General features: G+C 42.4%; 1 protein-coding gene across 1 annotated transcript; it reads right to left on the bottom strand.

Moving 5' to 3' along the window:
- Window positions 1–38339: 38339 nt before the first annotated feature.
- Window positions 38340–55571, bottom strand: TNFRSF11B (TNF receptor superfamily member 11b). The gene is made up of 5 exons (XM_054193072.1): window positions 55046–55571; window positions 44943–45312; window positions 41143–41337; window positions 40583–40807; window positions 38340–39463 (listed from the first exon to the last, which is right to left on the bottom strand). The coding sequence occupies exons 1-5, from the start codon at window positions 55073–55075 to the stop codon at window positions 39075–39077; spliced, it is 1209 nt and encodes a 402-aa protein (XP_054049047.1). The 5' UTR covers window positions 55076–55571; the 3' UTR covers window positions 38340–39074.
- Between the last annotated feature and the right edge of the window lie 11148 nt (window positions 55572–66719).

Raw genomic sequence — 66719 nt, 5'->3', positions numbered from 1 at the left:
TGCCTTGTGGATATTGAGGTAACTCTCTGTCCATGAAAAATACAGCAGGCCAGGGGCCTTTATTTTCTTATGGGAGGGTACAGACCTATTCGTTATGCAACTTAGACCTAGGAAGTGGTATGGGGTTGGTTTTGGCTTCTTTGACATGGTTTTGGATAAGATTTTGGTATGTGGGCTTAAACGGAGCTCAGATTGCAAGCTTTAAGAATTCATCATTTTTAGTGGCTTGCAAAAGTGGTCCAAAAATGAAATCCTGTGGGACAAGTGATGTTTGAAGAAATGCCGCAATTAAAAATGAAATAGGGAACATGAAGTAGCTATTGGAAAATGTGGTTCATTTTATAATATGATTGAATAATAGAACAAACACTTACGAACCCGCAACTAAGCCTGAAAGTGTGGGACACGGTTTTAGATAGAAATAATATACAGCCAACTGCTTCAGAAATAAGTGAAGTGCTGTAATTGGTGAGGTCCTGAAATGCATGTGCTGCCAGTTTTTAAATGCACTAGGCAAACTTGAATTTGTATTTGTTTTGACTCAATCCCCTGAAATAAATTTGGATCAGATATTTAAAATCCAATTATGCTATCTGCCATATTTCGAATGCTAAAATAAACCCCCCAAAAGGAAATAAGGTCTCCTTACTTCTTTCAAGTGGGTATTAGTGCTGGGAACAACCGAAGAACACTATCATCTTGGTATCCTCTCGGTTAACACGATGGTTTCACTTCACTTTTGACTCCCACTGAAGCAATGGTATATTGGAAAAAAAACACAGGAACTCCTTTCTCCCCAGTAAAAATATACATGATGCTCATTAAAACCCAAATGGGTTGCCAATGCACCCACATGCTTTACGGTTTGTGTTGTGTTTTGTGAGTGAAAACTTTTCAAGCATTTGAAATTGAAAAAAAGCAAATTCTAATTTTTATTTTTTCTTTTTTAGTAGTGGAACTCAAGAAAAAACAAAGGACTGGGGCAAATTTTCCACGGTAAGCCTACTGTCCCCTAGGTTGAAGTAAGACAAAATTTATCGTGTACTTTGCTTCTTCTTTGGGACCAGTGGTTCTCGTATACTTTGATAATACTGGAAATAGGAATGCATGGGGGAAAAAAGGCAGGTGTTTCATCCCTTTCCTTTCTTTTTTTTTTCTTTCTCTTTTTTCAGCTTTGCATTCAGGGGAATTGAGTGATGGTTCTCGGGAGCTTTTGAGCACGGGTGTGAAGAGGAGAGCAGGGGACGCACACTAAAACCAGCCAGATACACAACTGAAGTGCAACTCCCAAAGGAGCATCACATCCATTGCACTCCGCTGGCTTGGCAGGGAGGCCTGGAGGAGCTCTGGGGTGTGAAACTATAAGCTATTCTGTTTATCCTTCCCAGTGTACTTGGGAGTATTTTGCTGTCGTCTGAGCATTCATCTCATATGAGAAGTAATTTTCCATGGGGTGAAAAAAATACTGATAGCTAGTTCAGTGTATGAATGGTAGAGGTTTCACTCAGACTAAGAGGAGCTCCTGCTATAGTACTGCATTGCATCGGTTGCTTCAGCTTTCCCTTAATTCTGTACTGGGAGCGCAACAAAGGATTTTCCAAAATTTTTAGATAATGTTTTCCTTTAACTTGGGCTCAGCAGGAGCATCATCTCGTAGCAACAATTTGCCAGTTCTCACAATCCACTCTATAATGGCATTGATGGCAGTCTGGAAAAATGTGAGGTACCTCTGGGTTTAAGTGCTTGTATCCGATGGATCTGTCTGGCCCCCGTTCTGCTGCTGTTTGCTTTCCCCGCTTGGCTTTGTGGTGATCTTTCTGTGGATGGAGCCCCAGGCTGAGAGCACCTTGCTTGGTCGAGATCCTACCCGACCCTCTAGGTAAATAATGATCTCACCCCAAGGTCTCCTGTGATTAATTTGGTGGGAGTGAAATTCTCCCACCTTCTTAGGACTAAGAGCCTGAAATGTTTTCTTTCATGGATCCAGTTGCACCGACGAATTCATCCCTAGCTCCTGCCTGCTCCAGCCTGGCCTGCGTCCACAAGCCATACTGCGTGTCAGGGCTGTAAAACTTCCTTTCTTTCCTGGCATTTCTAATCAGGCTCCTCCCCAGCTCCAAGAAATCCAGGCTTGAAGAGACAAATGGACTCCACTTCCCTTTGGCTGCTAATCTCACTGCTGGAGCTCTTCCTGCTTTCCTCTTTCTTTGTTGTCTCTATGACCTGTGAGGCTTTTACATCTTGTACTATTCAGCTGGGGTCTTAGATGTCAAACAAGAGACCATCGTTAGTATTCTGTTATGCCTAAAACATCATCATGCCCTTTATTTGCCCTGTTCTGGGTACTGTAAACTGTAGTGTGGAGAGCAAATACCTTTCCTAATATTTCTAAAGGTCGAAATAAACAATGAAAAGAAGGTTGGAAAGGCTGTCATCTTCTCCCAGAATTTCTACTCTGAAATGATGAATTATTTCTTGTGTTTATTCCATTAGAAATCTGAGCAGAGATTTTCTGCAGCCTTCTCCCAACACCTCACAATCCAATGCTTGAGGCATGTCGTCTAAGGTCTGGGCCACCCACACCACCATCCCAGCTGCCCCAACACTACTTTCATGTCATCTCCATTCATATATCAGCAGTCTTTCTCTTAAAGAGATTATTCTTCTGCAAACTTGGTCTTAGTCCCCCTGAAACCAAATGACTCCAGAACTACATTTATTTGAACCTTTTGTATATGCGTAAGGATCAACCTTATGGCATTTTTTTGCTATGTCTCTTAATTCTGAATGGACATGCAAGAAAAACACTGCACCAGTGCTGGCAGCCTGTAATTCCAGATAGCCCCCTTTATGTCACCACTTCCGTCCAGATTTTTGTCATTGTTGGACAGAAGCACAAGGAGCGGGTTGTCTCATCATTTGACCTTCCACATCTCCTGTGACAGTAATTTTCATCTGACCCACATCTAAACATGTGGGTTGGCATCCAGCTAATTTTATGCAAAAATCTGAAAATTCCTCAAAGGAACTTCATTTCCTTTGGAGCTGAGCCAATAAAGCCTCTCCCTCCGTTTGTCATGGTCGTCTTGAGTGCTCAGATCGTTTCCTTGCCATTTCCAGAATGGGCAGAGGAAGGAAGGAAGGAAGGAAGGAAGGAAGGAAGGAAGGAAGGAAGGAAGGAAGGAAGGAAGGAGGAATGGAAGGAAGTAGGAAGGGAGTTTGATCAAACGGTAACATAATGCAAGCAATAATTCTTCAGGATATTGACCCACTTCTGGCAACTTTTATGGAGCAAGAGTTGGCCCCTGCTAGCTGGCTGCGTTCGGATGTTTTGAGGAGATGTTTAACCTCTCATGGCTTGAAATCTTTTACGAAGAGTGAAGGAGTTTTCTACAGTACTTCACTAGGCTTATCTGCCCAGATAGTGTTGAGAGTGAACATGCCTGATTTTAAAGGTAGCGCTTAAGTGGTTGTGGGTTTAACAGCCTCACAGCTTTGAAGAAGCCTGCTGCATAGAAGTACCTATGTCATACACATGTATTTCCTACCTTCCTATTTTTTAAACTTACTTTGCTTCAAATACCTAGAAGGATCAATTCCCATGTTCTCAAACTTATTTTAATATTGATACTATTTTTTACCCAGGTAAAAGTGAAGGCTCTTCCTGATCATTAAGAAGAGTAAAAAATATTGGCATGCATTTAAAACCCCAGGAACTTTCAAGTAATATTAAATCACACGTTTAATAAACTTGTGATTTCTCTCAGCTGATGTCATTATCTGAGGACTGTCTTACCCAAGCAACTAACTAGCAACATTTAAAAAACAAAGAGTTTGTGCACTCTGACTCACTTTTTTTCTGAAGTTCTTAGGATATGCCGCAAATGTGAACTTCCACCATGCTATCACACCATCACCTGGGCATTTTACGGCATCCATTTCACAAAAGGGCATTGACACAAGGGAAGTGTAAGTGAGTGACTTGCCTGGTAACAGTGAAATCCTTTTTGTGTGTGTGTGGGGGTGGGTGTGTGTAAAAGTACAATTAATTTATTTCACTGTTGGTAAAATAATTAATCACATACTTTATATTAAAGTCATTGCTTACTTTAAAGGGATTACTTTTATCTTTGCACTCACGTAGCTGCCTGAGTGGTTAGCAGGATCGGGCTTCCATCCACAGTGTAAATCCCTTAGGAGAGGGTCGTACAGCGTTCTCGCCTCGCACTCGCTTGGCACGGCAGAAACAATGGCTGGGCCCCAGCGAAAGGCTCCTGACTTCTCATTTTTGACTGCATGTGAGATTTCCCCCTCTCCACAGAGACCAGGAATACTATGGAAGTGAGGAGCGAGGGATCCATCAGGAATGCCGTGTGTCATAAACATGGCCAGCGCTCCTGGCACGGCTGGCGGCCCTCATTCTAGGGATTGAAACAAAATATTTCTTCATCACTTCTGAATTTTAGAGCAAATACAGAACAAGAGCACGGTCTCTCCAAACCTCAGACAATTTACTTTGGCTACCAATACACCCACAGAAAGAGTTTTGCGATTTATATATTTATCCTTTCCTTACTTAGTATTGATTCTAAATAAAGAAGAAACCATGCTTGACGGGAAACCTATGAGTAAGGACATATGAATTAAAGAGTTTGTTTTATCTACCCACTTTACTTTTACTGCTGCCAAAGAAGAAGTTTTCTTCTTTGTAGTAAAAGTAATGGTGTTCTTCACATAATCACTATGATATAGATTAAGTAGAAGCTTCTTTTTCAGGTATTTAGTACTGAAAAACTATTAAATTATTTTTTCCTACTCCATTATTCATATTTCATTAATATTATCAAATATTCCAACGAGAAACATTTACTGACAAGCATTCATAAAATTCACCTTTCTTGTTTGCTTATCACTACAATCTGTCATTTACCCATCTACTATATTTAGTTTAATTTTGTCAGATTTTATGTCTGCAGCAGAAACAAAAAGGAGATACTTCTGTGACAGCGAGTGCCATGGAGGAAGTTCAGTCACCTGAATAGGCAACACTCTTACGTTTATGAAGTTCTAATAACTGTATTTTACATCCATATATTTCTATCAGTAATTCAGAGGTAAAATGCAGCCATTTTTCCTCAATGGATAAGTTTAAAACAATATTTTTGTTATGTCTGTGGAAAACTATAATAACCTTGAACCAGCACTCCAGATGCAGGTTGCACTATATAATTAGGTACTCTAGATAAACATTACTGTAGAAGTTAGAACTGAATGAACTTTTAAGGAATGGAAAGAAAGGGAATTATGATCTGGTGGTAAGAATACACTTCGGGTGATGGTCATGTAACAATGTTTTCCTGACGATAGTTTTACCAATTTGTTTTGGTAAATAAGAAAATACGCTTGGAAAAAGAATTAGGACCTTTTTTTTAATGCATGCTCACTCCTTGTTTTCAAATTTCAACACGATACATATTACTGCAAGACGGGAAGAAAAAGCAAGTCAGCCCCTAAGCATTCTTTCAGTTTTCAACTTCCTTAGGAATCGCACAGTTTAGCTTCACTGATATAATGTCAACATTTGCCACTGTTTTGCTTTATAGAATTGGTCACCAGGCTTATGTGGAACCTGATGATATGGCTAATGGGAAGAAAAGTAAAAATATTCCACAGAGAAAACAAACCACCACAGGAAGATGTTAGCTGGATGCAGAACTGGCAGTACTTTTTATACATGCCAAGGTATCTATTCTCTGTCCAGGGGTATGAAATATGGGTGGCTGCTTCTGTGCTGCTGTGGCTTTGGGGCCCAGGTGATAAACTTGCTCATCTAGGCAACAGAGAGCAATATAATGTGATGCTGCTCCATGCAAGTAAAAAGGGCTAGAATTATTGCTGTGGCATTGCCAGTCGCATGGGCACACTTGCGTTGAGGCCAAAAAACCCTGATGAAGTCAATCCTGCTGATTTCCAGAGGGTTTGGAGGAGGCCTCATGATTAAACAGTGCTCAGTGACAGATCTGTGCCGCACAGATGAATGGTCCTTCCATGTGTCCGGCCCAAATAAATAAAGAGGTAATTTTTTCATTCCTTGGTGTGAGTCTATAAAGTTGAAACTCAATTTAAAAAATGATGGATTATTTCCTCCTATGCCAAAATAAAGCTGCCTTAATGGCAGCTCTGAACTGGTGCGTCATGTTGATAATAAGGCTTCACTGGTACTAATGGAGGGCATCTACTCCTCACCAGTTCTCATGCTCTGCATACCATTTTCCTTACTCATGCCGTCATTGTAGTTCTGGGAAAGTGGCCCATACCTAAATTGGACATGAAGGAAATGGGTGCCTGCAATAAAAATAAGACTGTAAAAGGAGAGAAGCTTTAAAGTTAAAAAAAAAAGGGGAAAAAAAAAAGGACAACGCTTGTGGATTAGACAGAGGTATTCTCACTAAACTTGAGCAGCAATTTCTGAGCAGGATTTCTGAAGTGGATATGAAACTTCGAGTTTAGCTTATGTGAACTGTTGTGTGAGAGCTGGTTCATGGAATAAATGTAGAAGGCACACATACTGAATTCAGTTTTGGTGGATAAGGATGGATGTTTAAGTCAGTTGACTCCAGTGTGTAAACATGTACTGGTTCAATCAAGACATTGAATGGCCTATATGATACCCCAGGTCCCTAAATTAATGAAATCAAAAGGATATGTTTACGGTTGAGTGTAATTTCAAGATGTTTTTCCAGGAGAAGAGCAGCGAAGTTAGGGGCACAGCACACAGCTGGGAGTGACCACCTGCCTATCACGAAAGCTGGAATAATTTACCCAGCCAGCAGCAGCTAGAGACACACAAAAGCAGGTACTTTAGCTATAGAAATGACTATAGCAATCACCAAAGCTACATTGTTGCTTTCCCCTTCTTGTGCAGTAAGTAGCCTGGATAATCTAACATTTCTCAGGTGCCCCACAGTGCTGGCTTTATTGCTTTTTTTTTTTCCCTTTTTTCCTTTTTTTTCTAGTCAGATTACTTGGAAATGGATCCCTGAACCTTGATGTATATGGTCCTTACTTGATGATACATAAAGGCATTCTGAAATCATCTCTTCTGTTTTTTCCCTTGGAGCAGCAATTGTCATCCATCAGGGCCCAAATTTGCTTTAAACCCTATCACACCACTGCCAGGAGAAACAGCAAAAAAATATCATAGGTTTGGAGAACCTCAAAATCATTTTCAGAGTCTTGCCACAGTGACAGGAGCCTTTAATGTTCATTCCACCCTTAACCCTGTGCCTCTCTGCGTCATGATTCCCTTCAAAGGAAGCAATACAAAGGAAAGTATAGAAATTGCCTTTAGATCAAAAAGCAACTTGAGAATCTTAATTTCTCCCGCAGGAAATCCTTCATTTTCAAGACAGGCTCATCTGTCAAAATAAACTACGGTGGCATTTAAATACTCTTCCTTAGTAATTATGTTTCACTTTCTGGAGTTTTGTAATTAGTTGTTATTTCTAATATGCAGTGGCTGCAAAACTCCCCGTGCTCATAACTCACGGCTGAGGTCTTGAGACAGGACATCTCTTTGTGCGGAGAGGAATCACAAGTGCTTCTGTCTTTCTAAATCATAGGTTTGGTGAGCCGGGAGCAGCAATTTGTCAGCGACTGGAATAGTACAACCTGAAGGTGAGTTGCAGAAAAGGTGATCCGGAAAACACAATTTACATTAGTGTTCAAAAAAGCCCTTCATAATTTTTTAATAGGCACTCCAAATACCCACAGTGCGAACAGTTGGAGTACAAGTATCCATGGGGCAAGAAGCAAAGTCTTGGCAAAGACTTTAGAATTGGTTACACAAGAAGAGGTCTGTTCCTTAGCACAGAAAAGAAATGAATCGCGGTGTAAAGCCAGGGGTATCTCAGGCACTGACGATCTGTGGGAGGAAGCAGGCAGGCAGCTAATTGAAGTCTGATGATGACTAAGGTGTTTTCAGTAATAAAAACTACGGAAGCTTGTGAGATGCTAGATGGATTTATACACACTGGATATTTCCCACATGATTAACTCGTGTAAACATATTGATGTCGATGTGCTTTAAACAGAAACACCTTCTCCAGTATGTATAGGACCCAGAAACTGCCAGGATTTCTTACGGAAAAGCTCAAGGACATTGTGACATCCTCCTTGATGATCTGAAGAGGAGACCTGTGCCTTTACAGCTGCAGATACTGCAGATCCTGCAAAACCTGCGTGCCTGAAAGACCAGGAGCACACCTGGGTCTCTTGCACAAGAGCACGTCCCCAGCTGCAGAGCTGGAAGGAAATGCCTGGTGGGGCAGAGGGATACCCTGTGTGGGTAGCTGCCGGCATGCACCACACCACCTGGGCTTACCCATGGCATCCCCGCAATGGCACCAAAAGCGGAATCATCATGGCAAACAGAGAAACCCAAAGAGCCACAGTGTTTGCCTGCAACTTCACTGTGCAAGTTGCGACGCCACAGGAAGGTCAAGCAAACTGGATGCCCGTTTGGCTGCCTGCCTACTCACTCAGGTAGAGACCCATCACCTCAACCTCAAACTTCAATGCCACATTTAGCTGGTGTCAACGGGAAACAGCCTCTGACAGTGAGGTGGCATTGCAGAAGGAGGCTATATATAGGTGTGTACTCAGAAATGGTGTGTACTTTTGGAGGGCGAGTTCAAGGAACCGGGATAAAAGTTTCCACCAAGCTCAGAGGAAATGGGGAAGCCTGCAAACCAGTCTGAGTCAGGCCTTCAGGGAAGCCTTGGGGATGCAGCCCGTCTGGAGGCTCACCTCACCTTTCTTGCTCCATTGTTGTTGTCAGAAGAAGGTTTTTCTCCACAAGAGGTGGCCCTGGAGCAGGCGGCTCTGCCTGAGCCCTGGCTGTCAGGGAGCCCAGGGCAGCCACAGGCCTCTTGCTGCCCAAGGCATCCTGCTACGAGTTCTGCTTCCAGTGTCTCTCCTTTCCCCATAGCCCTTTGACTACCAACACTTTTGGTATGATCACCCATCTCCTTTCCACCACTCAGTGATCTATTTCACAGGAGTTTCCATTTCACAGATTTCCAGTTTGCATTGTGTCGCTTGACTGGAGTTTCACTCAACTGGCAATGCAGCCTGTGCAGGGCACTTATTAAAGAAACCTTCACTAACTCCTTCCCTGCTGTTCTCATGAAAAACAGCAGAATGTGAAATATAAACCCCTTTTTAGGCTTCATAAGTATAATGCTTAAGCAGCGGTAAAGCATCGAGAACATCTGAAATCACTGAAGAAGCTAAAGAAAACAGCCAGGACTTGTTTTCCTTCATAGATACCAATACATTTTCATTTACTTCTTTCTATTAACTGGGTTTCCTTGACTGTGTCCACAGCGATCTCAATTGTAATTATGTAGCAGTTAACCTGTTCCCCATGCCTAACATAACCCATAATTAGTTGTCTCGCGTCCACAGTTTATGACTCAACTCTGTGTGGTTTTTCTATATCAAAGGCTTGGTTACCAGATTTTTTTTTTCTTTACCACAGTACTTGTGCCTGCACTGGCAGAGGGCAGCAAAACCTGAGCACATCTGTTTTGTTTGAGGACAAAACCACCAGAAAACCAGACAGTTTTATGAAGATCTTACTTGGGTGCTTTCCAAATACTACACAATCTTGTAGGGGAAAATGTTTTCTTGAGGAACGACCCATATATTTATATATCCAAGTCGTCACTTGGACATAGAAGTAAAACCTTCTCAAACCAAATGCTATCTTTGTGCCTTATCTGAAGACAAGGGAGACAGAAATAAACATCTTGGGATGGGGATGAGCTATTCTTCTCCGTTGACAGGCAAGAATTTTATATAATGAATTCATAAACCTCTACATTAATTATGTTTTGCTATCTCTTAGGGCTCCTCATGTGGACGGATAAGATCATTGTGTATGAGAAAACAGATTACTTTGATAAATAGATAGCTTTGCTGAATAAAAATGAACATTTTAATAAATGTTTAGGCGAGTTTTCCATTTGATTAATTTTGCAGTGACACGTGGGTAGAAAAGGTGTGTATAAACCAAACAGGCCGTTTAGAGCACACAGCCATTCTATTCAAGAATGGTGAGATGAGAACAGTTGAAAGAAGTTCTGTAAATGTTAGTTAGCTACACGGCCTGTGTATGAAGGTAAGCTTTCTGAGCACCCTGGACACTGTGTGCTCAGCTCAGCTGCTCCATCTGAGAGGCGCCTGCAGCAGCAGGGCAGTGTCATCGGCGCTGAACTATGTCCTCTCCACCAGACTGGAACAGATAATGCTGGGAAAGTTTCACATTGTTTATCTTTGCAGGAGAGATGTATTTTCCCTTGTTAAATCACAGCTGGGGACGTTATCTCAAAGCTGTGATGTAGCCAGTGCCGAGTAGCCCCCATTAACGAGTCTTGTGGTTAAGGGAACAGAGCAGTTATAAAGCTCTGGTATCAGATAAGAAAGAAAAGTGTCCTGGGAAGCACTTGGTTTTTTTCCAAACGAGCTGGCAGTTTATTTGCGATTTATTTGTTGAAGTCTCTGATTTGACTATCAAGGCTGTATATTTTTGCTCAAGGAGATGATAAGCAGAGTCTGATGTACGCCTTCACTGCTTTTACAGAATGGGCAGCCTGTCTTTCCCCGTTTTTCCATTTCTTGAGTATAGTTCTTCTGGCAACAGAGCAATGAATACAAAGTCCCTTGTATAATTTTCCTGGCAGCGAGGAATAAATGATGTACTAATGCTTTGGCTCTTGAAGGATTATTAATTAACACACATGAATAACTGAATTGTACTTCAGTAGAGGGGGAAAATATCATGGCAGATGATTCAGTTAATGTGGCTGAAATTGTCTTACCCCAAAATATTTATTAGAATTTTAACCCTCATGAATTTTATGTGAGTTTAACCAGATCTGAGCCAGGACCATAGAACTCCAATTCTTCCAGCTTTTAGCTATGCTTTAGTAGGACCCACGCAGCAGCAGTGGTCCAGAGGGGAGGAGTTATTCAAGAGCAAAACCTACTGCACATTCCAGATCCCTTTGCAATGAGGGAGGGAGGGAGATAGCAAGCTGACCAGACTTGCATCAAAGTTAATATTAGCCAGAAGGACGGACCCTTTGAGTTTGAAATATGGCCAGGTTCTGACAGAAGGCTACAGGCAAACTCCCGAGTGCAGCACGTAACAGAATGAGCAACAGTAAAATCAGCCACGATTCTCATTTCTCTTGAAGAAGCTACTGGTATTTTTTCAGTCAGTTTCAATATCTATTTTAATAATACCACTCAGTTGCTTTTATATTTAAAATGTGAAGTGAGGGATTGCTGGTGCTATGACTTTTCCCATCTCAGCAAAAAGGGATGTTTACTGTCATTCTCTCTCATCGTATGGCAATGCAAGGCATCTGTGTATGTGTAAAGGACCGTGTACCTTTTCAGAAATAAAAATAGAAGAAGGACTTTCTCCTGTAGAAATTTTGCAACTGTAGCTTTTAAAGAAGTACCTAGTTCTACCTGTCTCCCGGTTGGCAAAACTGAAAGCAGGACTTTACATTAAAGTAATGACAGCAGGAGTTCAAATGTCATTATCATATAATTTTAGATCAGCCCTCTAATATCTGCTGTGTTGATTCCTACTGGCTAAAATAAATGTTGTTTATATCCAGGGGAAAACCTATGACAAATCTGACATGACTTGTAGAACTTCTTTCCAAGGGAAGATTTTTCTTGTAAGGTTTTCTGTTTGTTAGATCATCAGATATTTTACAAACAAAACAAAACCAAACAAAAACCAGGACCCATAATTTTTCAATTGGAAAAGGCTAAAAAATCAAACCAGCCCAGAAATGGTAAGAAAATATTTCAGACATAAAGGCAACTAGAAGGCAGAAATTACTGGAGGTTCATGGGTTTTTACATAAAGTAGAGGAGCATGAATAAGACCAATAAACTATAAATTAAAAAGACACATTAACGTGAGAGATTGTGGGCAGTAGAACTTAGGTTCTAAGAGGGGTTTTTTTGCTAAAATAGAGTTTGATGTAAGCTTGGAGGATGCATTTTAGCAGCTGTGTTTTCAGCCTTTTGCAGATGGCATTTGACCACGGGTGTGGGTTTCATTCCTTTGCAGTCATGGAAATGAAAGACAAGGGACAGTTATGAGTTCATAAGTATGCATTGCATACCTAACCTAAGTCATTTTGTGCCTTTTATGTGGGTCAGTTTTCTTATGGGGAAATGGAAATAACATCTGCTTTCTTCACAGGATTGTCGTGCATTTTATATATAAGAACACCTTTACAGTCTTCATATGGGGGGCACTTGAGAGTAAAAGTGTAGCTAGAAAGACAAATGTTATGAATTGGATCCAACTCACCTAACTTGGGCAACTAACCTGTGGCTAAATTTTGGAATCTAATACATTTTATGTGACAACATTCCCTGTACAGTAAATGGAAAGAAGCAGGGTTTTGAAGGCCCCTTGGATGGAGGTCTTCCTTGCTTAAAATTGTCCATCTATATCAGATGGAAGAATTTTCTTCTGCAAGCCTTCCAAGGCATCTCCTTTAATTAATGGACAATTTAGATGCTTAAGGGATAGCTTTTTTAGGTGCTAAAATTGTAGAACAATTTCAAGGTTTCCAAGTTGGGCAGGAACTACAGCTCAATGTCCAAGTGGCGAGCAGTGACAAGTGGCAATACTCTTTAACATCTTTGTCGTTGACATGGACAGTGGGATCAAGCGCACCCTCAGAAAGTTTGCCAACAACACCAAGCTGTGTGGAGCAGTTCGACATGCGGGAGGGAAGGGTTGCCATCCAGAGGGACCTTGACAGGCTTGAGAGGTGGGCCTGTGCAAACCTCATGAAGTTCAACAAGGCCAAGTGCAAGGTCCTGTCAACCGCATGCTGGGCTGCATAAGAAGAAGCATGGCCAGCAGGTTGAGGGAGGTGATTCTGTCCTTCACTCTGCTCTCATGAGACTCCACCTGGAGTACTGCACCCAGATCTGAGGCACCCAGCACAAGGAAGACATGGACCTGTTCAAGTGGGTCCAGAGGAGGGCCACAAAAATGATCAGAGGGCTGGAGCACTTGTCCTGTGAGGACAGACTGAGAGAGGTGGGGTTATTCAGCCTGGAGAAGAGAAGACTCCAGGGAGACCTTATAGTGGCCTGCCAGTACTTGAAGGGGGCCTGCAGGAAAGATGAGGATGGGCTCTTTAATAGGGAGTAGACCGATAGGACGAGGGGTAATCGTTTTAAACTGAAAGAGGGGAGACTGAGATTAGATATTAGGAAGAAATTCTTTACTGTGAGCATGGTGAGACACTGGAACAGGTTGCCCAGAGAAGCTGTGGATGCCCCATCCCTGGAAGTGTCCAAGGCCAGGCTGGATGGGGCTTTAAGAATCCTGGTCTAGTGGGAGGTGTCCCTGCCCATGGCAGGGGGGTTGGAACTAGGTGATCTTTGAGGTTCCTTCCAACTCTAACCATTCTATGATTCTATGATTCTACCCAGTGTTTTCACACTTACAAAGAGAACTGCAAAGTCTTTGAATGTTTGTCTGTGAGTTGGGCTGATCACAGCACAGAAATGACAAGCAATAACACCTGGAGTATTTTTTTCTGATTTCAAAGACCTAAAGTGAAAATTTTTCATTTGAATATTCAAAGAAAAGCTTGAAAAAAGAGCAGTCTGTTTTATTTCATCATTGAACTCTTCATTTCATAGGTGGCTGCTGCAATAAGTAAACCCTCCCTGTAATTGTGGTAGTGCACAGTCACTGCTCTCTCAGCTGGTTGGCTCATCTGAGATGGGAGTCAAAGCATGCTGCCTGTTATAGCATTTAATCCCAATAGTTTAGAACCACAGTCTTATAAGCATATAATTCATCTCAGTTCCCTATGAAAATTTTAAGGATTTTCATGGTCATCCGAATTTTCAAAGATGAACTTTTCAGGCCACCAGAAGCTTATGTGAACACCCTTTTGTGCACTTCCTTTCCATATTTTCCACCTCCCAGATTAGATACCTTCTGCAAGGAACTACTGTAGAGGTCAATACCATCCAACTTCTCACTTAGCCCTCTATTTAGAGGTCTATGTTGGCTGTGCTGTGATGCAACTTTATTATAATAATGATGCATTCTAATTTATGGGCATCCGCTCCTGAAGGATACTGGGCGTCTTAACAAAAACAACTGAAAACTAAATGACAATAAACAAAGGAAAAAGGCCTATAAAAAGAAAGCTTGGAGCCGAGAGCTTAAAATCCCTGCACAACAAAACAGGAAAGGAAATGAGAAAGTCAGAAGCCTTGCCTGCAAATGTGTTCTGGCACAGGCAGGAGACAGCGCATTCCCAAGGCAAGGGAGGAGACCATCTCTTTTGACTATCCAAGTGGAACAGACAATGACCAACAGCATCAGCCTGAATTGCCAAGAAAGGACGCAGAGCTGCTGGAATTGGCTTCTCTTAACCTCGGAACAAGGAAATTCATTGGAATAGCCACACTATTCTTGAAGTTATGTTGTCTCTCTCCACTTCTCTGAAAAGGTTCACTGAAAAAGTCTCTTCCACTATGGGTTTCCTTCCATTTGTTTGAAGAGATGGCACCTGATCTCTCACATGGCCATGATGGCCCTACAGCATTTGAGCTTAAAATTGCTAGCTTTGGAGAGTAACTAACTATACCATACATGCATACATATAACTAACTACACTACCCATATATAACTAACTATACTGTATATATACTAACTACATCAGAACCCAAAGGATTAATAGTTTTACGAAAAATGCAGAAGGCATGTTAACTTAGCGTTATTTTTGTCTCTTCAGCAGCCTCTTTTTTACCAGTCTTATTATTTCTGTGCCTCAAGTGGCTGGTCTGTGAAGTGAGGATACTGATGGAAAATACCACAGCCGTGCTACAGCTCCCCTTGTTCGCTTACCTCTGCCTGCAGCAAATCCTAGTCTCAGCACGGATATCTGCCTTGCGGCACACTAACCACGGCTGGTCTGCCGGAGTCCCTTCCACCACCTTTTGGGGTACATTGGTTTTCCTCGGTCTCTTCAGATTTGGACAAAGCCCTTGACTGGAGGTTTTGTCCCCTGCTTTGAAGGACCTAATAGCAATTAAAAAAAAAAAAGTCCACTAAAACAACTTTAAAAAATGGGGCTTTTGGTTTTTCAGTCTGTAATTACAGCATCAGTTCCCTTTTATGCTTCTAAATTACAGAGAAGCAAGCTGCCCTGTTTTCTGATGTTTTATTATTTTAAATTACCCAGTGGCTTTGTGGGGAAAGAGTAACTGAATATTTTTGGTGGTGTTACATAGGCGACGCCTTCCCCATTAGCTCTTGTGATTCTTCCTCACTCCCTAAGGTTCGCTTCAGGGGGAATGGAAATTAATTTGCTTCAAGAGAAATGGTAATAAAGAATGTCCCCTTTTTGTGGTTTAGTCAGCTTGAAACAAACTCTTAAAAATGTGCACATCATTTTTAACAGAGGCTTTGCGTTAACCAGGATTAAGCAGGCTCTATTCTTGCTTCAAAACATAATTTTCCGGGTAGTCTTGCAGCATGATTGGCACGGACCTTGGCGCAAGGAATGAAACGGGGGCCTCAGGGCAGCCAGCCACAAATGTCACCCCCACCTACCCCTCCCGGCTGGTCCCAGCTTGGCACCCATGTGCCCCAGCACACCGGCCTTGGTCCAGCTGCGTCATGCAGTCAGGCACTGCCGACTCTGCTGGATCCAGCCATAGCCTGAAGGAACACGTTGGGATGTTTTTAGAGGTTACAAGGATCACTGATACGTCTTATGACAAAGTTCGGCCACGTTTCAACTTTCCCTGGAGATGTTGCCTTCTGCTATTATTTTCCCTCCATCTCCCCAGTGTCTCTTAGAGATCTTTCAGGTTTTTCCCCTTACACGAGGGATGTGGGTTTCAGCTGATTGCCCGTGACAGACCATCTCACAGTTTGACCCAGCACTCCAAGTCATTGGACCACCACAGAAGGGCTGGGTAGCAGAAGTTGGGTTGGCAATGAGACAGTGAAAAAAATTCACAGTGCCTTTGCGTTTACATACTTAATTACTGCATCCAGAAAATGTCCCACCTGAGGATCTGCAGGCTGCTGGTAGAGCACATGACAGGTTCCCTGAGCATCCATCTCACTGGTTCACCAGATTGGGCAGAGCTGGACATTAAACACAAATCTGCTCAAACGTGTGCTCGTGCTGCCTGCCCGTCTTATTGAACCACTGTTCTCTGCCATGCATTTCCTAATTTATAAAGCCATTTCTCTACAGGCCCTTGTAACCAACAGGTCGTATATGATGTTGCTCAAATGCAATCATGGGCCTGTAGCCATGAAATTGTGCCTATTCATGATTTTTTTTGCCAGCACGGGAAATGAGCAACATAGACTTGTCAAATGAAGAGTTGTCTCAATTTACTGCTTGGTTCAAAGAAAACATGAAGCGTTTCAGAGATTCTAATTTCTAAAGAATTTCTACAATAACTTGTGGATTCATATTTATTTATGGATCTGTAACTGTTTTCATCCATTTGATTTTTACCCAAGCTGTTCTGCTGTACCTGTAAGATGATCCAGCCAGACCACTGACTGTAATAAGGTCTAGGATTGTCTTTGGACCCCAGACTTGCCAGATGGCAAACACGAACACTTTCCACTACTTTCAGATTTTAATTTTTTTGGGCTATAACACACATTTGAATTTACTAAAACTACTAACTTGCTGATTTACGGTCAGGCCTCCTTATTCTGCTAATTTTCTTTTGAATCTAAATTTATTTTTCTTTACTTTATTGTACACAGTTTACAACAGTAAGTGTAGATATAGAGACTCTAAGTCTCTAAGTCCTGCTTCCTCCCAGAACTAACTTAATATTGTTTTGTTTCAGCCTTATAGAAGCAATGCTGGATGAAAACTAATCCAATCATTGTTACACACAGGTCAGGAAAATCTCATAGGCTGTGGAATTCCATTTTTTCTGGGATTATTAGAATTGTATTATGAACGATATTGCACTGTGTTGAATCATATATTATTTGTAATGTGCTTTTGATTGCCTGTATGACCAGATATGTGGTTGGGCTAGTTTCATATATTTTGTTGTTGTGGAGTGGAACAATAAAATGTGAAAGAAGCAATCATTCTCTATGGTATCTTTAATAAAATTTGATTTTTCCTTTGAGATCCTCAAGGAAAAATCACTATTCTCTGTCCATCTGGCTTGCTACAGCAAAAAAACAAATCCCAAACACCTTCAGGTCATTATGGTCCATTGTTGCAACACTGGGATTAAATTTTGGTCCAAATAGCAATTCTTCAGTCCTTTGTAGAAAACAAGAAATAAGAGAGGGGTTTTACAGCTGTAGGTAGGGGGAACGTCTAAATTTTGGCCTACAGATTCTGTAGAGGTGAGCACCCCCCCATGGTGACCACTGACTCCATAACCAGCACTCTGCAGAAAGGGGTGATTTTGGCTGCCCAGCCAAAATGTCCGTTCACGCTGTGTCCTTGTTCACCTTGATCATACATTCACACACCCAGGCACATCCCTAAGATAGGCATGGTGGGATGCAGACCTGCTGCACCCCGGGGAGAGCAGACACAAGCAGGGCCAAGCAGCAGCCCTGTCCTGCGGCAGCTCCACCAAGCGTGGTGCTCACTGAGCACTTGGGGACTATTTCGGCTGAATTGAGAAATAAGTGTGGAAAAGGCAGTATGTTTGGGTGGTGCTTGACTACTTGTCCTCATATTGATCCCAGGGGTTGCATGGGTGGGCAGGATCTCCAGTGGCGATACAGAGTGCAGCCCTCTCTCTGGTGCAGGCTGAGGGCCAGTGGTAGAGAGGAGGCAGCTGGAAGATAAGAAGTGTTGTGGAAAGTCATATTTTTGGGGAGGATTTTGGGTTAGTTTATCTGATTTACCACTATTACCACAAACTCAGATTAGTTTATTCAGTTGGGACTGGGGGTTTGGTTGCCAGGTAGTGTGTTAGGAGGGAAAAATGAAAGAGGAGAGAGGGGTGAGGTGTGTGGAGTTCATCTGGGCTTGCGGACTGACTTTGCAACTAAGTACCTGTGCTATAGGATGGGAAGAAAGAAACCAGGGTGTGCGGGTGGGACAGGGCAAGCGGGGATGCGGAGCTGGCCAAGGCACCCACAATGCAGAGCACCCTCAGGCTGTGTGGGGAAATCAGTAGGGCTTGGACACCAGGATGTTGTTGTTCCCACTGCTCACGGTGTCCTCAGCATGGGGTTAGCCAGGGCACAGCTCAGAGGCCAGTGCTGCCAGAAGCCATGACCATACAGGGCCAGGACACATGTTGGCACACGAGTGGAGCTCAGGGGCTGTGGCTGGGTCACCGGCGGCGGCAACAACAGAAGGGCTGAGCACAGCCTAGAAGGGCAGGGTACGGACTTTGATTTTTGAGTGTGTGTTCTTCATTGTTCTAGATGTTTTCATTGCTTCTGCTTTTCCTCTGGGATTTTGCTGCTGAATTTGTGTCAAAGGATTGCAGGAGTGAAGGGGAAATGTGTCAGGCACTGGCAGAGAAAAATGCCTCTGAAGAACTGCCAGCCTTCTTGGGCCTGGTGTGGAGCCATGTCTGCTTCTACTGCCACCTGGAAATGTACATTATCAGGCAAAAAACAAGCACCTTTAGTGACCTTTGTTGAGCTCACAGGAAAGGAGCTCACAGTCTTTGTTGTTCCCTCGTGGTGCCCTGGACAATGAAGCATTCTCCATTTAACAGGTGACCTTCCCTTCTGTCCATGCAAATATTTTATCTGTTTAGCTTTGTTAGACATGAACAGTTGCATTTTTGATGCAGGAACTCTATTTAATGGTTCTTCTTGCCTGTGCATGGTGTCTTTACAAGTTGGTGACACCTGCAAGAAAGCCAGTGAGGATGTGGGTTCTTGCCATTTTTCCCAGCTGAGTTAGGAAGCAGATGATTCGAGTATGACATCACGGTGGGAAACGGGCAGAAATTTTGAACTTCCTTTACTTTACAACTCTACAGCTTTAATTGTGCCAGGTTAGGTCCAGGCATTGCTGTTAGAAGTAGCAACTGAGGTGTCACCTTCAATCTAGCTTCTTCGACTGAGGTACCACCTGGATCATTCGATGATTCTATGATTATGAGGTTCTTCCAGACCAACTCAGGTGGCCTCAGGCTCATTTGGGCAGCAATTGCTTGACAACGGACAGGGCAAAGGACCTGTCATAGATTAGACACCATTTCCATAGAAGATAAAAATGTCTGGATCTGATGAGAAACTGAATGGGATGTGGAAAGGCAAGAAACAGCATCTGTGAGAGAGCATTTTTCTAATGGAGGTTCACACGGAATCACGGAATCACAGAATCACGGAATCTTCAGAGTTGGAAGGGACCTCTAGAGATCATCTAGTCCAACTCCCCTGCTAGAGCAGGATTGCCTAGAGCACATCCCTCAGGGCTGCATCCAGGCGGGTCTTGAAAATCTCCAGAGAAGGGGACTCCACAACCTCCCTGGGCAGCCTGTTCCAGTGCTCTGTCACCCTCACTGTAAAGAAGTTTTTCCGTGTATTTGAACGGAACTTCCTATGTTCTCGCTTGTGCCCATTGCCCCTTGTCCTGTCGCTGGGAACCATTGAAAAGAGCCTGGCTCCGTCCTCCTTAAACCCACCCTTTAGGTACTTGTAAACATTAATCAGGTCCCCCCTCAACCTTCTCTTCTCCAGGCTAAAGAGTCCCAGCTCTTTCAGCCTTTCCTCATAAGGGAGGTGCTCCAGTCCCATAATCATCTTGGTTCCCTACGCTGGACTCGCTCCAGTAGTTCCCTGTCCCTCTTGAACTGGGGAGCCCAAAACTGGACACAGTACTCCAGTTGTGGCCTCACCAGTGCAGAGTAGAGGGGGAGAATGACCTCCCTCGACCTACTGGCCACAGTCTTTCCTATGCAGCCCAGGATGCCATTGGCCTTCTTGGCGACAAGGGCACACTGCTGGCTCATGGATGATTTGCTGTCTACCAGGACCCCCAGGTCCTTCTCCTCAGAGCTGCTTCCCGGCATGTCCGCCCCTAACGTATACTGGTGTTTGGCATTCTTCCTTCCCAGGTGCAGGACCCTACACTTGCTTTTGTTGAACCTCATTTGGTTCTTCTCTGCCCAGCTCTCCAGCCTGTCCAGGTCACGCTGGATGGCAGCACGGCCCTCTGGAGTGTCGGCCACCCCTCCCAGCTTGGTATCATCAGCAAACTTGCTGAGGATACACTCTGTCCCCTCATCTAGGTCATTAATGAATATATTGAACAAAATTGGACCAAGTATTGACCCCTGAGGGACACCACTGGTTACAGGCCTCCAACTGGACTCTGTGCCGCTGATCACAACCCTCTGAGTTCTGTCACTCAGCCAGCTCTCGATCCACACAATCTGGTGAGGGGAAAAAAAAAGCCAACTGGCCAAGATGCTGGAGGATGGGAATGTACAAAACATTGGTCAAATATTTGTTTATCACCACTCTATTCTCCCAAATTAATTCTGGGTTCCTTTTTCTCCTCAATAGCATCCCTTTTGTTTATAGGCAGGCTTCGAGCTTATGAGAGGGGAAGTATAGCCTGTTATGGTGTCTGAGGAAAATATCTAATTTTCCCAGGAGTCTGGGTGGAGCCTTAGGGCGTTCGTTAATTTTAACAGAAATTCCTTGGTATTTGCACCTGTCCATGGTTATTGCCAACGGACTGAACACACAAAGGCCGTGAGAAACATTCAATCCCTTCAGCCTCTATGGTAGAGAGATGAAGTGTGGAGCTGGAAGCCATGCTATGCTGCCACCTGGAACATGGAAAGCCATGAAAATAACTTCCCTTTCTGGGGTATTTTACTCTGTCAGTTGCATTCAGAGTTACTGTACAACACACACATATGTCTGCGTATTCTTCAGTTAATGGGCAAGCCGAGTAACTCAGTGTTTCAACGTCAGTCTCACGTTAGGTTCAGTAAGGTTAAAAGCTTGCCATATCCTCTTCCACCATTGTTAAGTCCAGGCACACTGCAATGCAAAAAAAAGGAAATTATATGAGTAGGAGATTATGCTATTACAGGGGTTTTCATTTACAAAAGAGAGCCTTCTGAAAAAAGGATGAGACAGGTCACGTACGTTATTAACACAGCACCTCCTCCTCCTTTAGGGTCTTATCCCAATGATTTCAGAAGCACTACTGGTGACTTACTTACAGTGAAATCATAACTAAGCCCATTTGTATTTCAGGAAATACAGTGAAAGAGGGTATTTAGTCATGTTTTGGCGATGCTTCAAGGAATAACCTTCAGTCTTCTTGCAATATGATACTCAGTCATAGGCGAGTATGACGTGCCATTAAGAAAACCATACTCTCCATTATAGTTCCAAAATACAGTTTAAATTGATGTTCAGACCAGTCTCTCATCACTGATGGAAGACACAGAGTGGGAGAAATTGTCTGCTGCTAGGAGCGTATCTTGATTCCAGTATGGTCCAAGTGTTCCCAGAAAGATGCACCTTCTGTACCTTTTCAAAGAGAAGATTTTGTCATGATAAGAGATCAAGAGAGAGAGAATCAGACGGAAGAAATAAATACTTTTTTCCTGGGAGAAGGCAGATTTGTTTTGCAGGATGGCTCAAAGCATGACTTTGTCATCAGACCTTCATGCAATAGTAATTGGCATACTCTCTGAACACCAGTTTTGAGTATCAAGAGGACAAAGAAGGAATATGTGTATAGCTTGATTTTTCCAGGTCCACAGAAGGAACAGAGCCATCAGCAGCTCAGAAAATGGTTTTATTTGTTTCCTTCTTGCTGTAGCAATTCTGTTGTTTCAAAGAATCTGACAAAGTGGATGAGATAGACAGAAGTGGCAAAGGGAGGATGAGAGAAATGAGTGAAAGCAGGAAACTGCAAAAGACCCCCAGTCATTGTTTTGGGTTTTCTCAGGACATAAAGCTTGATGTCTACCTTCAGCTTAATGGTGGTTGCAGGTCCCACTTACTTCTTTAAGCGTTCAGGTGTGTCTATTTTAAGGAGATAATGCAGTGGACAATATGGTGGAGTCAACAGATTGCGTAGCCCTTCACGTTAAAGGAAAATTTTGTGGTGGTGAGTAGACGGATAATCATTTGCATGTGAAGAAAATTTAATAGACTTCTGTTTTGCTGTTGTAATAAATGGATCTGCAACAAGCTCTTTGTGTCTCTGTGCAGGCATGTGGTGCTTCGTCAACAGTAATCAGTCCTTTCCTGGGAGCTGAGTACAATAGCACAAGCGTGAAAGGTAACATCATGGCCTCTGCATGGTTTGGCTGTTGGAAGAGCTGACTGGATTATCTTTTGGAAGGATCTGAGAAACATGCAGACACAACCAACTCAGTCTGAGACGGGCACAGCGAATTAAGCCATGCTGCATTTCTTGAGGGCAACTCAATAGAAACTAAATGAACATCAGTACTAATTGGCAGCTATGCCGTTAAGTTCAATTAAATTTAAATCAGTTCTTTGTGAAACACGCCGTTTAAGGACTTCCTAACTAAAAAGACGATGTTAGTAACATCAAGGATGACATAAAAGCTTTGTCATCACAAATACATCTAGCTCTTGGCTCTCAGCGTATACCGTTTCTGAAGTCTTGCCTTCTCAGACAGGAGGAATTTTAACTGTAGTCTGTTTTGTTGCTCACTTGAGTTCTGTTCTTGCGTAGAAAAGACATTAAATCCAAAAGTGGTAGTGCAGAGTAGACACCATCAAGGAATATGGGGGAAGGTTATATTGGTAGTGTGTAGATATGTGTTCATACGGTCACTTTGCATAACTCAAGCATTATTTTTCATGCTACTCATGCCCACGGAGGTCAGTTAATCCAGAATTATAGGGGGTATTGAGGTTTTTTTTAATGTTCTTTGCTGAAATGGACTACCATAACTCAACGCCTTGGAGCCCAGGAAGCACACATGAGATGGGGCTGTATTTTGTATTCAGACCATGGAACTGAAGCTTGTTCTTCTCCACTGTAAGTGTCTTCATGCCACACTGTTGACTTTCTCCAGTTAGGGCTCTGTCATCTCTCCTTTCAGAGCTATTTAGGTTTATATCACCACTGGTATCCTTCTCGGAGCCAAGAACTCTGCTCTGGATCTCTCACACCCCAGGTATGTGTCTTGACAAACAGGCTGTCGTGGAGACTGAGCAGGCTGTTTTCACTGGAAATTCCAGGTAGGCGCTGTGAAATTTTTCCTGAGGAAGCTGGCATATGTGCTCCCACTGAAATTGGCTGTTTTTGACAAATACACACTTTCTAACAAAATGGAAAATTCCATGCCTGTCCTGTACTTGCAGAGATGCCATTTAAGTGCAGTTTGCTTGAGCAGACAGTGCATTAGTGCCCAGCACCTCATGAAAGTGAGAAGAATTAAAAAAAAAAAACAACTCCAAAAAAGAAAAAAAATGAAATGCAGATGCAGCATTCATAACACGCAGAGCCAAGAGCGTTGTGGTTAAGCTCTTAACCAAGGTGACAAGTCACTCTTCTGTCAGAACTTCATGCTCACTTCTGATGAACAAAATCACATAGCGTTTGTCTGTTCCCATCCTTGTTTGTCAGTGGTCCCTTTGCAACAGCTTGGTGACCAGATCCTTAGGTCCTTCTGCAGCAGGCAGGCAGCAGATCTTTCTGTCCTCCCTTTTTGATTTCCCAGTTTTCTAATTTCTGATCCAATTTTTCTTTGCTCTGCTTCTCTGTCCCCCTCACCAGAGGCTACCTGCTGCTTGGGTTGGGGGGCATCCATGCACTGACACCTACAAACCTATTTTATGCCGAAAGAACATATGGGGAAAAACAGTTTTAAGGAACAGTCGCAGCCTTTCTCCTCCATGCTCCTTCTCTCTCCACTCCATTTTCCTCTTCTCCTGCCTGACTCCACTGCTCTAATCTGCAAATGATCTTCACGGGCTATGCAAAGCGCTACAGCATAAGAGCAAATAATCAGAGGCCTGTTTAATTTGGAAACAAATAAGAACGGGCAGCCAGGTAAAGGACACCTTATTTGCTTTCTTGCAAGAACAAGGAGATATTCAATCATATTTAAAGCAGTGTAGTGTAAATCTTACCAAAGGGAAATGATTTTATATTATGCAGAAGCACTAATGCACAGCCACAGGATTTAAGTAAAGCCAAGGTCAATAGGAATAATGAGGGGAATTCAACATTTGTATGAGTAATAAGACCATAAAATTATGTCTGATGGGAATTTGTGTTTTGTTAAAGAAACATTAAAACAGCATGTTTTTAAAAACCATCCAGGGGTGTTATTAAATACAACTCATAAGGAGAGCTGGTGAGAAATGGAGGAAAGACTAATATACCTAGGGGAAGGGGGAGGTGATCTAATTTTCTTCCAATGTCTGAGCCTGTAGGCAGGACAGGGCAGAGCTCCAGACTCCTCACATCCACCTGGTCCATGTGTGCCGATCAAAGGGCTGGCACGAGCCGTGTGGTCATTCGGCACTGTCCCATGGCCGTTGCAGAGGGCTTCAGGCCGATCAAGGTCACACTTGCCATAGCTGGTTAAGTGAGAGAAATCCGTGCCACCAGATTGGAGAGCTTTGGATTTGGGGTCACTTTGCCAGATAACAGGATTTGTCACATCTTAATAAATAGAAATTTCAACAAAAGCCCCAACAACATTGCTTTCTGTAGCATCTTACAGAGCTGTTTCACTTGAATTCTTAAACCATCTTAATTCTTGTATTTCATTTGTTCTCCGTGTAAACAGATTGGCAAGACTTAGCTGCCTAATGAGGAAGAATCCCTTCATCTTAAATCTCTAGAAGCTTCCACTGTCTGGAAAAAAAGGCTTTTGTGAGGAATTATTTAAGTCTTAATTCTTTTTTATCACTACTTTATCTTAATAAAATAAAGAAAACATGAAAGTAGTTTAAAGATATATACTTAACCTTGTTTTATGTAAGTAAATGAGGGATTTTCTTGTAAATTATACTCACCAAAACTGAAAAATTGAGGATTATTTAATAACAAAATCAAGACAAACAATATACCTAAGTGTGTATTTCTGAATGTTGAGCTGAACGCATTAGTTCTACGTTAGAATAGCAGCATTTGAACTGAAGGATTATGGACTGCAAAGTTTAGCAATCACTCCAGCCATGCTAAAATTTCACATTAGTAAAAAAGTGAAAAGCTTAAAATAAAGCCAGGCTGTATTTATCCATTGTCTGTAAAGCAACTTTTGCGCATGCGTTAACGAAGTGGACAGTGCCGTCAGCATAGCAATCATTGTGAGTTCTGGGCGTGTAGCAGGAAGGAAATAAATATATTTTTTTTGTACAATGGAGAAAATAGAAAGAATTGCCCACCCTGATGCTAAAAATACAGAGTAATTATCAGCTGAGGCAAGTGCACTTCTGACCTAAGCATACACACACACCATCTATTTTCAAGTTCGCTTTGTTATAATAAACAGATGAACTTTTCCTCAAGTACAGACTTTAAAAGCAAATGCAAGCGGCTTTCCTGAGGAAAGGAAAACCAGTCACAGAGTCCAGACACCTTCAATGCCTTGTTGTACGATTGCTTCCACAGTAGGATGAGGGCTTTGAAACATATGCCCTGATCTCTTTGGAGATGGTCCCAGGTGATATGGGCCTTGGTGACATTGCTTACACCATTTATGGCCTCTGCTCCTTCTAGCCAAGGTCTAACAGGTTTCAGAGCATGAACATACCTTGTGGCATTCACAGGATCACAGAATCACAGGTTGGTTGAGGTTTAAAGTCACCTCTGGAGGTCATCTTGTCCAACCCCCCTGCTCAAACAGGGCCACCTAGAGCCAGTTGCCTTGGACATTTCAAATGTCTCTAAGAATGGAGGCTACACAACCTGTGCGCGTAACCTGTTCAGGGTTCAGTCACCAGCACAGTAAAAAAAGTGTTTCCTGGTGTTCAGAGGGAATCTCCTGTGTTTCAGTTTGTGCCTGTTGCCCACTGGGACAGTCTGTCTGGTATTTTGCTATTGTGTAGACTTTGAGTAATCTCAGCTATTAAAGGAAGGTGATTTCTGATGTTTGACACACTGTAGGGCAATAAAAAACTTTTCTGATTTCCTGAGTGGATGCTAAACCTTCAGAAAACCAGGAGTCATATCATAAATGAGTAGGTATAAAGTCAATACATATTCAGCTTGTGTATTTTTGGTGAAAGAAGGTGAAATTTGCTGCTTTCTTCCTTCTGCTTGGATTCTGTTTCAGTTTGTCAGTACGTGTCGCTTCTGCTTTCTTCCAGATTTTCCTTCTCAGGGTGAAGTTGTGGTTTTCACCTCTAAGCACGCAGGTCACCAACAGCCCGCTTAGGAACAGCTCTTTTATGACCAACATAAAACCAGGCACAGAAATGCAGGATATCTAACATGCATGAGATGTCCCTTGTGAGAGCTAGGACACAGCATACTACACCAAACTGCTCCTTTAATTATACTGTTTTCTATTTTATCCTACTTACTCCTTCACCATTGCCTACTCCTCTTTCTGAATCCCTCTTTTTGCAGTCCTACACTCCCCCACTTCCCTCAGACCTCATTTGCTTCTCGGCCGTTTTATAAGAGGAGATTATTTAGCCATGGAGCTGCTGCTCAACGTGGGCAGTTGGATGAAGTGCCTGCAGAAGACACATCTCACACTGCTTCTCCCTGTCTGTGAATCCAAAGAGGCTTCAGACTAGAAATATGGATTTTTTTCTTTCCCCACACTGAGGAGAGGATCGGTGGGAAAGAAAAGGGAGATGGCTTGGTGTACTCGGTCATAGGCACCGGGGCAGAGCTGAAAGCCTGGACCCTAATCACATTTGTGCCGGAATCAAAAGGTGGCTCAGATCCAGGATACAGGTCTGGGCTCAACTCTCTTTAGTGTGTCGGCTCTTCTGAAGCCTTTCCTCATTACATCATTCCTCACCATCCATTCCAGCCCCACAGGAAGAAGGACAAGTAACAATCACCAAGTGTAAAGGCCCTTTTTGATTCAGGGCCATATGAATGCACGTAGGCTGCTAAAGCAGGAACATCAGCAATTATTAAGAAATGAAGGGCCTTTCTTCCAGAAAGGGCTAAATAACTGATTTCTTCCTTGCATGCTCTTTCCAGAATTTCCACAGAAGTCACAATTATTCATTTGTGCCATAAAAAAGAGCTACGCTTCTGAGTAACAGACGATCTTATACAATGTCAAATAAAAGCTGCTTTCACTGTTTGTTGAACATGAATCAAGTAATTTTTGTCTGAGAAAAAGTAATGGATAACCCAGGTGAAAAAAAGCCAAATAAGTATGTCTGTCTTTGAGCTGTTTTGAAGGCAATCACTTCAACACCCGGCTGTTGCTCTCACTTGGTAAAAAAACCTCCTTTTAATACCTTCTGCCAACTCAAAAGTTTGGCTTCTCTTCTGAAGAGATGCAGGAGTGCAGGCAAAATCCTTCTTACTTTGCAACGTTGGGTCCTATTTGTTTTGGATGTGATGATTAGTGAGTTTGATTTGCTAATCTGACTATTAAGCGGCTGTACAGAGCTATCCCGCAAAGAACAGCCTGCAAGACAGAGAAAGCCAGGGACGTGCCAGGGCAGAAAGGGGGACAGGGGACTTATACAAGTTGAATGTACCATAATGTAACAAATTGGGGCCTTTTTAACACGACAGATCTAAGCCAAGGGGAAAATAAGATTTGTTTTGTACTTTGCCATCATCTCAGGCAGAAGATGGAGGCAACCGATAGAAGAGGGCTGCTGCAGTCAGGAACGTAAAGATGCCTGCAGTCTCTGTTTTCTGTAGTCCTTCTTCACAGCAGGCAGTTTTAAGCCAGTGCTTTTTGCCCTTTTTACACAGATGAACCAAGTGATTCTGTCCCTGCCACAGAAATTGTTTGTGACAGGTTCCTGTTTTCTGCATCCACTTAATCTCAGAAAATCTATCCACAATATATTTATACACAGTGTAAGATAACACTTTATTTTCTGTCCCCCAGCCCTCTAAGCAATCAGATCTAACCATTTGTTGTATAACCATAAACACATGATTTAATTATTTCTGAAGGTTTAAATACATGTTTTTCCTGATTTTACAGGCATATACAGCTTTTGTGTGAACTGGAAACATTCCACTTACTGCGCTCAAGTGGGGTTGACATCCGTGTTAGCTCAGCTCTTTTATGCTTAGAAAATAAAAACAGGATTATGGAAAGCATTTTTTTTCTTTTGTTTTAATTTAAAATGCTTTAAGTTGAACATATTACATTTGCTTTTGTTTGGTTTGAGAGGGGGAGAGAGAGAATTGAGTGCTTGACTTACAAATAAATGAGTCTCTTCAGAAGGAAAAGCTTAGTTTAACCCCTGGCTTTGAATTCGAGATTGCTTTCAAATTTTCCCATGTGAATGATCTAAACCCTTTGACTTTCTCAGCTGGGGTTCCCTCAGCCCTTCCTGACAGGGTAAGGGGAAGTTTCACGTGGGATGAAATGCTTAAGCCCCTCTGGGCTCTCCCCGTCCGTGGCTGCAGCAGGATCTGCACAGGAGGTGGCTTCGTGGCCATGGGAGAGGAGCGGAGCATCCTGCCAGACAGATGCAGTTAGCCAACAACCAAGCCAAAGCTCGCTCTCTTGCCGTATTCAAACAAACCGCGGTGTCAAATCTTTCGGAGCACAAAGGCATTGGACAGAGTAGTCAACAGTGACAATATGAAATACTTTGCTTCTCCTCTTTGTAGCATATTTGTGTTATTTTAATCAAGCATTTAAGAGGAAACCAACCTGTTGTCTCAAGGTAACTTTGGAGAAATGACCCATGGACTTAATCTGAGATTATTTTTTTTTCCTCTCCTCTTTCCATGAGCAAGCAGGCACTAACCATTTCCCTTGAGCTTCCTGCTGTTTCCAGTAGCAAGTAAGCCTTGGTAATAGGAGTCACCAGATTGCTGCCCATAGGGGTAGCCCCTGTTTTCTCCTTTAGCTGGAAATGCATCTCCAGGAACTAGGTACCTTGTTTCCTACTCTTTCATATTTTCTGTGGCCTCTTTCCACTGGAGGAGTTGTAGCAGCGTGGAGAGAGAGGTTGGTCTGGGGTAGGCTGCAGAGCCCCGTCATTTTCTTATGCTTTCAGTAAATAAAATAAAACTCCAAATCAAGATACACGGCTGTGCAACACCAGTCCAAGCAAGACCAGAATCAGGCGTCCACTGAGAAATTCAATTTCTCTTCACAGAGAAAGTCACAAGAAAAGAGGAACCGAAACAGGGTTCGCAGAAAATCTGCGGAGACCAGACTGAAACCAGACACATTAGCGTAACCCAGAAAGTCTTTGGGCAATCAGGTGTCTGTCTCTGCAGGCTCAAAATTCCCCTCCAGCACAACCAGCAAATGCTTGCCTGGGAGGCAGAAGTGAAAAGCCAGTGGATCTGCAATCTGAGCTTCCACAAGAATTTCTCTGGTTGGTGCTCAGCGCTGTATTCGGGGGATTAAAATGGCCGCGAGGCAGGATGTCGGGTGGCTGGGTTGGCTCCCAGCAGCTGCGGTTCTTCCTCGGGTAATCCCGCACGGTTTAGCTGAACTCAAACGAAGTGGTATTCATTTCTCCTCAGACCATTTTCCAGAAGCAAGATTTTCTTACCCTGAATAAACACCAAAATAGCATTTTTCCTTATAATTCTTTGTCTGAAGAAGACTGTGGCTGTCATACTGAAAGTATTTCCTTTCGCAGCAATGACTGTCAGTGCTGGCAGTGGTGCAGACTGGCTCCATCTTACTTGCCTGTGGCCATTTAATTTTTCAGTAGCTCTTTTCCTTAAAGCATTTAGAAATCCAACAGAAACAAGTAAGCCTTAGACATGTGAAGAATGCCAGGCATAAACCTTAAATCATAATTAAAAAGAATGTAATAATTCAGACACGTTTTCATGCCTGACATGGGGCCGACGATTCCCTTATACTTTCAGGCATAAGCTGTTCTACTGAAGTCACAAATGACGCGCGTCATAAATCAGATGCCCTCCCACAAAGGGCAATTCTAAAATGTCCATTATAAATTAGTGTTTTCTTATCCTTTTCGGGTTTTACTCAGAGAAAGGAGGATTACATGGTTCTCAAAGTCTGGGGGAGAGAAATGAAAGGAAGACTGTCTTCATGGCTTGGGTTAAGAACAGAGCTAGATGCCCCCCAAATTAAAATTTAATGTTGAATTTGTATTCCTTCGGCACAGCACAGAGGATCTGAATAAAACACATTCATGCAGATCAGCTAAACTTATGTATGACAAATCAGTCTAAACTCACCCTTCTTACAGTACGTCTTCAATCATAAGGAAACATAAAATTGTCTTTCCTCCCTCTTGCTTTCCCATTTCTATACTTTTCTTTTTCCTGCCTGAATAATGCAACTGTCCTACTTCTTTGTATCAGAGCTCAGTATTGAGCCATCGGTATCGGTGAGTCAGCATCCTTTCCCACAAGATTCAGTACTTGGGATTTTTCAGGGAAACACCGCCAGCTTGTTATGCCTCAATGGGAATTTTTTTGGAAAACACCTTACATTTGGAACATTAAAAAACCACCGCTGAGTGTTATGTAGATGACGGCCAAGGACCCATTATCTCCCCAAAGGATACCTTACCAAGAAGGTAGTAAACTGCTCAGGGGGTGGGGAAATTACTCGGAGCCTCCCTCCAGTGCTGGCGAGAGGTTCCCTCCAGGCATCTCTGAATTGAACATTAACTTACTCTGAACCAAGACTGAATAATATCTCCAGGGCTGAATCTGAAATCCAGTGTTCACCTACAAAAGGGGAACTCAGGTGGCTATTAAAGAACTGTAGAAATTTTCATTCTTATTATTGTAATTATTTTAATTTACTGTTTAATTAGCCAGCTCTGGAAGTATACATTTATTTCTACAGTTAGACTTACTGTATGAATGGTGTCTCTGGGGCATGAGAGCAAATCCAGGAAACTGCTGATTAAGTACTTCCCGTGCTGAATGGGCTTGTAGGTATTTTAGCCTTAAGCAAGGCTAACCAGGCAACAGGACTGATGTTTTTTTTGTGTGTGTCAGATTTATTGTTGCTCCAGCAAAACTGGAGCATGTGTCTTATAATACCTGCACCGTGGGAGCAATGATGATTCTTCACAGGACTGTATTTTCCTAGCTTAAGGGTTTTCCTAGTCATTACCCTCCATATAACCCAGGCTTTCTTGTTGTCAGAGTTCTTTTATTCTGTATTCTGTGGGTGTCTGAGTTTGTCCGATACCCTGCAGGATTACACTGTGGGATGTCGCAGCAACCACCCTCTCACCACGGTGTCAGAGGGGGCAGGGAGATTTGTGTGGGACTTAGGTGCAATTTCTGCAGTTCCAAAGCAGCTTGTAAATGCAGCGCAGGGTGCTGCGCCGTCCCGTTCGCCACTGATGGAGCCTTTGCACTGACAAAACATTTCTAGTAGGGTCAGTTATTTAAGGTGGGGTGGCTCGGGGGCTAGCGGTGCTCCTTGCAGCCTCAGGTTGTGCCTTGCAGGTTTTCTGCATGGGGACAGGAGGAGGACAGTGTGGCGGGATGGCGGAGGGGGGAAAGGCAGGGGAAAGGCAGAGCCATTTACCCCGCCAGCGCCAGCGGAGAGGAAGGAATTACATCAATAACCTGTGAGCAGCAAGAAAGCAGAAACAGCGGTAATGGGGCTATTGTGTGATCACAACGGTAGGAAGGGAACAAGGAGGATGGGACGTGAACAGTCAGACCTCTCTGTGCTTCACCCAACATCCTTCTTTTTGAAATGCTTCTCTTTGTGCATGTAGAAACATGCTACAATCCGTTTAATTGAAGAGAACCCTAATCTAATGGTAGCTGACTTGCACTTTGAACTCGCAGCGCTGTACAGAGGGGGTTTGATAATTCCTTGGGCAGAACTCCTACAATTAAACCTCGGGCCTCATTACAGGCTCTCCCAGTACTGCGTGCTTAGTCTGTCAGACAAGTGCCTGCAGATTGTGCTGGGATGAGTTTGATGTCCCACATTATTGCAAGGAAAGAGTCTTCTAAGAACTTTCTGGAGTTATTCTGAGGTTACTATAGTTAAAATAAAAAGAGATTATTTTTTTCCTTCATCATTTAAAGAAAAAGGGCAAACCTGTAGGCCTTAAATTCCTCCCAGATCTGTGCAGTTTGCAATTGGCAAAATATAGCATTTGCCACCCTTGCTGCAAATGCCTGAGTTAGGATATAAGAATTCCTCTGTGTATTGAGTACAACTTCACAGTCTCCCTCGAAAAGGATATGCTGTATGTCATGGAATTATTAATAAAAATTGAATGTGGCGTAGTTTCAGATTTACTGTCATATTAAGGTTACAAAATTAGCTACAGAATCAACTGTTTACTCTGGCTGACAAATGAATCCACCCCGCCTTGAGTGAAAGATATCTTTCCTGCCTCTGAAGAACCGCTGGCTGCCCGGGTTCTCTGGGATAAGATTTCTGCTTCACATGTTTTTCTTTTTCCACTGATTTCTGCGGAGTCACCCTGATTTGTGCAGACACAAACTGCGGAGGAACCAGGCCCATGGCCTCTGGTGGCACCCAGGGGGTGAGCAACATTTCGCAGATGCAAAGTGTTTTGGGCAAGCACACACCTCCCCATGCACCCACCGTCCCCCCACGGGCTCGCTCTGCACCCGCCAGCCCCATGGCTCGAGTCCATCCTCGGGCTGCAGGGGCAGAATGCCGCGTCCTCACCATGGGTCAGCGGCCACAGCTCTCCATCCGCCCTCGTGGAGGCTGAGCCACCGCACAGGTGGTACATGCCCAAGTGTTGGGTTATGTGGGGTGGGACATCTCATATCCTGCAGATACGTCTGCTCTCCTCAGAGCCTGGGGAAGAGGAGGGAGGGTCCTGGCCATCACTTTCTGTCCCAGTAGGTGCTTCCTTCTATGCCAGTTTAATACAAATGCATCCTCTGCTTGCACTTTTTTCTATGCCCGCTTAATGGAAATGCAGTCCCTGCCTGCCCATTCTCCACGGCTGTTTAATAAGCACTTGGCCACCGGTGTGGCCCCATTCCAGGCTGGACGCTGGATACCGGTGCATCCTGCCCTGTCTCCAGGCTGACTCAGGGCCTCTCCTCGGCAGCCAGTGGGTAGCAGCCCCTGTGGCTGGGGTGGAGGGAGTCCACTCCTGCTGCCGCCACCTCCCTGCATGGGCAACGAGAGGTGGGCACCCAAAGGGATGACTTGGGTGCATCGTACCACAGTGGAGAGGCAAGCTACGAGACCATGTTTCACAGAGGCATCTAAGCCAGTGATGGGGTGGGGAGCAAGGGACCCAGTTTCAGCACACAGACCTTTGCAGCAATTTCCTTGGTGGGGTGAGCATCTTTGTGCTGTTTCAAGTGTCCGAGCCCTTGCAGGGTACAGAGGGAGCCTGGGAGCATCACTGGGTCACCACTTCTGCAGCTAGGCATTGAGCTACTGTGGTGCTGCCATTGCTTGCCTGTGAGTAGCCTCGGTCAACACAAAATCACCCAAACACTGCTACAGGGTCTTGGTCATTACCTGCCAAAGAAATCTCTTCCTTTCAAAGAAGAGGGATTTGTTTTCTGAGTCTTGGTTTTGGTGATTATTTCAAGAGAGAAAGTCTGATTTTGAGGCACAAAGTGTAGTTTTCCTGCATTGTTCTTCTGTCTTCTTGAGGTTTCAGCATGTCAGTCTTGTTAGACTTTCAAAACACTTCTCAACAGCAGTAAATACCCATTCCTTGTATCCCTGAGCTGGCTCCCAACCCACGCGGCATAAAACCAAGCTGCTCTTCTCTACCTCCGGGAGACGGGAATAGCCCGGTTTCCCGCTGGCTTCACCGGCCTGCCAGCCACTCTCAGCTTGTTTTGTTGCAATCCAAAAAACACACCCTTCTTCAAGCATTGACACATTTCCCAGGTGTGGACACCCTTCCCGAAAACGTGGGTCTGTGTTCGTCTTCCCTACCTCCGGCCAAGAAAGGCTCCTGCAACCCTTCTGGTATTTAGGCACCTAGATCTTTGATGTCTCTCCCCTTCAAAGAACACAAAGGCGTGATCCATCTTTTACCGACACTGAGTTTCCATCACGTTACGTAGGACTAATAATCCTTTAGGACGTATCATTTCACTCATCTTAAGTGCCACAGGCAGAGCTGAAGCACAATACCAATGCCTCACCATCGATACTGTCAGCAGACAGAAATCTTGTTTTGTGTGCTGACAAAGTTCTGCACATCCAGGATGATATATGTCCTAGTTGCCAGAAAGTTTATTTGTTTATTTAAAGTGTATGTAGGCTTTCATTCATAGATAAAGAAAAAAGGAGAAAAATATTCTCCAGAAAGTTCTGTCTTCACCGTTATTGAACCACGCCCTGTCCTCTTTATATACGAAATATTGCCAAAGCCACAGTCTTTCATCATGTGGTTCCTTTTAAATAACCTCCTAGGTACTAAAGGTCAGGATGATTTTAAAAAAATAACCTGGTAGTATGAAAGAACTTTTTTTAAATGCAAAAAGACAAACAGAGGAATCCTACGCAAACTTACCATAAATACAAGGGATGAGGATGATGATGAGTGGAATAAACTACGTTCACATTGCGTTCACCTGTTCTACTTTGTCTCAAGCTTTGTTCAGTTCAAAACTCCAGTATAAAAATAGAATTAATTAATTGCAATTCTGAGTCCACTCTTGTAGCCCTTTCCCATAGATTTGTCCTTCGACTCTACTGGGAGTAGTCACACGACTGCAGCCTTAACTTTGTAGGTATTTTTATCCATCCTCACTACTGAGCTTATTGCCAATATTGGTTCTACCATCTAATTAAGGTGAAGGAAGAAAAATGAAACACTCTCTACTCTTTTTATTGGGCTATTTTTGTCAATTTTTTTTTTTGCTTCTCCACATTATTTCAACAAAGAAATATTTTGGAGGGTGGGTACATCCTATATTTGACATTTGTCCAAAATTGAATAGTTTCTGATACTCTGCAGAAATTGCTGGTTCTTTTTTCTATAAATATTTACTTATTTCCGAGCCACAGTTTTGAATTACTTCAAGGCTGAAAATCCAGGCACTTTGAAGGTGATTCACAAGCAAACCAGACACCTTTGCCTTGGAGGTGGCAATGTTGACCCGTACCAGGATGGGCAGGACGGGTGGCTGAGGGCGATGAAGGGTTTGGTTGAATTGAATTCATCTCCAGAGCCCGTGGAAGCCCCCAGGACAAGCTGTGTTTGTGGTGTGTGTGAGTGTCAGAGTGTGTGTGTGGTGCTTGGTTACAGACGTGTGTGCATCCCTAACCAATTCTTCGAAATTTTGTTATCCAGCTCTCTAGACAATTTAAAAACTGTATAATACCATGCTTTATTTCAAAATCTTCTGTCTGTAACAGACTATATTATTGATTGGTAATTTTATATGAGAGCATCCATGAGTCACAGTCAGGGACCAGGCATCTATTGTTCTTGGTGATGTGCATAGCGTAAAGAAAGATGATTAAAGTGCTTATTATCTACTTTCTTCTTCAATTTCCCTCCTACTCCAAAACATCGTGTATTTTCTGGGACCCGAGAGACTGCCTTGCTGAAGGACAAGTGCGTACAAAAAAGGATCTAAAAAACGGCTTTGTAGAAGATTTTGAAGCTGTTAAGGTTCTACTTTAAACCCATGGTACTTTTTGGTGACTGAGGGTTGTTTCCACTCTTTGAGAGCACGGCTGGGCAGATGACAGCTGAAAAACCTGCCTTAGAGCCAATCTCACCACTTCCCTCAAATATTCCTGAAACTGCGTTTCCTTTTTCTCAGCAAAGGAGAAGCCGACATGGTGGGACAACCCCTGCCCCTGCCCGGGGCAGCCGAGGCCACAGAGACAGCACAGTCCTCTCTCCTCCCTGTTCCTCTCCTCCTTTCCAACCCGAGGCAGGGGCAGCCTCGCCGCTAGCCAAGGGCTAGCAAAACAGTTTCCTTCCCCTGATTCTGGTCCACATCCAGGCTGGGAGGAGGGCAGGCACTGGTACCCCGGCAGGTCAGGGTCCCCCCAGCACAGCATCCCTCTTCGTGTCACCCCTAAGGCCCAGCTCTGGCTGGTTGTCCCCAGCCCTCATGCCTCCCTCTGTCCCCCCAGCAGCAGCATTTCCTCCGTGCCTTGGACGCGGGGACCCCTCTCCCACCTGCTGCCCCACCGCACAGCTCGTCTTTCCTCCTGCAGCCTTCTCTGAAAAACAAACCTCCACCCCCAAAACCCACATTTTTTCCAAGCAACCCTCCCACTTTCTGTTTGCCTCACCCTCTCCCTCATTATCCCGGGTCTCGCTTTTGTTTGTCTTGGCTATTTTTGGGCCGGAGGCTCTTTGGGGAAGGGAATACGGTTTAAGTGTCGCCTGCTCAGGATGTGAAGCGTTCGATTCCTTCCAGCTGAGCACAGCTGGATTGATAAATGAGGCATAAACTGGCTGAGAAGTGTCTACCTGAGCGTGGGCACTTGGTTAGCTGAATCAGCTTTAAAAGGTGTAATTCGTTGAACAGGTGTAACTTTATGTTTAGGAAAAAAAAAATAATCCTACTTTAAAAGGCACAGGTAATAGTTTAACGCTAAAGTTTCAGAGGAAATCCTGTACTCTACTGCAGTGAAGTACAGCATATTCACATGGTAGCCATAGCATAAACTATACTCTGTGGTTCTGAGCACCTTCTTCAGTGTCGTCATTCATGAAGGACCACAAACATTCATGGTGTTATTTACAATGACATTTACATATCATTAGCTGGAATATGGAAGCATAAGTGTATAAATTAAAAATGGTGTCATGTACTAAGAGGCAACTGTGTTTCTCCCTAGCCAATAGCTCTGTTAAAGTGATTCCACCGATACACATTTTAACTATATTCCTACTTGATACTATAACTGTGCTACCAATTGCTAAATTGTTGTATTAAATAGAGCTAATGTGGGAAGGATTGGGATGGAAATGCTCAGAAGAGGTATGTGGGATTCTTCTTCTTTTTGCTGCTCGTAAGATGATTATTCTCATTCTAATACCTCCAACACCCCAAACCTCCACATCTGTCAGAGTCATGGAAACATCTGGTCTCTATTTTGCACATTTGAGACTCTGTTGTTATAATCTTTTAAGCCTTTTAATTATATGTAAAACCAGTTTCTGTAGTAAAAGTATGTAAATTACTTCAACACAAAACTAGGAATTTTTTGTGTGCATTCAGCGTCATTTCTCAGCTACACTGATGAATGAGATACTAATATATAGAATTGGAAATATAAAAGGGAATTTATTCTTTTTGATACAAAAAGTGATGTGAGAATTCAGTGAAAAATGAAACCCGAGTATTTTAAAGCAGTATGTCCCATTTGTACTCTCTGTAAGGAGAGCACTTCTGATGAGCACCTATCATATCTACCAGGAACGTTTTTCTCGTTCTTTACTTAAGATCCTCTCATCTGTAATAGAGGAATATTTGTCATACAAGGCTAAATGCTGATGGCTTTTCCGCCCTTTACACAAGGGAAAAGAATATGTTGAATACTCAAGCTCTGTTCATGTGGTTTAAAGAAAAAAACACGAGCACAGTCTCTCTCTGCAGCCACTGAAGCCTTTGGTGTGCAATGAGTGATCACTGGTCCTTAAAATTATGTGAGCTTCTGATAACAACACTCATACACTCTGTTCCCTTTTTTGGGGGACCCATGTCTTTGCAGGTGCCTCATGCTGCAGCTGAGGGCAATGGTAAATGATTTTTATTTTTTTTTATGTGACCTCTCTGTGCTCCCTTCCTTTAAACATAGTGGCAATATGTGAGGCTTTCCAAGCCCAGCAGGGCCCTGCATCATCTTTCCTCCATGAAATTACAAGCTGTGGTTAGGGCAAAGGTTGTGAGCTCTCCAAGAATGAGGCCGGGCCAAGAGTGATACTGGGCCAAATGTCTCTGTGGAGTTACAATCAGTTGTAACACGACTGCCTGGGCCCACTGCAACTAGAACCTTTAATACTTTTTACCTTCTTTTACACCTCTACAGTGATCATGAAAATCCAGGGCTGGCCAATATTTACTTGGCTCACATATTAACTCCTAGACCAGAGAGGGAGTAGCAGAGAGCCAAGCCCAAGATAAGGAGTGAAACCCACATGGTCTGTCTTTCTTATTAGTTCCTACTTCGGAGACAAGAGTAGAACACCAGTCAAAAAGTAAACTGAAAAATTTAATTGTTTTATAAAATAAGATTATGGAATTCTATGTAAAAATCCAGCTTCTTAAATATGGTACATTCACTTCCTCACAGAATATTTAAATATTCAGGTCACGTATGCTATATTTTCACCATATTTGAATTAAAATCATTGGATAAATTAAAACATCCCTACCAAAAGATACCACAACTTATACAAATAAAACTAAGCAATAATATTTTTTTAAATACAAAATGTAAAGAAATTAATAACTCTTAGAGCATGCTACAAAACTTTGCCAGAAAAATATATGGAATCATTTTTGTTTAACTAGAAAATATACAGTGTGCTTTTCATTTCTCTTCCTAAAATTCAGTCTCATACAATTTCCATTTAACTTAATAAATATGTACAACAAAAATGTTTATACCTCAAAGAATATAAATAGCAAATACTGTAGTAGAGCCTGGTCCGGCATTCTTTTCTCATCCAGTGACTATAGTGGGGCTTTTCAACTCTGAATGTGCAAAAATGCAGAATCAGGCTCTTAGTGTTATCAACAGGTTAATAGCTTTTACAAAAGTGATTTTATTAAAAAAAAAACTTCCAAAAACACTGCAAAAGACTTAGAGCTATTCCAGTCAGGCATTTCTATAAATAGTAAGACATAATGTAGGAAAACAACGTTCCAGTTTAATTACTGCTGGCAGTAATTAGGGAAAAATAGTCAGTGGAGAATGAAAAATATCTTGAATTAGACACATCTTACTTTCACTGATTTAACTTGGTTCCTTACCATTTCTGAAAGGAGTTTCTGGTGTAATCTATACATTGTAAATCTGTGAAGAAACTTAATCACCTTCTTCAGACTTTGGATGGTTGGTTTTGGAAAGTGGTATGTTTTCAGGTGCTTCAGTCCATACATTAAACCTTTAATGGTGTCTTGGTCACCATTCTTTATTCTCCACAGATTGAGAAGCTTCAGAACTCGCTCTGTAGGTTGACATAGTTTCATTGTGCGCTCGATGTCTTCTTTTCCCACTTTCTTGCCTGGTAAGCTTGCCATCAGCGTGTTGAGATGTTCAAAGGTGAGGTTCGGGTGGCCAATATGCCTTAAGACACTGTTTTCACAAAGATCGATATCTATAGGAAGGGAAAAGGCAAGAGAGATAAGTACGATGCATTACATCTTTACCATGGCCTACACAAAACCTTCCACATTTCCAGGTGAATACTCCTTCCTTTTTTACGTTATTTCAAATCATCCTATCAGCAATGCTATTTTTTAGGCTGATGAAAAGCACTTAAAAATTTAATTAACTTTGCAAATACAAACAACGCCAAATTACAAAGAAAGTTAGTAACAAGTATTTATTGCTGTATGCTTGTTTCATCTATCTTGTAAAATATTATGCATGTGAAAGGAATCCTAACACTTGGTTCTCTTCTTCCGAAATGTCTAGGCAAGCTTTGCTAAAATAAAAATTTTTGGTTTTGAAGTATTCTAGACACTTCAGAGTCTAACATAAGCATGCATATTAAAAAAGAAGAGGGAGAAAAAACAATTTCTGCAGCATTTTTCAAATCTGTTCCGAGTGGACAAAAGGTCATTCTAATGTGGCAGTTGCTGATGGTGGCTTACATGAAAAGAGCTGGCCTGACTCTCGTAAAAACCTCGGTGTTAACATTGCAGCACTGTTTCACCTTTGACACCTGTCTTGGCAGATTCAGCACAAACAAAGCGGTGAATTGGCATGACAAATAGGTACCAGAAGGGAAAAAGAAAGGAAAGCCTGTCTGTGTATTCCTCACTCCCATGCGTCCCCATTCCATGAATAGATGTCGTAGTCCGAGCTGTCAATCTCCACTTTATAGAAAACAAATTGCACCCTCAGTTGCAGGCATCCAGCTTCCTCTAACTTCAACAGCCACTGCTCAGATGTGACAATGGGAAAAATTTTCCCCACTTGATCAAAATTCTTCATATGTTGTGCAGTCTCAAAAGGGGATCTTGGCTGTGACCAGCTCCCAAAGGGGATACAAGTCTGAGAAGAGTTCAGTCTGCGACTGATCAGGAGAAGCTGAATTCTCTTCCTGCTTCCTCTCAACTTCACTGTGCTTACTGCATCAGTAAATCTCAGTTAAGCCCTGCAGGTCCTTCTCAGAGCATAACACATCAACAGGAGGTATTTGATCCCAAGCAAATTTTAAAATGCCATTCAGAATGTTGCTTTTAATATAAGTGTTATCAAGATAAGGTACCTTGAATAATCTTCTTGACCATATCCTGTTCTTTGTTTTGCTGCTTCCATAACTTCAAAAGCTGGAAGGTCTGCTCTTGAGTACCGTGCCTTTGTTTAATCCTTTCGATATTTTCTGTGCCAACCTTTGTCCCAGGCAAACTGTCTGCTAGAATGTTCAGCCAGTTAGGTGTGAGAAAAGTAGGAACAGCAAACCTGAAAAAGGCCTCCTCGCACAGGGTTACATCTGAAATGAGAAAGAGAAACAGAATATGTCAATTGTTCTGATCTCTGTTACCCTGCTTATCTCTGAAAAAAAAAAAGCAAGTAGCAAGGATGATAAGAAAAAAAGGCTTAAAAAACAAACTAAGTGGTTTTTATAGTGCTGTCGCTCTCTGTGCTTGAATTCCATTTGTTCTAATCTACAATAATTAAAACTCTACTAAGGCCATCACCATAGCAGGCAAATGGTTACCAAGCTAGATATTTTTATCATAAATGCTGATACGTTAATTTTAACTGTAATTAAAGGTACGTTTTCAGAGCAGGTATGTTTTCAGTCTTCCTTAATATGATACATACCTATTCCACATTTTTGAGGTGTTGTATCTGTATTTTCCTGACAGACGTTGTCACGAACTGCATTCCCCTTCAAGGCTATTTTGAAACCCAGTGCACTGCAGTTTGTGTGCTTTAGACAGGCTGCTTTGGATGACGTTTCATTCGAGAAAAATCCTTCTGGACATCTCTTACACACAGTGTCACTCTCAGGGGTACCTGTGGAAATGGGAGAACAATGCATCCAATTGCATGTAACCTCAACTTTAAAAAAATACAAAAATACAAAAATAAAAGAACATATTCCTCCCCAAATTGTCATGCTTCTGCTTTTCACATTTCTGATGTATGAAGGAATCACATTTAGAAAAAAACCCCACACTTTAATTTTTAAAACCAAAAACGTTTCTTGAAGAGAGTGATGTTCCTGCTGGAGTAATAGAGTAAATAGCACTCTTACATACACTTGTTACCAACTTTAAAATCAGCAATTACTGGTTAAATCAGTAATTTAGTAAGGTAATATCTTTAAATCAGTAATTACTTGAGTATATTCAGACGTTACATGATGTCTGACCTTCACCCTTCAACTGTACAAATATTCTGTAAAATTACTAAATGGCCCAAGAAACTGCTCTAAATTTTACTCTACTATCTGCCCAGAACCTTACTCAAACAGGTTACTTTAGTTCTAGCTAAAAATATAACCTAACTAAATATCAACTAAAGAACCTCTGAAAAGTACTGTCCCTGCTTAAATATTAAATTATACAGGAAAATAGAATTTTTGAACTTTTTTCTGGGCTTGAATAAAAGATTATTAAAAGCAAAAAAAGTAGATCATCCAATATAGCAAAAATATTTAATATACATGCAAAAGTTTTACTTGGTGTTTTAATTTTATAAGGCATAGTTTTACTTCAGGATGAAATATATAATATAACAATAGAATGGCAATGTATGTTTCTACTGCATTGACAAAGAGGAAAAAACTAATGCATGAAATGGGGAACAATGCAAACAGTCTAACCACCAGTGGCAGGAAAATAACAGCACCAATAAATGCTGTATATTCACTCTTAATCAATCTTTATTCAGCCAACATTTAAGCAAGTGCCTAAAGTCTAATATCTAATATTTCATTATTGAACATGAACTTAAGCACGTGCTTAAAATTCTTTGGAAAAAAATGGAAATTATGTTTGAATAAGAAAATGCCTCCATCTAGTGTATTTTGGAAGTATTTACATGTGGATCCTTCTTTTAATGCTAGCTTTTAAGTAAATTTTATTTATTTGGGACATTTCCTTAGAGAAAAAGAGTACGAATCTCCAGTTTTCAACCAGCCGTGCATAAAGTATAATACTTGCATACACGCAACCTCGCACTTCTTTCATCAGACATCAAGTGGAAACAAAGGAGAATTTTTCAGTTGTGCATCTGAAAATCAGAGACCCTGTATATTGCCAGACCCTCCAAATCCTCCGCCCTCTGCCGCCAGTGCCCAGCCCCCAGCAGCAGCGTCTGCCTTTGCGCGTTCTTGCACAACGTGCGCTGCCTGTGGCTCTGGGCTGTACCAAACCCCAGCCAACACCTGCGCCTGAGCGGGCAGCAATTAGCTTTGCTGAGAAGTCTGAATTTTTAGCAACTTTCCCTGCTACAGACGCGCGGCTGTTGTGTTCTGGCAGTGAGGAAGGGGAAGAAAGGAGAGTCCCTGCAAACGGTGCGTCGTTCTGCTCAGAGCTTCCTGTATAACCTTTGCGGCACAAGAAGGGAATAAACCGGGTAATTCATCAGTGTTCACAGGGTTGAGCATAAAGTGACCTCCCAGCTTTGCCAGCTTCTTCTTCCCTGCTTATCTGGCCGCTCAGGACCCGGCTGCCCTTCCGCCGCTCCCTCCAACTCTCCTGGAATCCCCCATTCTCCCCAGGGAAACGGCAGCCGCCGCCGGGGAGGTGGTGCAGCCTCGTAGCAGCTCTGCTTCCCCAGCACAGTGCTGCTAAAAACTCTGGCACATACAGGGCCGACCGGGCAGAAAGGAACAAAACCTTAATCTGCACTCACAAAAGGGGACTACCGAAGTAAAGTGATCTGCCCAATGTAATCATGAGTGACCGGCAGTGGGGAAATGGATTTCTAATGTTTTAAGCTTCGAATCAGACACTGGACCACGTCATCTCCCTGTGTGGCAGTGGAAGCATATTTCTCTACACTTAGGTTTTATTTCACCTGAATTTACATTGTTACAAAGTTCAAAGCTATCATATGGCAGAAACCGGGAACACAGTGTGGGCCATGCTCATTAAATTCTTCGTCGATGCCTCATCTCAAAAACTGACTATTGACACAGAGGGATGCAATTATTTTTACAGTGTTTTCATTCCTTGTTTGAGGTCTGCTTGGGTTTAGCTGGTTCATTCTGATGGTCTTTTGGAAACCAACTTTCCAATAAATTACACGATCAGACGATTTATCTTCTTCCAAAGTTTGTTTCATTTTGAACTGAGGGATTCAAATTTGTCTGCCACCATTTCACTATGCTCGCAGGGATGCAGCAGGCTGGTTGCTCAGACAATTTATACGTCTTTGTATCCCAAACGTCTTTCTGAGAACTTTGTTTCTATCCCCGTTTGACTTGCTGCTGAGGTACAGTGGAACCTCATTAACCCAAGCCCCTGGGTATAACGATTTAGGTTAATGAAGGTTTATAATATGGAAATGTGGTAGCTGCCGGTGGAGATGCTTAACAGCGGCAAGGGCATTAGAATAATGCTTAGTTAACCAATTACTCGGGGACTAGTGAGCAGCTACAGCAGCAACATTACTCCTTACCTCAAAGTTGTTCTCCAATGAGACGTCCATAACCCAAGAAAGGACTCCCGACCTGTCATTCAGCGTAGCTCTGAATTGTACAGGCCAGCGCTGGTGTTTCTCACCATGTATATGGAATTCCTAGGGAAGTAATTCTGCAGTCTGGAGACTGGTTGCCTAAGAGTTCGTGTCTGAGGTGCTTTGATTCACTTCCTCAGTGCTCTTTTCTGGGCAGTTATCAGTCTCTGCTCCAATGACAGTTTACAATTCTTTCAGGCTGTATTAAATATGGGAGCTAAACTGGGCCATGACATTTGCCAAATGATAAATGATGTACTTTGTTTTGAGAGAAGAACTTATTATTGGTTTAACAATTTATGTTGTCTTAAATGAAGAATACACTCCACTGAAAAGCGCCGCTTCGCTCTGTAACCCCACCAGACCTACAGCACAATGCCAAACTGCTTGACAAAGAAACAGTTGTTTGTTTGGTAATAGTAACAGTTTCCCTAAGAATTCCACTTAGGACGCTGATAATTAATTATTACCACATATTGCTGCGATGCTAGAGCTATATTAATATTGTTGTAATTATACACTTGGTGTCAAATACGTAGTGCTCCTGGTGTTTGTCAAGATATACAGTTGCTTGAAACAGCAGATTTCAAAATGAAAAAACATTATTATTTATCGCACACACAAATACTACATTCCAGATAATGTTCCTTTAAAAGAGGCAATCCATCATGTTTCTCATTAGAGTGCAATTTGCTACATTTGCTACTGCCATTAAGTTATATATTACTGTAGGAGCAGGGTATTCCACTGAGAAACGTTCCTTTGGCGACCGTCCAAATGATGCAGGCTAGGAACAGGTTCAATTGGCTTTACAATTTACTGTCCTGGAATTTCATCTGGACGAGCCTCTTTCCTAATCTTGTACGTGCCACACGAGCCGTCGACGTGCAGTAGAGCTCTAATTAAGTCTGTGCGTATTGACAAGCGGTACATACCTGGCTGCGCAACGCCGAATCCGGGAGGACACTCCGTGTGCTTTAAACAAAACTCGAGCTCCAGGTATCTGCCTTCGACGCACTGGCAGAGGCGGTCTTGCGTGGGGGTGCACTCCTGCTTGATGTACTGCAGCTCTTTGCAAACGGCGCTGCAGTACTGGCATTCGTCGTTGCTGTTCCACTCTTCGGCGTAGTACTGATCCGGACACGGGGCACACTGCGTCGGGCTGGTGGCCGTGCAGTGCTGCTTTACATAGCTCCCAGGAGGGCACTGGTCACACAGCAGTTGGCGAGATGTCCCTGGGTCATAATGGGGATACTTGCGGGGAGAGTCGTCCTGGATGGTCCACTTCACAGAAATGTCCAAGAGCTAGCAACAGGAAAATAAAACATCGCTCGCTTTAGTTCTGGGGAGCACCGGGGTCACAAAGAAGCCTTCATTTTAACAAGTTTATGACTCTAATCATGTTGCTATCTTCAAAAAAATGTTTGCGTTAGAAATTTGTGAAATATTAGCCAGTTCCTGGACGCTCCCATGTCTGTCTTAGAACGGGAAAATTTTAGGATCTTCCCAACGTAAGTACTTCCTTGTTCTTCCAGAGTTGTAGATCCTGTTCTTCTCCCATTTACACCCTTTTAATATCACCGGGTAATGACTTTTTACTGCCTGGCACCACAGAACCTGGCCTATTAATTTCATCGGCAGCAGGCTTGATGAACAGCAAGGCGGGGATTATGCACTCCTGTGTTCTTAAGTATCAAGTACTTCAGATGGAAAAGAAATGGTACCCAAACTTACAAATCTGTCCAGTGTACTGCACCATGACCACACATACCTTCAAAGGTGATTCCTTACAATATTTCTTTTTACTAGCAACGAATGGCTAGAACAATACAGGGTACTTTTTAATGTCTTCCATTTAACCTTGCACTGAAATGCAGCAGTTCTGGGCATAAAACATGGCAGCTACATTGAGTTTGAAGATGCAGCTTCAGACAGAGGTAAAGAATGCTGCAGTTTATGAAGGGTCCATTAAGGATTTAAGGTACATTAAGGCACAATAAGGAGAGGTGGGAAGTGTAGCAATAGGATGAGAGGTAAAACAGTTTTAAACTAAAAGAGGGGAGATTGAGACTAGATATTAAGAAGAAATTCTTTACTCTGAGGGTGGTGAGACACTGGAACAGGTTGCCCAGGGAAGTTGTGGATGCCCCATCCCTGGAAGTGTTCAAGGCCAGGCTGGATGGGGCTTTGAGCAACCTGGTCTCGTGGGAGGTGTCCCTGGCCATGGCAGCGGGGGCTGGAACTAGATAATAGGTCCCTTCCAACCCGAACCATTCTATGATGCTATGATTCCATGACTTGGTCGCATGAGCTGGCAGAGGCCGGCTAATGCTTTCCCTTCCTATCTAAAACCACAGACTTAGGGCTGTCGTGAGGACCTGGGTCAGTACCGGCACACGTCATGACCCCTACACTCTGCTTCCTGCAATGCTCTGCTTTGCTGGTGTCATTTGGGGTCTAAAGAGCCAAGATGGCCCTCCTCTTCTGTAGAGACAACCTCCCTCTCACGTCATTTTGGTCTTCTAACTGAAAATCTGGTTCCATGATTCCACCAGCCTAGTAAAAAAATAACTCTGGAGTTTACTCCCTACATACTGCCCTGAGCCCCTCAGGGTCCACCTGCAGCTCACTCTCCCGACTGAGAACTTGTCTCTGTCCCAGTGCTGCCTGACCGACATGCCACTTCTCTTCTATAACTTGTACATTTTATAACAATGAAGTAAACTGGCTCTGAATTAAGATTTTTAATATATCCATTCAAATTACAGATCCAGCTGACTTGTCTTTGTTGCTATTTTAATCCCAGTCAGTTAATATGGTGTTGCCAAATCAATTGTAAGAACATATTTTCCTCTTTTCCAATGCAGATGTCCCCAAAGTGTAAGTGGAATTAACTCTTTTTTTTCATTCAGACTCTACATTGCTTAAAGAGGTTTCATCTAAGGGCCTCACTTCTGCCACAGCATGGCACTTCTTAAGTGATAGTCTTATTAAGGTTGGAAAGCGTAATATAATGGTACATCTGCATTAACACAAGTCCCAGCGTTTGCACCAAGTAATACTGGGTGCCTAAATTAGGAACTCTTACTGCTTAAGAAAATATTCTTAAGTGCATTCTTCTGTAGCCTGTCTATGATCCCACTTTTTACAGAGCTATACTTAGGCTGAAGAATGAAATGCAGATAGTATGGATATTCCCCAAGGCCTCTTCTAGTTACCCTTCACTAAGCCCTGTAACTTAGCCGGTCTGTGATTTCTACAGGTGGAGATCTCACTTTTTCTTGTGGTCTCAATGCACAATCTCTTCCACTGTGAGAAATTCCTTATTACTCATTGAAGTTTGATGTACCACTCCATTTTTCTTAAATGACTGGATCTGTTTCATGCCATCTATTTAACAAGAAGGTGTAGCACATTTTTTAATGGTGAATGGCTTTCCATTGATGAAAAATGCGCCCACCCTTGGTAAATCTACAGCTATTACTTTAGTAATAAGGAATTCCTGGTAATACCATTAATTGTTGATGTGGTCTGATTTTCTCCTACAGTTTTTATTCAGTAATAGATAATACAGCATCCAAGAATCCAAGGCTTGCATGGACACACGCATTCCCTTCACAGAACAGACTGCAACATGCGGCACTGAAGCTACAAAGAAAAGCATCAACCCACATTTCATGCAGACGTCTGCGGAAACCCAGGACAATACCCAGCACAGATGAAAATCTGACACCATGAAAATGATTAGGGACAGCAAGCAAACATGCTGACAGCACGTCCTAGTGCAGAAACACCAGTTTTCCTTCTCTGCAGTGCACAACCCACAACAAACCCGAAGCTGTCACTGCAGCAGAATCTGCTCCTCTAGGTCATGCCTCTGCCCTTGGTGACACATTTTCAGGTCCCAAATGTGTTAGTTGGACCATTTTAAGACTGCTCAGGTCCCCTCTGCAACATGCAGGAGTAAAAGCAGCAAGATTTTCTCTGTTTTCCCCACTCAACAATTTACATTGGAAATCACATACGAGGCAAGTGAGAAGTTTTGCTGCAAGGGATGATTGAGGATTAGAAATAATTCAAATAATAATTTAAATCCAGCAATCAGGGCTATGAGAGCATGGTTTTGTAGGGAAAAATGGAGACACTTGCTTCCTGAAGAACCTACAGCTATGTGAAGCAAACCAATAAAAACTGAAAGTAATTCAACACAATTTGAGAGGAACTGATTTTAAAAATTGAGTAAAAATACTTGGACAATACATGTGTGAGACCATGCAAAGTTTTGCCTTTGGAAGTGCCAATAGCTATGAACCGTTAATGACAACCAGAATGCTACTAATCTAAATCAGCACAACCAATAACCATAATATAGGATTAATAAATCAGTATCGCTAAAAGGACAATCAGACTTTGCATTTGATTTTTTCTGTGTGTTTTTAAAAGAAAAGTGCATCACACCTGTCTTCCCTTCCTTCCCAGAAACACACATTATGTAGCTGCAATAATCCAGCCGTCCATCCATCAGTGGCTAAGCCAAATGTATGCAGGATCCAACTCTTTTATTTAGTAAACAATTATGAGAAAAAGCTCTTCAGTCAAACTAAAGCTATAAATGCAATATCTCAGTATTTTACCAGAACATATAACACATCATTTTAAACATAGAGCTAGGTTACCGTTACTGTTACTTTTTGACTACTGTGATCCTATCGGTACAGTGAGCTGTGCAACTCATTGCCACAGGACATTGTAAACAGTTGAGTTCAAAATGCAACTGGTCATAGTAATGGAAGAAAATTCTAATAAAGGGCTATTAAACAGAAACATCACCTTTAGATCAGGAAATCCCAAACCACAAACTGTTTGAGTCTGTAGGAGTATTTTGGAAAAATATCACTATTTTTCTGCCTTTTTCTTCCATGTCCTCTATGCATCAGTTATCAACCTCTGCCATAGGACTCATCAACCTCTGCCTTTTTAGGGCTTTTTGTCTGAATTAATTTTTTCTTAGACCCAGTACAGCCATTAGTATGTTGTTAACTACGTTTCCAGACTACAACCCCCAATTCCACACTTCTTCATAAGACTACTGTAGGTCACTTAATAATACTTACAGAATAGATCAGCAAAATTGTCTTCCATGCAGACCAAAACCACCTAGCACACATAAGTATTCTGAATATTAATACGCAACCTGAAAATGAGAAGTTATCCTTGAACCTACATCAAGTGCCAAAGTAGAAGCAATCTATTTTTCAGAAGTTTTGCAAAAATGCAGGAAGAATGGTGGAAGGTAATTAAGTATGATTTTTACTAGTTTTACTGCAGCAACTTGACATGAAGAGAATGAAAAGACCCTTCTTGTCCCCAAGCTCACAGAATAAGCTAGAGGGCAACGTCACTAAATTGTCCTTTCTACTGGCCTAAGACACATTGAATTTGTGCTTAGATTAGCAAGCTGGGTCACCCACTACAGTAGATTTTTAGAGCAAAACAGATGGTGCTGAGCACCTGACATCCACATTATGCGTGATTCGGGGGGGCTATTTTGGACTAACTTCAGTCTGCTCTCATGGACTCAGCATGCGTTAGTGGTTACAGTGCACCTGGTGTGCCTCTGGCGTCTGTCTCTGGATTTACTTTCATCAAAGCAGTTCACTTTTGTAAATCCACTTTGTGCACTCCATGTCCACTCTGATGTGCAAACTAAAATACAGTAAATAAGGATGATCAGGAGAGGCCCTTCAAAAGCATGTTCCTGAATCAAATTAAAATGCTAATTCAATGCATTTTGAGTCATTCCTGACATTTCTCCTCCTAAGCCATGCTATGACCAACTTGTTAGCAAATTCTCAGTTACATAAAACCTCTGATTGACCTGAATGCCAATAGTTAGAGGTGGGAAATGTACTAAACACCTTAATCTCTGCGGTAAGTAATACCACTATTTAAGTACATGAAAACGAGTGATCAGAACTTACTAGTTCTGAATGTTGGTCTTCCTCAAAGCTTCACAGAAAGCAGGATTTCTCCCTAATTCTGCTGGTACTGGCCTGTTTTGAACTTGCTGGAGAAGAAGGCATGTTCCAGTTTGAAAGAAGGAAGAAACTACAAGTCTGGCTTCCGTTTACTGGAATCAGAAGTAAAGACAATGAGCATGTTTAGCCTTTAGCCCTTAAGAAACCAAAACTGGAGTCTACCAGTACTACACTTGACCAAGTTACGGATTTGTCATTCAGATGATTGCGTAAAATTCTGTTCGTCCTTGTTTAGGAAAGGTTATTTCAGCCCAGAAGAGGTACCAAGAAAAATTAGAAGGATATAGAGAGCCTCATCTTGAAGAGGATCTTGACTTGTTCAGTATCTTGGCAATTCAAAACAGTACCTATAGATTCAGTACAGGTAGACAGTAAACGCACACAGAAAGAACTTTCTCTGTTAAAGGATAATGCTGGCAAATGAAAAGGGGATTCTCTCATCAGAGGAAGTTTGGGAACAGCCTTTTACTGAGAAGCACGTGCAAGAAACCCAAGTAGTTTAAATATAACTCCCATGCGTTTCTGAAAGCAAATATATCATTTGGTTTCCTGGAAGAGCTGGGGAACAAACTGAAAAGATCTAGGCAGTTTCTATCAGTTTTAAACCCTAAGCATATCCTTTATATCCCAATACCAATGGAAGCCAGTGATACTCAAGATCTTGTTCTTCATCTCAACAAACTAACTCTTACTCTGATTCAGAGAGCACTCAGTTGCAAAGCATTTTCTTAGTGGCACTGAAATACACCCAGTATCATTAACTGCATCTATCAACCTACGGGGTGACATTTACCTCTAGTGTCATGGGCTCAGTTCTGAAAGGACTGAAAAACTCAGTCCTCGTCCATCTCCCTGGGCCAAATCCTGGGTACCTTTCAGGATGGCCACCTCCATGCAAGGAGTTGGGATGAACTGTAAATACTGAAATATAAGTCTAGTGTAAGTCAGTGTCATGCAAGTAAATACTGAGAACTTATTAAAAAATGAGTTACCCAAGGTTAAAAAGGAGTTCTTTGATTGTGTCACTCAACATGTTAGACCTAAAGCTATATTTTTCAATAACCTCTTCATGTCAGGACACACAAAATAGTCAATGCTAACATAAAAGGCCTGTGCAGTCCATTTATTTGAGCCCTTGGAAGATGCTTTTGAAAGGGAAATAATGTGATTGTAAAATTTCATTTCAGATCTTGGGCATGAAAAAAGTACACGCCCTCTTCTTTCATCTTTAAATGTAAGGCAAAGAGCCACTTGCTTTTTCTTGTTGAATTAAAATGAACTGGAAGACAAAGCACATAAAGCAAAAATCCTTCAAGCATCATCCCCTTAAATCACTGCTTTGTTAGAGAAGAGAAAGTGGCTTTTCAGCATATGAAAATATTATTATATAGCTTGGGTTTGTGGTTTTGGGTTGTAGACCAAAGGAGAATGTTTAATTTGCTGAGAAAGATAAATCTGTTTCTGTTTTGCATTCCACAACTATTCTGAAGCATATTTTCCTGCGTGATAAATAATCGCTCAAGGCATCTGTCAGATTGCTCCTAGTGTTTGCATTGGGTTCAAAGTAAAACCTCACAACTCTCCTACTTTGCTTTCTATACAAAGTATTTGGACAAAGCTAAGGCAGGAGGCCTTCATTTACCCTCAGCCCTTAGGCAGAATGCCTCACTGAAACCGTGCACAGACCCCAAAGAAATCTCAGTGGCAAAATATAGCACTGATGATATTGAAGAAGTCCTCCTAATCAATAGCTTGTCAAATCAAAACAGCATCTCTAGATCCAGTACATGACAGTGTGATGCTGGAACAGATCCACGGCTGTCTATGGCAAATAACCATTGCAAAATATTTGTCAAAAAAATTACTCCCATCCATCTGGGAGATACTCAAACCTCATCCTCCTCACCTTACTGTTCTGGGGGGCCCCATGCAATCGCAGAATTTAACCTCTTTGGGCTGACAGCCACGCAGAACAGCTTACCCCATGAGTCGCTCAGGCTCACTGAGAGCACAGCCCAGACGAAGGACCTCTCGGCAGACCGCAGCTGAGCATCAGGTACACCACGAAACCTAAATCAGAGTCTTTTTCACTGCTTTGAGTTTCGCTCATAATGCTGTTCCACCACTCTGCCAACTGCTTCAGTGCAATCCACTCACTTTGGACATAACGAGAGTTACTTTTGTGAAGTAAGTCTTCTGCTTTGTAAAGTGGAGGCTGCTCTTTTATATCACAAATATAACCAGTGAATATATTTCAAGCAACCTGTATTCCTAACTGAGGATATCAACCACTGTCTCCATTTCTCTGTCAGTAAAGCAATACGTCAACAATTCAAATCTTTTAGAGACTTTGTGACGCTGTTAGTTGCCACTCACAAAGCAATTTAGGACTCTCAAAGCAATTTAGGGATCTAAGATATTGTTTCATTTTCAGTGGTAGGAAAATTACATTCAACAGAAGAGCAGTTTTGCATCTTATCAAAGAAGTGTTAAATTGAATATCTTCGTTTATATGAGCTACGTTTGCCCGGAAGCTTGTGGAAAGAAGAAAAGACTAACCAGCTACTCACTAAAAGATACGTCCTATCCGTAATTCCTATTTTGGAACATATTAACCAGACTGACAGTGAGATTTAGAGATCATCCAAACCCGGGATGTTACCGCCATGCCTACAATCTGCTTTTGCACTGAACAGAATTACTAACAACTGACCATCTAGCAAGAGAAACAGTACATCCAGTATTACAAGCAAACAGGTGTTTTTCTCCAGGAAGACCATCAGAGTAGTAAATCTCCTAGTATAAAAGTTAAATAGAGAAGGAACAAAATTAAAGTTTCTGTGAGATTTGAACAATGGGCGTTACTTAAATTGTGACAATATCTTTTAAAAATCCTTCTGGTAACCTTGGTGTTTTATTTTTAACCAACACACATGCAGACAGACAGAAGGAAAGTCAGACAGAAAGATAACTCCTACCCTCGCGGGCTGCAAAGCCACTGCTGCCTACACACAGCAAACCCAACAGGCAGGCCAGAAAAAGAATGTCACATGCGTCCAGAGATCCAAAATAGAGAAAGGTCAAGTTTAAGGGTCAAGATAGTTACGTGACAAGTAACGAGATCCAGCTCTGGGGAATTTCTTTCAATGCAGTCTGATTTCATAACGCTTGTCTGTTTGTAAGCAGTTTTAGCGTTCCAGCAAACAACACGCACATGTGTGTACCACCACAGCAGGTCCCCTTTCTGAAACCTTAGCAAAGAGGCCAAGACTGAAAGAACATCACGTCCAGAGAGCCTTTTTTAGCTATGGTATCTCCAAACTAGGCTTAAGGTGTGTGAGCCAAATGCACACAACTTTGAACTGCTGTTGTGCCTCTTACAAGTGTTCTTATAAAACAGGTACTAAAACTACTTTTCTGAGCTCTAGCACATCTGACAGTACTTAAACTTCTCTGGCAGTACTTAAACTTCACAATAACTTTAAATAAACTGCTTTTAAATAATAATTTAAAGAAAGAGTTGAATGATGAAGCTCTCTGGTATGTACCCCTGCCACTGACGTATTTCAGCTCTGAGACTCATCTGCCAGGGGATTATGCTGAACTTCACCAAACGCTATTACTTTGTGGGAGAACATGAACAGGCACATTACATTTAATCAAAATCAAAATACTGATGTGATTATTTTATGACAGCCACAGATAAGACGCCAAGCCGATAACAGGCTATTGCTGAAATTCCCAGATTAACTTCCCATGCTTTCATATAGACAAAGAAGGCACAACATCAAATGTGAGATGAAAAAGTTGTCCCGCGTTTCAATTCACTGACCACACGGTGACAATTTTTGCTTCCCTTGCACCATTAATTACTTTGGGTTCGTTTCTCAAAAAGCTCTTTCAGAAAGGCGTACAGAGAGTAATAAACATGCATTACTCATCGGATCCTGGAAATCTCGTTGCATTTATAAAGAGCTTTCAAAATAAATGGATCTCAGTTCTAACATTCTCCCACAACATTAATGCCACTGTACTCACCCAAACAACCCAGGAACAAGTTACCGCGCAGGCATGCATGACAGCCTGTTATGGATATTATTTCTTAATGTGTTTCTTTGAATGTTTTCTTCTCCATAAGATTAATAGCCTCCAAATAGATGTTACACAGTATTTGTCTGTACGCAGGTTTTAATTATTCTGACACCATATACAATTCCATACGGCTAAATGGATTAAATAACACTTTGAAAGATTTACTGCACTGCTAACATCTCTAAATTTGCATCTGGAAGTATCTTGCTAAATCACCAAATAAACAAAAACTTATTGAAGTGAGGGCTTGCACTGGATTTAATAACACAACTTTTTCTGTAATAGCTACTGACACAGTTACTAATTCATTACTTTCTCGCACAGGAAGCTGAATTTTCTAAGCCAAAACAAGCACCACACACTTGTGCTTTTTTCTGAAGTTCACAGTGGTTTTGCTGGGTAAGAAAGCCAGCCCAGTATCTGAGATAACTGACCAGTGCCAGTGCAGCAGAGATTACAGAGACGGGCAGTGATGGAGCTTTTGTTAATCAAAAACAAACATCCCAGCCTACAGTTTCTAAATTCATTCCTAGATACAGTGTTTTGTGTCAGCCCAGTATAATGAAGCCTTATAGAAGGAGAGAGAAAGAGAGGAAAAAAGACAAAAGAAAAGCAAACCATGCCACTACCTTAAGAATGGGATGAAAATCCCTGCTGCCTCCCTGGAGCTGGACGTGTCCATTGCACTCCAAACCTCACCAGGAAAGCTCGGCGTGATGAAATGAAAAGCGTTTACCAAGAAAACAGAGAGAAGGCAAAAAAAACCCCAAAACCCAAAAAAACCAAGCAAAAAAAAAAACAAAACACAAAAAAAAACCACCCCAGAAGAAAAGCCATATGTCTTTACAGCCTGATCTCTGAAGCTGCAATGCATCTTAAAGCCTATCTACCTCTCTGAAGGGACTTACCACAAGCGTGCAGCACAGGAACTTGTTCATTGTGGTCGGTGTAAGAAACCTCAGCGAGCTGGGAAATCAGGCAGAGAGTCAGCGTCCGCTCCAGTCTCCTAGCAGCCTGCTTACATCCCCCAACATTAAAGACACGATATATATATAGTCCCGGTGTAACAGGAAGCTTTGGCTCAGCTTTGATCACTCATTCCCTACCATGACCAAACTTTTCTCTCTCGCTCTCTCTCTCCCCCTCTTTTTTTTTTTTTTTTTTTAAAGGAACCTGTAAAACTTGATGACTTAATGGAACCCTTTGAGTGCTGTAACCACAGACTGGAAAATGCAGGAGGGAGTGTCAGGGGCTGGGCCAGGGGAGGGTTTAATTGGGCTCTGTCTGGCTGGCTGTCTGTCCCCCCCTCCTCTTCCCTCAGCAGCTGGCTTAGAGAATCATAGAATAGCTTGGGTCGGAAGAGACCTTTAAAGGTCATCTAGTCCAAGAACTGGAGGGGACACATGTCCGGGGATGACAGGAGCTCCCTCAGCATTCCAGGCTCACGGGAGACATGGTTAAAAATCTCAGCCCCAGGGCCCACGGCCCCCGCTCACAGGGCCCTCCAGCGCACCCGGGGCTGCCATTTCCCCGGGAGGAAGAGGGCTCCTTTTGGCTCAGCTCCCCAGGGCTTTCCAGGAGCGGCGTTGGCTGGGAAGCAAAGGCCAGGGAGGGGGAGGCTGAGGGGAAGGAGGATCCCTGCTGGTTTCCCTTTCCTGCTGAGGCAGGAATGCGAGGAATGGCCCCATTGCCCCTGTCTTCTTCTAAGGCAGGCCTGTGCGACATGATGAGCGTCCGGCTGCCTGGGCCGCCACCGGCCAGCACTGGCCCGGAGGGGCTTTGTGAGGAGGAGAGATCTGTGGGAACGCTTTTGCACGTGTGGTTGTGATTTTCCAGTGACATCCAGTCTCCAGAAAAGAGGAAGGCTTAGTGTTTTCAGCAAGCCCTTGTCCACAGTAGAGGGCCCACTCAGGCGCCTGTTCTTCCTTCCCCCACTTGCCATGCAGTGCTTTTAGTTAGCAATGGGCATTTTTCTATAGCCATAAGGATCAAACCCTGCTCGTCTTGCCTCCCAGGATTTCTCGGAGGGCTCCCTGGAAGCCCCAGGGAACCTGCATGTACCAGGCGCAGAGCTGAGCTCGGCTTCCCAGGCAAAGGTGTGGAGAAAGGATTTCTTCTCCCAACCTGCAGATGTTCGGAAAGTGGTTATGGGAGGCTGTGGGATCCTGGGGTAGAAGCCAAACCCAGATGTGCCTCCAGTTTTCACAGATGGTTTTCTCTCCTTTTTCACAGGCCAGACCAAAACCTCAGCTCTGGATATTCCAGCTCTCGAGCACTTGAAATCTGGGGCCCATGTTGGCTCTGGGTTGTGCAGTTTTGCCCCTTTGAGTCACAAGGCTGTGCGGGATTGGCAAAAGAGTGAGGTGGAAAAAGCCTGCATATTGTTTCACAAAAATTCAGCTACGCTAAGTCAGGAAACCATCATCTTAAAGAAGGACAGCCTAGGCACATTCCTCCTTACACATCTGTAACCGTTTGAACACCCATCAAGCATAACCTAAGATTGAAACAGACACTCATTACACTCATCAGGACAGTAAAAATTCGACACCCTTGAATTAGTGATGAGTTCTTTGTAAGTGGTGACGTGACAACTAGCACAGATACCTTACAACCCAAGGGAGTATTGCTGGCATCTGGTGGGTAGCAGTCACCACTCGATTACTATTGCACCTTGAATGGATGCTGTAACTGTTCTCGTAATCTTTTCAGAGCCTTTTAGTATTTAGCATCTATTCTTAGAATATCCTGCCCAGGTAAAGGCACAGTAGTACCAATAAACAGGATCTACCTCTACATTTCTACATTTTTGTTGTGGGGTAGGGGGAAGGACTATTTTTGAGTTTGTCCATCTTTGGTTTTGGCCATCTTTGACCGTCTCAGGCTAGCTATGCATGTGTACTGTATTCTCCATAAGGGGACCAAGTTTAACTGTGAACCAGATTGATATATCAACTCCATCAGCAGAAGTTATTTAAGCCAAACAAGCTTTATTCCCTTAGAGGTCAAGAGCTGGACATGGCAACTTGTCTCTTCTCCTGACTGGGAACAGCAAGCTCCAGTGTCAACCCAGAGGTCCCTGGGAGGTGCCTGAGGCTGATTCATTGCTTCCTGCTCAGACACAGCAGAAAGAAAAGTACCAAACCTATAGCAAGCTCCCCGTGATTAATGGAACAGTGCAACTGAATTTCAGCGGGCTTTGGATTGGGCTGTGTCTTCTCATTGCCAGTGCCAGCCATAAATACACAACAGCTGGCTCTCTAGGGAAATATAACTGTAGCTCAAAAGCCTGTGTTTAAACAGGTTAATGTGAAGGGAGAATATTGTTCATATCAGAGATCAAAATATTTTGTGCCGTGAAACAGACCAGAAAACAAATTAAAAAGCCATTCAAATTCTTTAGCTGAAAATGTGGGATGGTTAAGAAGTGGCATCTTCTTCGACACATCTGCTTTGTGTATATTTTTGTTCAGTTAGATTTGCCTGAAAAGACATTTTACTCCCATAAGCAGTGAAAAAACTGACACAGGTTAATGAGAAGAAAACAGATCCTCCTTGAGCTTATTCAGCTCAATGGAAGGGGGCCAAGGTGTATCTGTTTCAGTGAGGACAGCAGGTTTGGACAGATGCTAAGGAGACCATCATCTTAATGATACATGAACATGAAAGTTTCAACTATCTAATCTCATTGGAGCTTGTGGAGCTGGCCGTGGATGTTAGGAGGGAACAATATAGTTGTACTTACATGTTTGAGCTGGAAATCACAAATAGACAATAAATACAGGATCCCACACTGCCATTTTTAGTGTCATTTTTCAGAGAAGAACTGCACTTTAACAAGGTTTAAACTGCAGTTTGAATGTTTTCACAAGTGCTTTGCAGTGTTGCCACTTTGCCTTTGGGAATTAGTTAAGATGTGCTTTGCAAAGCATGGAATCATAGGACAAGGCAGTAAACCCTGTAATAAACACTTGTCCATGCTACAACCAAGTTGTTCTCAGCAGTGTTTAAAAGAACCAAGTTTGTGATTACATGCCATAACAGGGAAGGGACGCAGCCTGAATTTGTTTTTTAAAAGTTAAGTCCCTTTAATTATTCATTATTTGTAACATAGTTTACCAGATGTAATAAGAAAAGAAACTAAAAATAAATCAGGGTTTCTTCTTTCGCTAACAAACCTAAAGTGGTGGATACAGGCATTAAGTAGTTCCATGTTACAGGAATATGACTAGCTTGTTTTAAAAATCATTAGGTAAAAGTGATGCAGGAACAGTCCTGTAGTTAACAGAAATGGTTCATTGCAACTTGTAACAGTACACAAAACTGGAGAAAAAGGATCACTTTCACTGGGCAGACTTAAAGTTACTGATACCACATTGCTTTCAATTTGTAATGACGTGCTTTTGGTAGGACATCAGCTTATTGATTCAGTAGTAGTCATATTTCCAGACAGGTATTTATCTTTCCCTGGTTTTTATCCTCACTATTTGTATTGCTGTCCTGGATGTTATGATTGTTATAAATCTATTTTTGTTCCCATGCATCATTATAATCACCAGGTCTATAAATGGCTTTGCTCTTTCAGCCTGTCTACTATCTGGAAAAACTCACAAGTCCCGACCAGTGAGTTGGTGCTGGCAGGTGAACGCTGTGTAGCTGAGTCATCTCAATATATCAGTGTGATGTTTTTTGAGCAACAAACAGTGGGAAGACTGTGGCTTCAGGTTTGGGACTCAAAGTTCACCACACATTGCATTTAGAGAACACTCAGAGCTTCGTCATTAACAGATTTCTGTCAAACTAAGGGGAAGAGGGATCTCAAAAGGATCGATTGCCTCTGAAAGCAAACATGTTAGTAGCTGCAAGAATGAAACAAGCTGGCATTCTACCATGCTGTTACAGCAGTCCCTTAGAAATTAATCTCTCTGTTTAAATTGTAAGAGCTGATGATCTAAACTATCCAGGGAAAACTTTGAAAATGGAGGCTTAAGGAAACCCATTAATCTGTAGACAGTGTGGTGGTGCAGGTAGCAGGAAAGTACATTTCAGATTTTGCTGAAGGTATTTCCCCATCCCATTTCTCTCATATAATCAGAAACCCTGGGGAAGAGATTTCACGCCAACACATACTGAAGGAAGAGAAAAGGTATTTAGCTAATAGTGTTGTCAAAAGAAAACTTACACCTAAGTGGCTACCTTTGTTTTAACTGCGTGGCTTGTTTTATCTTGTAAATGGTTTTGCCTCATTTTTTTGATTGAGACCTTGGCTCATTTTGTAAATCTGAGGCAGATACAAGGTGCTAATATACCATAAGGAAAACCTCACTTGTCAAACTACGTGTCCAGAGAGGGAAAGACGGAGCTTGTCCTATCAAAACCGAACTTGATTTGGATTCAAGGATTTGAAGGCTGCAATGGAGGAACTGAAAAATTAGTCACTGAATGTATGAAGTTACCAGCCATAAACAATTAATTACAAAGATCTCCTCCAACTTCAAAATGAAGGCGGCCATATATTCTTTGCTGTTCGGGCTTGCCTACCTAGCGAATTAAGTCAGCTTGTGAATCTGAAAAGTGTTGGTTTCCTATGTGGACACCCCGAGCTTGCAGATAACATTATCTTCTCTAGTCCCCTTTCCAAGTGGATTCATACCACATCACTCATCTGGATTTGTGAATTTTTGAGGCTGTGTAAGCAACCTGGACCAGGTAGGATCAGACTCCTACCTTTCAGATATCTGTAGTCGAGAGTAAGCTCTTTACCTCTGTATGGGGGCCACCAAACTGCTGCACTGTAAATTTGCACCCCAGCCTGCTTCCCAGTCACTCCGGCCTACAGGCAAACAACCTTGAGTATAAGGGATGCTGGAGGTCTGGGAACTGAGAAATGGCCGTTTCATTCAGTCATTCCTGCCTTGGCCTTTTTTAGCCTTGAATTTCTTCCTAACTTGATCTCTGTGGCTTCTTGCAATGATTCCGGTCCTTCAAGCACTCAGTAAGCTTTAAGGTCTTCTGATAAAACCCAGTCGTAAGCCCCAACCATTTGATAAGAAAGAATTTGTTGTTCCGAGAATCAACATTTCCAGTTAACACCAGTACTCCAAAAGAGACAGCGCATACTTTACCGAAAGCTACGGAAACTGGAACTGAAACAAGACAAGCTTTAGCCAGTAAGATTTTCTGGCTAACAGGTTTTTCTTTTTTGTCTCTACTAATTTGCTTGCTACTCTGTAATTGAAGGTCACTGGTTAAGGAAAATGGTCCCGTTAGCTCATGAGGAGCGGCTGTAATTTCATTGCTTTCAGTCTGACTTCATTGTGTATATTTGGGTGGTATTAACATAGCACCAATTTTCCCTCCTTCTGGCTTTCCACATACACAAGGATGTCAGGCCAGCAACGATGCTGTGCTCGGCCTTCAATGAATTTTGCATGGACATCTGAGGGTTTTTTGCTACATGCTCTGAATTTAAATCTCTCAAACACTGGGTTCGCTCAACTGTGAACCAGCTATTGGCTTGTGCAGCTTGATGGACAGCCTGTATCATTTACACCCAAACGGTTTCACTACCTGTGGATTGCTAGGCTCTCCCCTTCCAACCAGGAAAGTAGTTAAAGGCAGCTATGGTCTATGAGAAGAAGCTGACTGCTCCTTGGTACAGGACCTTGACTGCTTCTTGTGGCACTAAACCTCTACAGTACAGCATGAGATTTTGAACGCTGAGGAATCTGAAACACGGGTGAGATAAGAGATCGAACCTCAAGTGTAAACTTTACTGATCTTGGAGAGAAAAAGCGCTGTGAGGGAGTGCTGCCTTTTAAGGAAATCAACCAAATTAAGAATACTGGGTACAAAAGCAGTATCTTCCAGCTGCAAATATCAAGCAATCTGTATGTCAGTCCTGTGAGGTATGTAGATAAAATTACAAATCCAGTAATTTCAGACACACATAGCCCTGCTTTTTCCCTTATTTTTAAAAAGTTTCTGACCTTGCCCTCTGGCATATCAGTACCATGCTCCTTTGAACTTCTCCAACAGCCTCTCCTTTTCCTATTGAATTGAGTTAAAGCATCTTGTCCACACCTTTGAGAGATCCATGGTCCTTTCCATTCCTAATTATCTTCATGTTTCTTTGCACGTGGCTTGTTTCCTTCACCAGGCCACTGAGGCTGGACTCAGCTTGCCCATTTTCCCCCAGCCATCTCTGTGTCTTCTTCAGTACTGTCCTCTGTTCATAGGTCACCCTTCTTGAATGAAGTTTGGAGACTTTCTAGTCCATCCACCCTCTCTGGGAGCAACCCACTGCCTGTGGGAGATGAGTGTCTGAGGGGCAGGCCAGGCTAGTATAAAAAAAGATTTTTTTAAAGTCTATGTAATATATGTGCGTAGGCATATTATAAAAATTGGATGCACTTCTCTGCTGTCTACTTGCTGTGCTTTTAAAAACTTTTTAAAGTTTCTTAAGAAAATATGCTGCCGTCCTCGGACTTTGTGCAGCACCACCCACAAAAAGCCCCACTTATGACTACACACAGAAACAATCACAATAAAGTAACAAAATCAATAATGAACACCCGATGTTTCCTCCCCAAAACGGCTATCAGAATTTATTTGAAATTCCTTGTACAATGTCAGCTCTTCAGTTTCTGGCTTCAAAGGAAGTGCAGTGGTGCAAGCCAAGAAAAAAAGGAGGGACCTTCATGAAGTAACACAGAGGGAATATGCAATTTGTGGATGATGGCAAAAGTCACTCAGAAAGCTTGCCACGTCCCTGCAGAAATAGCACACACTCATGCACTAAATGCTCTGAAGCACCTTTTAGGTACTTTTGCTTATGCCAAACTTCAGGCATAATAACGCTTTTGTCCTTTTCTTGGCAAAGAAGGTTGAAAACCAAAAAAAAAAAGAGGGGGGAGAAGGTGGAAGGAATTTCAGCCTCCTCAGGAGATGCATTCCAGCCGGCGTGGACTGTGCTACATCCTCCCTGGATGCTCCAGCACATTCCTTTGTTCCCTCTGACCAGACATTTTCTTTTGTTTAGTCCATCAGAGCCCTGCAAAGTATGTTTTACCTCTTCAGCAATGTGGAGTGCATTGCACAGCCCTTGTCTCCTAGCTCTGAAGTTTCCCCAGATTTACCATTTTTATCACATGCTGCTCTTTACTCACTGTGTTAAAAGAACTATTAATTATTGTTATTAATTTCTCTTATTCAGCACTGACAAGTGAGCTAAATTAAGCTTTGGTGGAAGCCAAACTAGCTGTCGACTTCATGCATATTTATTCTCCATCACCATATGCACAGCAGGGTGGCACCCTGAGAGCAGCAACACAAATTCCAGCGCTGCACCCAGCAGGGACCAGGGGGCCTTTAAAGAGATTGCTCAGAGACAAGTGATTATTGTTCACAGGGGAATGCTGTTGATTTAAAGATTTTGCATCTACCGTACTGTGCCTCAGTTAGAACCGTGGGTTTGCTGTATTTCATGCAATGTGAATTCTAAACATTGGATGTTTGACTTCTCTGTGTGTATGTGTGCGTGCAAGGTGCACCTCTTCCCTGAATCCACTTTTATTCAGCCTTCTAAAAAATTCTAAGGTTTGCTCTCAGCTTTCTTCTAAGCTTGTCTGCTCCCAGTGTTTGGGGGATTTTGCTTTTGATGTTTCCCCTCAACTTTCTAGCCTCTGCTCTCTTTCTTTTGCACAGAAATCTCCATATACATTCATATTTCTAGAGAAGCTAGAATTCTTCTGGCCTGCTATCTGAGTAAGCACCACAGCTTTGTACTGTGAGATGAGTTTGCGTATCACCACGTTCCTTATGAATCAGGATCCGAGAATATCACTACTAGGAGAAATATTAAGGAAGGAGCCCACAGTCAATGGTGGTGGGCTTGTCTCAGTGAAAAACAAATTAAAGGCTCCTCCCTCAAAGCTATTAATAAGAAGCAGATATCTTTCTAGCAGAAGCAAAGCAGAACTTGCTTGATAAAGCCATGTGTTGCAGGTGATCCTGCCCGCTTGATCATTCATGAAATTTTGCAATGAACGTTCCTGCAGCTACGATTCGGGGCTCGGGGAGCCAGAAGCACGGCTCCTTGACTAGGTCTGCTCTTGGACTGGCTTAGCACTCAAGAGTCTGGGGAAGAAAAAAATAAAAAGAGAGGAAGTGAAGGCTGACCCTATTAAAAAGGATTAACGCAGCAGAGATGAACATACTTTTTTCCTATGGAGATATTGCAAGCAAGAAAGAATAATAATAATAATTGTAAAGTGCTCTTTCAGTTAAAGAATTCAGTGCTGCTACTTTAAATGGTTGATGCTGACTGCACAAGGCAAGTTAACAGCGCTCTGATTTGTTGTGAGAACTTCTCTCTAAAATGTAAAAACCTTTCTTATCAGAGAAAGCCTTTCCCTTCTCTGCGCCTGCCATCTTTTCTCATATTGCTATAAAAAGGCTAACAGTAAACGTCAACGAAAATGACGGCGATGTGGAAATACATAGAAACTGCTCCTCTGTTGTTTTTTTTTTTCTTCCCTGTGAATTCTTTTAAGTAATTTTGATCTGCATCCAGAGCAGTTTATGGAGGCACAAAACAGTGCATGTGGAACAGCAGGCAAGAATGTGGAGTGAATACTAATGCGCTCAAACACCCTCCCCCAAGCTCTCTAAGCCTGAAAAATCCTTCTGCAGCATAACTACCAGTTCCTGTAGGGCTTGCTTGTATCCTCACGGAGGAAAGTCCTTTAGCATTTAATAGAAAATTATTATCTTTTCATACACTTTTTGAGCTGTTAGGATTTAATACAAAATTATATTCTTGCCATATTGTAGTTTGGGGAAAAAAAAAAAAAAACCCTACAGACTATCACGAATGAATTCTAAAAGGTTTTAAGGGTGGATTTTGCAGACGAATAATACTTTTTTATAGGACCTTCCTTATTACCTCTTGTTAAATACAATGGGATTTCTTCACAATAGCAGAATCTTGAACTAAATAGATTTTTTACAGATAAATTTACCAGGACAAATTTTGGCCCTTTAGTTCAGGAGGAGAACAGAAAGGGGCCACCTGTGAAAAACAGAAGAAAATTGACTTTTTTGAGAAAATAAAAAATTGACTTTTTTTTCACCGCAAATATAATAGCAGTTCTGGAGGCCTAAATACTTAGATTATTTAAACCTATTCTGCACAAAATGCCGCAAAAGGCCTTTATTTTTCCTCTCATTTCAAAGGTCTCGTTGCAATCTGACATACAACCCGGAGATGACAGCTGAAGTCCGTGAGGTGCACAGGACAAAGTTTGGGCCCACACTGGTATCAGAACATATTTTTTTTTCACTAAACCATTAATTTTGTGAAAGGGACCGTGTGATGTCTGGCCTGCAATAGCAGAAGACTGCAATCAGTGAGTTTCCTTTTCTGCTCCCTCCGCCTCATACTTCTCGTAAATTGGGGGTTCGTTTTTCCTCTCATTCCACCTATAAAATGATTTTATGTGTTCAGAGTGGAAATACACTTGGGTAGCCACCCAGAAGGACAGATGTAAAATTTCAGCAGAAGTATGCATTGGATGCCTCTCTTCTGTATAGACGCGAGCAACTCCGAGGACAAAGCGGCTGCTGTTCCTGCTCATACGCGGAGTCTGCAGTTGAAAAGGGATGAAAAGCATCACAGTTCCATAACTAAACGCAGAAAATTTACTATTTGTAAACCTTGCGTGTGGGTGGCATTGGGCTGTTTGCAAATGTTTGCTAAATTGAATGTTCGGCCTTGTGCCCACTGGGACTGGGACTGCCTGGGAGTATGGACGTAAAAGGAGAAGGCAGAAATTGCACATTACTTCCCCAAGGCCATTTCTCCACAAAAGGATGGGTAGCCCAGTGTGAGGTTCTTGAAAGAGCTGACTTCAGTTCTCTGCTGTGGCACCGCCTCGCCCACGCGCTCCCAGCAAGACATCTACAGTGATCTCCAAGTTATTTTGGCTCTGCAAGCAGAGATGGGATCTGACTATCTTGCAAGATGGAGGCTGTCGTTTATTTTTTGCCTTGTTTTTTTATTCTGTTTGCATAAAAAGCCATAAACTGGGATTGCTAACAGATTAATACCTCAAATTGAGATGCAGTTGGATTCTCCAGTGAGAAGAGCTATATAGTTACCTTGGGTAGGTAACTAAGAAGTGGTGCTGACAGGCCTTGGCATTTAGTGCGCTGACTGTGACAATGGAAAGATTTATTCAAAACTACTGCGTCAGTTAGAGTCCGTATTTTATTTCACTCCAATACGCTTCTTGGTGTTTTGCTTTGTAGCTTACTTAGCAAAATAAGCTCCCTGTTGAATACATCAGCTGACTGTTAAAATGAGTCAAAACCCACGGCCTTCCACAACAGCGTTGCACATAAAAAAAAGAAAAGCAAACTAAAGCCAGACAGGCAGACGAGAAGGGATGGCGAAGGAGATTCATCAGCCACTCTGGCAGCAGCAAAAGCCAGACAGTGATGGTTATCTCCCCATCTCCCCCCTCCCTGCCATGCAGCGGTAGGGGCTGGATTCAACGAGAAGGGGAGAGTGAAACCGTCTGTTTGGAGCAGAACCCAGATCAAGGACCTCTGAGCACTCTTGAGTGGATTTCCATTGCCCTACAGTGACGAGCTGGGTTTTTTCCACTCCTTATCTCTGTCTCCACATCTTCAAGCAGCCTTGCTGCCTTTCCCTCATCTCACCCCTCCCTCCCCAACTTTACCCCATCTTCCATCCAAAAAGGAAGAGGCATAAAGCTATTATGTTGTTTGCTGCTACTACTATATTCGTTTTCCTTGCAGGTTGTGACATTTCTTTTGGGGCTTGTCTTGACTATTTGCATCTTATACTTCCCTGTTTTACACTACTTAGAGTGGGGCTGTGGCCTTTTGATGTTACCGGAATAAATAAGATCAAGACAAAGTCAAGCATGAGACAGCGGCATCCCACACACCAATTAAGAGCAGCAGACACTATCTTGGACATCAAGTCAAAACTTTGGTGAGACTCAAATCATGTGCGGGTCCCACACACACCAGCTAGTTTCATTGTATGCCAAGCCCTCATTCCTGAGATATGTACACGTCCAACTCTTCAGTGTGTCAGTAGCCCACTGCTTTGAATAGGGTTACTCACACTGTGAAGCATCTTCCTGAACTGGAGCTTCAGTATTAAGTTGAACAGCAGAGAAAAAACCTTTTAAGATCTGTTGAAAAAAGTGCTAATTCAAACCCCATGTAAAATGTGGGCTAGTCTGAACCAGCTACATTATTTCTCAAAAAAAAAATATACAGCTGGCTTGGCAAAGCTCATCTGTTATTGAATTCATTTTTATACTGCAAGTTACGGGAAATTAAATAATACCTCACATTTTTCTTTGTTATGGAAACAATGTGAAAATATTTCAAGTTAACAAATGCTAACACCCTTAAGTAGTCTTCAAAACATAACTAGAAAATTAACATTTTTCCTTATGATGGTCCTAATTAAAAATCACAGATAGGCACAACTTCTTTCGCACTGAAACAATGGGAAACCTTTTTAAGTAGTGCATATCAAAG

This window comes from Rissa tridactyla, chromosome 2, assembly GCF_028500815.1.
Source record: "Rissa tridactyla isolate bRisTri1 chromosome 2, bRisTri1.patW.cur.20221130, whole genome shotgun sequence".
In the NCBI taxonomy this organism is placed as follows: domain Eukaryota; kingdom Metazoa; phylum Chordata; class Aves; order Charadriiformes; family Laridae; genus Rissa; species Rissa tridactyla.
The sequence above is the reverse complement of the archived record's forward strand: the minus strand, read 5'-3'. Positions and strand labels throughout refer to the sequence as shown.

Coding starts and splice junctions, on each gene's coding strand:
- TNFRSF11B (XM_054193072.1), bottom strand. CDS start 55,075: ATGAACAAGTTCCTGTGCTGCACGCTTGTG. Junction 45,313..55,045: donor TCCTGTGCTGCACGCTTGTG/GTAAGTCCCTTC, acceptor TCCTGTTGCTAG/CTCTTGGACATTTCTGTGAA. Junction 40,808..41,142: donor ACCTCAAAAATGTGGAATAG/GTATGTATCATA, acceptor TTCTCATTTCAG/ATGTAACCCTGTGCGAGGAG.